Source organism: Coregonus clupeaformis, chromosome 18 (assembly GCF_020615455.1).
Source record: "Coregonus clupeaformis isolate EN_2021a chromosome 18, ASM2061545v1, whole genome shotgun sequence".
Taxonomy (NCBI): domain Eukaryota; kingdom Metazoa; phylum Chordata; class Actinopteri; order Salmoniformes; family Salmonidae; genus Coregonus; species Coregonus clupeaformis.
In genome coordinates, this window is record NC_059209.1 from 54052750 (window position 1) to 54113697 (window position 60948).

Sequence of the window (60948 nt, forward strand, 5' to 3'; positions counted from 1 at the left end):
TTTTTTTTAGTGTAGATGCTGGAGTCGTCTAATTTGAAGCGTGGATCAAACATTCTTTTCTTTTTTTACATTGGAAAGTGGATATTCTTACATTTCAAGTCAATACTAAGAATGCACTCTGGTGTTTCAACTCTACATTGGACAACAACCTAAAGGTCTTATTCGAGTGTGTATATGGCATTACATTTTACATTTCTCTATTGAGTATGTAGGGGTGTGGTGTGTGTTTCGAGTGTGGATGGTATTGCAAGTACACTTTTGAGTGTGGATGGTATAGTATGTACCCTTCTGAGTGTGGATGGTTTGCTCGGTTCCTCAGTGAGTGTTCTCTATGATGATGGCGATACCCTGACCACCACCGATGCAGGCTGATCCCACAGCATACTTTCCCCCAATCCGCCTAAGGAGGGAGAGAGAGAGAGAGAAAAAACACAAATGAAAATCACTCATCTGTGACATAACATGAATTGCTCAGCCATTGAATTGTGTTATTTATTGGTTTGGCTCCTGGATGCCGATTGTCTGAAAGCTGTGGTATAGCAGACAATATACCATGGGTATGACGCAAAACTACTTGTTTATTGTTCTAATTTACATTTTAGTCATTTAGCAGACGCTCTTATCCAGAGCAACTTACAATTAGTGAGTGCATACATCTTTTCATACTGGTCCCCCGTGGGAATCGAACCCACAACCCTGGCGTTGCAAGCGCCATGCTCTACCAACTGAGCTACACGGGACTAATTACATTGGTAAGCTGTTTATGATAGCAATAAGGCACCTCAGGGGTTTATGGTATTTGGCCAATATACCACCGCTAAGGGCTGGATCCAGGAACTCCCTGTTGCGTCATGCTTAAGAAGAGCCCTTAGCCGTGGTATATTGGCCATATACACCACACCCCCCTCAGGCCTTATTGGTTAATTAAAAACCTATTGCCTGTTCCCTTACATAGTACAAACAAATTGTTAAAGATTTGATTAGACAGTTCAACTACATATTTACAGAGCGATAAGAAGTGATCTGAGTAGTAAGAAGACTACTGGTGTGGTGGGGTTACCTGAGCTCGTGGACCAGGTGAGCAGTGATGCGTGCTCCAGAGGCTCCCAGGGGGTGGCCGATGGCAATAGCCCCTCCATCAGCATTACTCTTCTCTGGGTCCAGACCTAATGCCTTGGCAACCGCCAGGTACTGAGCAGCAAAAGCCTCATTCACCTGAGAGACAGCAAATGTGACAGAGAGAGCGAGAAGGACAGGCGAAATCAGAGCAGGAGAAAGAGAGGGAGAGACAAAGGGAGGAAGTAAATTCTACAGGGTGCGCTACAAAAATGAGATAGAGTAAAGCAAAACAGAGCAACCAAATAGCCACGATTTTCTGCATTAGTTCCTACTTCCTATTATTGAACTTGAAAACAGATGGGCATACCTCCACCAGATCCATGTCTTGGAGGGTGAGACCGGCTTTCTTCAGGGCTTCAGTGATGGCTGGGACTGGGCCTGAGGGGGGAGAATGACAGAACCTTACCAACAGAAACCACTTGATGGCCATGCTAGAAAGGCCTATATTTGGCTGTATATGTTTTCATCAAGTACATGAGCCATTTGTTGCCAGTCACCCACCGATTCCCATAATGCTTGGGTCACAGCCTGAGACGTGATATGCCACTATTCTTGCCAACGGGGTGAGCTTGTGCTCCTTCACAGCTTCCTCACTGGCTATCACCACGGCAGCAGCTCCGTCAGACACACCCTGTGGAATAGGAAAATAACATGAAGAATAGTACATTCAAAACTAGCACACAGGATTTACGCTTAGCACAATACAGCACACTAAAATGATCTGCACTCCATTTACAACCAGTGTGCTTGGGGATAGACTGAATGTGATACTCTGTTGGCAAGAGTTGGTAGGAATTGGATGAAAGGGCTTGGACCCAGATTGTATCAGTCTTGTTTAGTACTCACTGATGCGTTGGCGGCGGTCACCGTTCCTCCCTTCTTGAAGACAGGGGGTAGCCTAGCCATCTGCTCCAGGGTGGTCTGGGGCCGAGGGTGCTCGTCCTGGGTCATGGGTACTTTGTCCTTCTTTGCCTTCACTTCGATGGGCGCGATCTCTGCCGTGTAGTGGCCCGCCTCGTGGGCTAAGGTTAAGAGAGCACACAGACAAAGTCAGGGATGTGGTCAGCGTTCAGATAGAAATCTGGAAAAACAGTTCATTGTCATGACAAGTTGCAGATGTACAGTTGAAGTCGGAAGTTTACATACACTTAGGTTGGAGTCATTAAAACTTGTTATTCAACCACTCCACAAATTTCTTTTTAACAAACTATAGTTTTGGCAAGTCGGTTAGGACATCTACTTTGTGCATGACAAAAGTAATTTTTCCAACAATTGTTTACAGACAGATTATTTCACTGTATCACAATTCCAGTGGGTCAGAAGTTTGCATACACTAAGTTGACTGTGCCTTTAAACAGCTTGGAAAATTTCAGAAAATGATGTCATTGCTTTAAAAGCTTCTGATAGGCTAATTGACATCATTTGAGGCAATTGGAGGTGTACCTGTGGATGCATTTCAAGGCCTACTTTCAAACTCCGTGCCTCTTTGCTTGACATCATGGGAAAATCAAAAGAAAATCAGCCAAGACTCAGAAGAAAAAAAAATTGTAGACTTCCACAAGTCTGGTTCATCCTTGGGAGCAATTTCCAAACACCTGAAGGTACCACGTTCATCTGTACAAACAATAGTACGCAAGTATAAACACCAAGCCGTCATACCGCTCAGGAAGGAGACGCGTTCTGTCTCCTAGAGATGAACGTACTTTGGTGCGAAAAGTGCAAATCAATCCCAGAACAACAGTAAAGGACCTTGTGAAGATGCTGGAGGACAGGTACAAAAGTATCTATATCCACAGTAAAATGCGTCCTATATCGACATAACCTGAAAGGCCACTCAGCAAGGAAGAAGCCACTGCTCCAAAACCACCATAAAAAAGCCAGACTGCGGTTTGCAACTGCACATCGGGACAAAGATCGTACTTTTTGGAGAAATGTCCTCTGGTCGGATGAAACAAAAATAGAACTGTTTGGCCATAATGACCATCGTTATGTTTGGAGGAAAAAGAAGAACACCATTCCAACCATGAAGCACGGGGGTGGCAGCATCATGCTGTTGGGGTGCTTTGCTGCAGGAGGGACTGGTGCACTTCACAAAATAGATGGCATCATGAGGAAGGAAAATTATGTGGATATATTGAAGCAACATCTCAAGACATCAGTCAGGAAGTTAAAGCTTGGTTGCAAATGGGTCTTCCAAATGGACAATGACCCCAAGCATACTTCCAAAGTTGTGTCAAAATGGCTTAAGGACAACAAAGTCAAGGAATTGGAGTGACCATCACAAAGCCTTGACCTCAATCCTGTAGAAAATGTGTGGGCAGAACTGAAAAAGCGTGTGCGATCAAGGAGGCCTACAAACCTGACTCAGTTACACCAGCTCTGTTAGGAGGAATGGGCCAAAATTCACCCAACTAATTGTGGGATGCTTGTGGAAAGCTACCCAAAACTTTTGACCCAAGTTACACAATTTAAAGGCAATGCTACCAAATACTAATTGAGTGTATAAACTTCTGACCCACTGGGAATGTGATTAAAGAAATAAATCATTCTCTACAATTATTCTGACATTTCGCATTCTTAAAATAAAGTGGTGATCCTAACTGACCTAAGACAGGGAATTTTTTACTAGGATTAAATGTCAGGAATTGTGAAAAACAGAGTTTAAATGTATTTGGCTAGGTGTATGTAAACTTCAACTGTATTTCTGGTTTTCTGAGGACAGATAATCTGGAATTCCTTATTAAATCAGGACAGAGTCTGCATGCCTTAAGTAAGGATCGTAAACATGTGAACGTAGTTATGGTAAGTGTTGACCTCTGACCTGCCTTCCACCTCTGCTGTGTCTGGTGTGCGTATTTGTCACAGTCGTCTCTGCTGATCTCATATTTCACTGCCAGGTTCTCTGCTGTGATGCCCATTGGGATCTTAATGTGCAGGTCAGTAAGCCCCGCCCACAGAGTGTCCTCTAGCTAAGTCAAAGAAGACAGAACATGTTAGCTTAGTCCTTGGCATTGGTTTAGAGTAGCTGTTAACGGGCTCTTGCGGTCAAAAATGACAAACTATACAGATTTTGTACTTACCTCTCCTCATTTATTAATTCAATACCTTGAGGTCGAGTCCGAACTTGGTTCCGAAGCGGACGTTGCGGACAGCATACGGCGCCTGGCTCATGCTCTCCGAGCCTCCACACAGTACCACCTCTGAATCCTTCAGACAGATTTCCTACAGAGACAGACACACACAGGGTCTTAAAGGGGACAAACGCACAAGGCTGCTAATGTTCCTAAGCGATCAGCAGAGGCAGAAACCATGCACCTACAATTGACCTACAAACCCTCAAACAACAAAAGTGTATGTGACACTGCAGCAAAAAGGACTTTACTGAGGTCTCTGTGACTCAAAACCTTGCATGTTAATAATGATTTATTTTTCTACTGTACAGTGGGCACGAGTCCAGTTCAGACAGAGATACTTTTAAAAAATGCTCAGTGGTGAGTAACAGTATAGACTATGTAGAGTTTCAGTGTCTAAAGTATGTCTAATGTACCTGATATCCATTGATAATGGACTGAAAGCCGGACCCACAGAGGCGGTTCACGGTGAGAGCAGGCACTGGAATGGGCACCCCACACCTCAGGCCCACGTGACGGGCGATGTATGGAGCATCTGCAGAGCTCTGGAGAGAAAGAAAGAGAATCAGCCATATGTCTGCTCACACATTTCCCTCCTAGAGTTTATCCTTGCCTCTGCTTGCTCTTTGGAGTTTTAGACCCACCTGCATGACATTTCCAAAGATGACACTGTTGACAAGCTCAGGTGCCACTCCCCCAGCAGCGAGGGCAGCCTTGGAGGCATGCTCTGCTAGGTCTGTTGCACTGTGGTCCTTCAGCACCCCACCGTAGGTGCCAAACGGGGTCCGCTTAGCAGACACAATAAACACATCTGGATGGAGAGAAAGAGGAGTCTGGGTGTGAGATGACTAATCCAGCTTTACTGCAGCTTTCAGTTGTTGACATGGTCTGAGTGACAAAACAATAAAAATATTGGACTTGAAAAAAGGCTGTTTGATAGAGTCCTATCATAAAACTCCACTACAGTGTCATTGCAATTCTCATGCAACTATGAGTAGTGCCACTGTAACCTTTACCCTACATTCATTTCCAACTCACCTAGCCTTTAGAAATGCAACGATACAGAGACAACTGTCAGTTGTTGAATATGTGGAGGGCAGACACTTGACAACAAAAACATTCGTTTACATGTAGAGACAGACTGACAGCTGTCATTCATTCATTCATAATAATAATGATCACAGCTGGGGAGGATAAACGGTGACAATTCTAAAGGGGAACACAATGTTTAAATTCACAACTGTAGGCTATACTCAGTAGTGAGCAACTAGCCATGAACAATGGTTTGAACTTTATCGACTGTCTGGAGCTGCTAGTTATTATTTCGCAGACAGACATTCTATCAACGTTACTACGCAGACACCTTTCCAGAGCAATAAAAACATGTTGGCAGAAAACTAAAGCATGCATTTCGTGGCGCGTGGTTTATGCATAATAACATAGTATTACTTACTTCTGAGCAGTGACATAATGTTGATTCCTCCTTACGTCCACGAAGGTCAGTGTATCTATTTGAACGCGGTGTCAACTTAAGGGGCTTTTATAACAAACTCTGGCAATATTGGGTCGTCACTATTTGCCACAGCCACAAAGTAATAAACCCCGCCCATTTCTAAAATGTATCTTCTTAAATGGTGATTTAAAACCTAACCTTAACCACACTGCTAACCGTTTGACTAACCCTAACCTTAAATTAAGACAAAAAAACACATTTTTGTTTTCATGATTTTTTTTAACGATATAGCCGATTTTGACTTTGAGGCTGTGGTAACTAGTGGAAATTTGACCTTTTGCCTAAATAATGTGTATCTAATCATTGAGATAACAACATTCGACAAAATAACTCTGATCAACATTTTTCAATACGTGCTCACAGGGTACTGTAAGGAAATGTTAAATGGTTACTTGTACAATATTTATTCAGTTATATAGCTATGTCTATTTGAAAACTTGTCTAATGTTATTAACAAATTGTATCTCTGATGTAACCAGTGCAATGTGCAACCTGGTCTCAGAGCATTTCGTATGATTCTTTATGTAAATCCAGGACTCTCCATTTAGAATGATGTGTTACTTTTGTATGGTATGTATTAATTTGTGGATGTCCATCACCTATTTTGTATGATATATTACGAATTTGCAAATGTACAATATTTTACAGTTTTTCAAAACGTACAATATGTTACGAATTTGCTAAACGTACAATAAGTTACACATTTGCAATATTGTACAATATGTTACGAATTTGCTAAACGTATGACATGTTCCGAGTTCTAGCAAGGTGGCTAGAGTTTAGGGTTGGGGTTAAGTTTAAGAGTTAGGTTAAAGGGTTAAGGTTAGGGTTAGGGGAAGGGTTAGCTAAAAGGGTTAAGGTTAGGGTTAGGTGAAGGGTTAGCTAACATGCTAAGTAGTTCCAAAGTAGCTCAAAAGTAGTAAGTAGTGTAAAAGTTGCTGATTAGCAAAAATGCAAAAGTTATCTGTGTTGCTAGACGTTCACGTTATACGCCCACGCATCCACCCCGACCAACCACCTACGTAACCATCGGTCTTATGTAACCAGACTAAACGTAACATATCATGCCAAATTAAGTATCTTTCGTTTACGTACAGAATACGACATGCTCCGAGACCAGGTTGCAACGTAAAATGAACGAGGCGAGCGCGAACAACGGGATCGAAAGTGTCCATGTGAAGCTCGAGCTAAATTTACGTCTGTTTCAAGCTGCACTCGGTCCTGCGGCTGTCAAGGGGACAGCAATGATAAAATGTGTTGATACATGTGAATAACTTTTGTCTGATTTTATTGAATATATATATATCGATCATGTCCCTGGCTGTATCGCGTGCCCTGTGTAGGGTATTGTCCCGACAGACTGCAGCGCCAACTAACGTTAGGTGAGTTGTCACATGCAATGCTGGTTAGCATAGGCGAGCTAGCTAACGTTAGCTACAGCAGTTTAACATGTTTTATTCTCTCTTCATGTGGTGGTTGATGCATGATTTTCTCATACAGCAGTATGCTAAAACCTGAGCAGGTTAGCTAACTACGTTATCTATTCACTGCAGTGGCATTCCACAAGGTTCGATTTTGGGTCCGCTACTGTTCAGTTTATATATGTTACCTATTGGCAGCTTTATCAGAAAGCACAGCATTGATTTTCACTACTACGCAGACAATACACAGCTTTACATTTCGGTGTCACCAGAGGATTTTAACTCCACTGATAAATTATTAGACTGTATTAGTGATTTCAATACTTGGATGGCTCACAACTTCCTCCAGCTAAATCAATACAAGACCGAGGTACTTATTGTTGGAGCCAAAGCACAGAGAGAAAATCTAGCTGCACATTTTAATTCATGGGCAATAAATATTAAACACCAGGTACAAAACCTAGGTGTTATTTTAGATTCTGATCTAAATTTCGAATCACACATTAGGAATGTGACCAAAATAGCTTTTTATCACCTGAGGAACATTGCCACGGTGTGGCCGTTTCTCTCTCAGGCTGATACAGAGAGACTCATCCATGCTTTTATTACAAGAAGGCTTGACTACTGTAATGCTCTCCTGGCTGGTCTACACAAGAAAGCCATTGGTCAACTGCAAAACATAAACGGGTACTGACCAAGACCAGACAGAGAGCACACATTACACCGGTTTTAAGGTCTCTGCACTGGCTGCCTGTGAGTTTTATAATTCATTTTAAGATTCTTCTATTGTTTTTTAAAAATCATTCCACGATTGTGCACCCTAATACGTCAGACATGATTTTAAGTTATGTACCCAGTAGGTCCCTCAGGTCCTCTGGCACTGTCCTTTTAACTATCCCAAAGCCTAGGACCAAGAGACAGGCAGCCTTTAGTTATTATGCCCTCAGCCTCTGGAATAGCCTGCCTGAGAACCTGAGGGGGCCTGAAAATGTAGACATAAAAGAGATCTTAAAATGCATATTTTTTGCTTTGCTTTTCCTCAGGGTGCTTTTTAGTTGTTCAGTTTGTCATTATTATTATTTTTTTTTATCTTGTTTGTTGTGTAGTAAATATTTCAGCTTTTATTTTCATTGTTTTTTTTGTTCTTTCCTGTAAAGCACACTGCATTGCATTCCATGTCTGAAATGTGCTGTAAAAAGCTTGATTTGATCCGTTACAGTGGCTAGATTGAGCTAACTGGTAGTTCTCCCCTTGGTATAATAATTATAATAATATAATAATAATAATAATAATTAATAATTAATAATTGGTTATTTAGCAGACGCTCTTATCCAGAGCGACTTACAGGAGCAATTAGGGTTAAGTGCCTTGCTCAAGGGCACATCGACAGATTTTTCACCTAGTCGGCTCGGGGATTAGAACCAGCGACCTTTCGGTTACTGGCACAACGCTCTTAACCACTAAGCTACCTGCCGCCCTTATGTATGTTGTACTGCACAGCTCTTTGATGGGAGTGGATGGTCATGTCAGACAAGGTCCTTGGTTTGCATCCGTACTCACATTGAAGACATCTGCGCCACTAAGGTAAGTTGAAGATCCTTTTGTCTATAAAGGGTTTGTTCTCTGGTGCACTTTCACTCTCTTTGCAGTTTGCTATAGGCACCATTTGTTATAAATGTACTACAAGCAAAACTCTCACTCATTCTGCCTGTATGTGCTCTAACAGAGCGGAGCCCAAGAAGAAGAAGAAAGTGGACCCTCGTAGAGAGCAGATGGTGAGAGAGAGACTGAAGAAGAAATTGAAGAAGCTGGAGAGAGTTCCTCCTGAGCTCATTCCCATAGAAGACTTCACAACCCCAGCCAAATGCATGGACGAGACCAGGTATGGCACCTTTAGTGTTTGAATTAATGGAGTGGCTGACATTCCCATACAGAATTTGGGCACCACCATGAGTTAGTAGGGTCTGCCCACCATAGTATTGAAGTGGGCACCTCCATAAACTTTGAATATTCACTGTTGCTTCACCCCCAACAGTCAATAGTGGCTTAGTTTGAACCCTACTTACCATAGTGATATCCAGCAATAGTCATAGAAACACACCATACCTCAGGACTAAATCAGCTGATGGAATGAAATTGAGCATACTGTCAATATATATGATGCTGTGCTTAACATATTGGTATGTTGAGTGACACACTATTAGTGCAATCCAAATGCATTTCTCTGTCCCAATGTACACCTGAACAGGTCCCTACTCTATTTGTTAATTTTCCCTAGGGTACGTGGTGCTCCTCAGCTTCCCTTTGAGGAGAGTGAACGTCGGGCTCTACTACTGAAGGAGTGGTCCCGCTACAAACAGGTAAATGTGATCTTGTAAGCCAATGTTGGTTTAAACTCATATCACTACAGCCGTATTTGGAAGTAGTAAACAGTGAGCAGACATTAACAGTACCTTCTTTGTAGACATTTTGATATACCCAGTTTATGTGCCACATTGACTTCTTTCTGACCTGTCCCTCTACGAGCAGACCCAGCACCGGGCAGAGATGGAGGCAGTAGGCCTGGCTGTGGAAGCCCAGACGGAGGCTCTGGAGGAGCTGAGGCTGGAGTCAGAGGAGCTCTACCATGCAGCACTGAGGCCAGACCCCCTGCTCTTCCCCTTCACCCACCAGGGACCCAGCTACACACCGCCCAAGGCCCAGTATGAGGCACCTGAAGGCAAATACAACAACATCACCAAAGTCTACACCCAGTGAGAGGGTGGCAGTATTAACATTGTGGGCGTAACATGTGTTTACATGGTTATTACATCCCCTTGTCTTTACATGATTTGGACAGACTACATATTTGACGAGCATGTTAATGAAAATAGATCAGACATGAAAGCTTGCTCAGAACAACGTCCCGGCCACCAATAGTGGATGGATGTCTCATTCAAAGTGTAAGGGTAATTCAACCGCTTACCGACCAGAGGACCATGACCCTGACATATTCATCTTATTGACTACTGCCCTATCATGGATACATGAGTTTCAATTCACACTCATGAAGTGATTCACATTCTGCTGTATTGTTACATTCATAAACATCATAGGTTTAAATACAACCTGTAAGTAAAACATACCAGAGGGTTGATAAGCATTTTAATGTATATACACTGTAGATGAGGTATCCTGTGAAATAATAAAGGCAAAGAGCCCGGGTAATGGTGTTACAGAAACACTGGCCTCCATTTCAATAGGTAGAGAAACATACAGGCGCTCATTTGAGTCTCCTTCCACACAATGCCGAGACAGTATTACAAAAAAGTCAGACCACTGGTGCGGGCCAGAATACTGTATGGTATGGCGCTCTTACCCTTTTGCCAATATAGTAACTCTTTTAGCTGTTCACCAAAATACACTCACTGGCCAGTTTTTTAGGTACACCACCCCGTTCATGAAAATGGATCGGTCCTACAGACAGTGAGTCACCTGGCTGTGGCTTGTTGTATAAAGCAGGCATCGAGGCATTCAGTTACTGTTCGATTGAACGTTAGAATGGGCAAACGAGTGATCTAAGCGACTTTGAGCGTGGTATGATTGTCGGTGCCAGGCGTGCTACTGTGCTTTTCACTCACGACAGTGTCTTGGGTTTACCGAGAATGGTGCGATAAACAAAAACATACAGTCAGCGGCAGTCCTGTGGGCAAAAACAGCTCGTTAATGAGAGAGGTCGAAGAAGACAGCAAGAATCGTGCAAGCTAACAGGCGGTCCACAAACTGACATAACGGCGCAGTGCAACAGTAGTATGCAGAACGGCATCTCAGAACACACAACTCGTCGATCCTTGTCACGGATGGGCTATTGTATCAGACAACCACACCGGGTTCCACTCCTATCAGCTAAAAACAAGAAGCGGCTCCAGTTGGCACGCGGTTACCAACACTTAAATTGAGCAGTGGAAAACATCGCCTGGAACATGACAGCGAGTTCAGTTTACTTGAGTGGCCTGCGCAGTCCCCAATAGAGCATCTTTGGGATGAGCTGGAATGTGCAGCAACTGCGTGATGCCATCGTGTCAGCATGGACCAACATCCCTGTGGAACGTTTCCGACACCTTGTAGAATGCCCCAAAGAATTCAGGCTGTTCTGGAGGCAAAGGGGGGTCCTAATAAACTGTCCGGTGAGTGGATATTATTGCTCAGTATACAGACACACACTTGTTATTGATCTCGATGTAGAACGTTGTGACTTTCTAGCAGTAGAGGTACACTGTCCTAATACCATTGAATTACATTGGACACCTCTGGAAAGAAACCATTTATGACAGAGTGGTCCTGGAGAGCAGGCTTTTCCCCAGCCAACTGAACCAATAGTGTTTAAAACAAAAAGCCTTCACACCCTCTGCAGGGGGCATATTCAGCAAAGTTACAGAACATTCAGATGTAATAAATTGTGTAGAACAGACATTGTCATGAACAATTACGACTTTTACCAGCTATATACATAAAAATTCTAGCTGCAATGTCAATAGATTAGTCTGAATAAGCCCCAGGGCCATGGCTTACTAGCCACAACTCTACTGTGATTTAGTTTACGTAGCTAAACAGATCTTAGATGCTACATTGAGGTTGGTTTGGCCATGTTTAGGGCCATGGCAGTGTTCATTCTGGGGATGATTAGGACTGGGAGTCCTGGGGCTTCCCCTGGTGCAGTGGCATGTGCCAGTCTCTGGGTGGATCTCGTCTCAGGTCCCACACAGGGGTGAACTTTCTCTGCTCTGCCATCCGGTTCCTCTCACTATGCTGTAATTACTCCTGGGGTAGGGGGAGGACAAGAGAGAGAGGACAGACAGAGTTGGTTAGGGGACAGTGCAAGAGAGATCTTTCACAATTTAGATATATTACAAATGTAGCCTTCCTGTTCATAAGCAAACGCCAATATTTCTGGAAGTTGATGGCATTTGCCCTGTAAATACACGATTGCTGGTTGCTGTGCTGCTTAGGCCGTTTCCCCCTAGCAGAAAAAGTGATGATTGAGTGCTCAACTGTACCTTGGTCTCTGGACTTGAGTTATTTTCCCACTCTGGACATGTGTAGTAGTCTTCCTTCCATTGCCTGCAGTAGGGGGATGTGCCAATGGTATAGTAGTTATGGAAACGGTTCCACAGGCTTTTGCAGTGTCTGGATTCACTCCAGTAGTCATCACAGGTCCGGGGTGGTTAGGGAGATCATAATTACAGGTAATTAGTAGGCTTGGGTGGCATACCGTATACCGGGGTATTTTGAAATAGCAATGGAAAGGTTTTTCAATGCCGTCAAAACCATTTATTTTATGTTTTTTAAATTATAAATGCCAATATTTGTAGATACTTTTTAAGTAAATATCTGCAGTCAACCTGTGCAATATGTTAGGAGATAAAGAAGATCGCGTTAATTTCACCTGTCGCATTTTTCATTATGAATCTTACTGTTCGTCCCCAGTCACCTGGTGTTTGTCTACAAGAGACCGGAGCCTTGTGAGTCACTCATACTGCTTTCACTATATGTTGCCTGTAAAAACAATTGGGCAATGTTTCTATCAAACAGCCCTATTTTTTTTATCTCTTTCTTGTCGGCATTTGCCTTTTATATAGCCATAGTTTTTGCCAGGAAGGAGGAAGAGACATTCAATTTTAAAAGGACCCTGTTGTTTCGACCGTTGTCATGGTAACTTGACAGCTGCATGTTCTAAATTACTCCTTTTAAATTCAGACCTTCCACTACTTTCCTTTCTTCACATTCACAACAGTAAGTTAGCAGCTTGCCATAGCCTACTTGTAAATAATTACCTTTTATTTTCCTGTTATGGTGAATAAAAAGTTGGCTACTCAAAACATTGTCAGATAGCCTATGTTCTGGTAATTATATAAGCTGGCTGGACAAAAATACATTATTAATTTGTTCATGCAGGTCCTATGAAACATAAGACTAATACAAATTATTTTCAAAATAATAGAATAACATACACTATACAGTACCAGTCAAAAGTTGAGACACCTACTCATTCAAGGGTTTGTATTTATTTTTAAAAACTATTTTCTACATTGTAGAATAATAGTGTAGACATCAAACCTATGAACACATGGAATCATGTAGTAACCAAAAAAGTGTTAAACAAATCAAAATGTATTTTAGATTCTTCAAAGTAGCCACCCTTTGCCAAGAGTGCCTGGATGACAGCTTTGCACATTCTCTCAACCAGCTTCACCTGGAATGCTTTTCCAACAGTCTTGAAGGAGTTCCTACATATGCTGAGCACTTGTTACTGCTTTTCCTTCACTCACCTGGAATGCATTTCAATTAACACGTGTGACTTGTAAAAGTTAATTTGTGGAATTTCTTTCCTTCTTAATGCATTTGAGCCAATCAGTTGTGTTGTGACAAGGTAGGGGTGGTATACAGAAGATAGCCCTATTTGGTAAAAGACCAAGTCCATATTATGGCAAGAACACCTCAAATAAGCAAAGAGAAATTACAGTCCATCATTACTTTAAGTCATGAAGGTCAGTCAATCCGGAAAATTTCAAGAACTTTGAAAGTTTCTTCGAGTGCAGTCGCAAAAAACATCAAGCGCTATGATGAAACTGGCTCTCATGAGGACCGCCATAGGAAAGGAAGACCCAGAGTTACCTCTGCTGCAGAGGATACATTCATTAGAGTTGCCAGCCTCAGAAAATGCTTCACAGAGTTCAAGTAACAGACATCTCAACATCAACTGTTCAGAGGAGACTGCGTGAATCAGGCCTTCATGGTCGAATTGCTGCAAAGAAACCTCTACTAAAAGGACACAAATAATCAGAAGAGACTTGCTTGGGCCAAGAAACACGAACAATGGACATTAGATCGGTGGAAATCTGTCCTTTGGTCTGATGAGTCCAAATTTGAGATTTTTGGTTCCTACCGCTGTGTCTTTGTGGGACGCAGAGTAGGTGAACGGATGATCTCCGCATGTGTGGTGATGTGGGGGTGAAGCATGGAGGAGGTGGTGTGGGGGTGCTTTGCTGGTGACTCTGTCAGTGATTTATCTAGAATTATAGGCACACTTAACCAGCATGGCTACCACAGCATTCTGCAGCGATACGCCATCCCATCTGGTTTGCACATAGTGGGACTATCATTTGTTTTTCAACAGGACAATGACCCATCACACCTCCAGGCTGTGTAAGGGCTATTTGACCAAGAAGGAGAGTGATGGAGTGCTGCATCAGATGACCTGGCCTCCACAATCACCCGACCTCAACCCAATTGAGATGGTTTGGGATGAGTTGGACCGCAGAGTGAAGGAAAAGCAGCCAACAAGTGCTCGGCATATGTGGGAACTCCTTCAAGACTGTTGGAAAAGCATTCCAGGTGAAGCTGGTTGAGAGAATGCCAAGAGAGTGCAAAGCTGTCATCAAGGCAAAGGGTGGCTACTTTGAAGAATCTCAGATATAAAATATATTTTGATTTGTTTAACACTTTTTGGGTTACTACATGATTCCATATGTGTTAATAAAGAAAAACCCTTGAATGAGTAGGTGTGTCCAAACTTTTGACTGGTACTGTATTTACAAAAGTATGTGGACACCAATGTTCCCTCTCATTTTTTTAATCACTGAGCAAATTTCAGGTCTGCTGAGCGCAAACTTGAACGTCGCAATAATTTAAATGAGTACTTGCGAAAAACTGGACCAAAGCTATTGTACTTACGCATAATCAATTAATATGGTACAGTAAGGGAAAATAAAATAAAGGACGCTCTTCCCCTCTGCTCTCAAAACAATGCGCTCTATGTAGCAGGTAGAATGTCACATTGACACAATGCTGATGGCAAAGCAACGTGACGCTTATAGTGGAGCTGAAGTATAACGCCTCATTCAAAACAACTGGGAACTCGGAAATCTCCAACTTCCGACTTCATTGCGTTGTAGACAACTGTACATCACTGGGGCCAAGCTTCCTGCCATCCAGGACCTCTATACCAGGCGGTATCAAAGACTCCAGCCACCCTAGTCACAGACTGTTCTCTCTGCTACTGCACGACAAGCGGTACCGGAGCGCCAAGTCTAGGTCCAAAAGGCTTCTTAACAGCTTCTACCCCCAAGCCATAAGACATTACATTTACATTTACGTCATTTAGCAGACGCTCTTATCCAGATATCCTGAACAGCTAATCAAATGGCTACCCGGACTATTTGCATTGTCCCCCCCACCCACCCCCCTCTTTTACGCTGCTGCAACTCTCTGTGTATTATCTATGCATAGTCACTTTACCTCTACCTACATGTACATATTACCTGAATTACCTCGACTAACCTGTGCCCCCGCACATTGACTCTGTACCGGTACCCCCTGTATATAGCCTCGCTACTGTTATTTTACTGCTGCTCTTTAATTATGTTTTTTATTTATCTATTTTTTACTTAACACTTATTTTTCTTAAAACTGCATTGTTGGTTAAGGGCTTGTAAGTAAGCATTTTACTGTAAGGTCTACAAATGTTATATTCGACGCATGTGACAAATACAATTTGATTAGATTTTTGATTTGATCTATGGGATTTTACATGTACTTGTTAGCATTGCTAACCTTCGGATTACAGAGGATCAGTGGGGTTTGAAAATAGCGCCCCTTGTGTTCAGTGCCAGTATTACCGAACATCCCGGTATGGCACATGGTCGGTATGAAGGTATGACAATCTGGATACCACCCAAGCCTAGTAAATAGACATACAAGCGTATGATGTCATTGAGGTTAAAAATGTACAGTAGGAATCGATTAATGTGGGCAGAAGTCTTTCTTCAAGCATTCCTCAACACTTCCTCAATTTGAGAGCAGTATCTTATTGTGTGTGTTAGAGCTGTGTTTTGCCATTTGATAATGGAAATACTAGCTGGCTTTCAGTTTCAGCATTATCTGAAGCATTCAAGTAGAAAATCACACAATGGTGAGGTCTTGATCATCCACTAAACAACACCTAACAAAGTTCCAATATGCTAGATACTAGCTAGTTCTCAAACTCGCGGCGGCATTCTGCCTTCTCCCTACATTTTTCAGCCATTAGCGTCGCCCTCAACTACATCATGTAAACTACAATCCTGATGCTGGGTTTTAACGTTTAGAAACGTCAATAATCACTACTTGCAATACAGCTATCGAAACTTATGGCCCTTATATTTCATCAGTGAGAAAGTATCCTTAAAATAAAAAAGATACACTTACTGTAGCAGTTTTGCACAGATCCATACAGCTATGGGTGTCTCCATCCAATGAAACTACACTTCCGCTACACTTCCCGAGTTACACTTACTCACAGGTGTTTGGAGCATGCTAGATAAATAATTAGCATAGGTGTTCGCCTCTTGCCTTCCAACAAGCACTGCAACATGAGATATGGCTGTGTGGGAACACTAACCCTATCGAGGTGTGTATCAATTTAACCTTTTGTTTTTAGAAAAGTAAGTCCTTATGCTTCCCAAAACCCTACCGCAAGCGATGCATGTTAATGTTCAGACCGAGCGTCGGGGATCTTAACAAAACACCCCCTTACAGAAGACTCGTTGGTCCAATGACTCTTACGCTTCGAACACACCGACTGTGTCATTGCGTTTTGGTACACCAGAAGTCCATTAATTTCCAAGTGGGGGCAGCGTTTGCCTTGCAGAGGTAGTTGTAGTGCGTTCTGTGTGGCGCATACATTGGATTTATCGAACGTATGCGTCAAACTGTATGCGTAAAACGGGTTGACAGAAATGGTAGCAGAAGGTGAATGTTTAACTTTTGTTGCACACATATCTAGATGATTCTGCGTACTATTTTGCCCAATGTTGCAGTTGGTGTGTTCAAAGCATTACGCGTTCCAACACACCGACTGCATTATTGCATTTTGGTACACCAGAGGTCCATTCATTTCCAATGGAACGCTGCGTTCGCCTTGCGTTCTGTGTGGTGCATACATTGGATTTATCGAACATATGCATCAAACTGTATGCATTAACGGGTTGACAGAAATTGTAGCAGAAGGTTAATGTTACGCTTTGAACTGCGACATTGAGCAAAATAGTATGCAGCAGCATCATCTAGATATGTGTGCAACAAAAGCTCAACATTCACCTTCTGCTACCATTTCTGTCAACCCGTTTACACATTCAGTTTGACGCATACGTTCGATAAATCCAATGTATGCACCACACAGAACGTACTGCAACTGCCTCTGCAACGCAATGCTGCAAGTCAAACACAGCGTTCCATTGGAAATGAATGGACTTCTGGTGTACCAAAACGCAATCGCACAGTCGGTGTGTTCGAAGCGTTGTGTAATGTAATTTGGAACTGAGAGTCATGATCAAGGGCTACTTGCTAGCTAGCTAACGTTAGTATTGTAGCGACCCGCACAGACAGCTGTGTGTTATGTGTTAGGCTAGTAGATGGTTGTGTTGTACCTACCAGTACCCAGTGTTCGCGGGGTCCGACATGTCAATCAACCTGCTATCTGCCAATCACGGGAATGCCTGGAATGTTCTGATGCCGGGCATCCTGGCGGTTGGCGGAGTGGCGTGGAGGGGGGTTGGGCAGGGGGATGGAGCATTGGAAGTTAAGACCAGGTTTAGCCTTTGTTCTCTCTCTTTTTTTACGTCTGGGCTTCACAAGAGAAGGTCACGATTGGCTTGTGGGTTATCTTTCATTTATTTGGCGTGGGCTACGGCCAAACAGTAGCCTGTGTAAAGTTGGTTTAATAAACCGTCCATTCGTAAACTCAATCCTCTGTCTGGACAGTTGTTCTTTTATGATCTAGTCAGGTCATTACATTGGTGTCAGAAGTAAAAACGTTGATAAAAGTTAGCCAGCTAGCTAGCTGACTTCTGTGGCTAGCTACCGTAGGTGAGAACGGGGGTTGAAGATGCTTCGAGGGAATCCGAAAGTGAAGGTGGAGGTAGGGGACGATTATGGCCAAGGAGGTGCGTGTGCATGGACGTCGGGGGGTTCTGGCTGAGGAGATCGCCAGGGCATCGGAGCCCAGAGGCCGCTTGAGGGAGGACGTTAGAGTGATGGCGGCTGAAGCGGGCATGAGTGCTTCGTCGACTGTGTTTCGCGCGGATTCTGGTAGGCGGACCGAAGGGGGTGACGTCGACGCGGCGGGACGAGGAATCTGGGGCTCAGGATGTAAACAAACATGGCGGCGCCCAGTTCCCGGCTGCGTCCGTATCCGTTAAGACCCCGAAGTATTCCGGTAAGGCGGATTGGGAAGCTTTTCATGCTCAGTTTGAACTGTTAGCTCATTTTAGGGGGTGGTCGGATGAAGATAGGGCACTGCAGTTGGCTTTATGCCTCACGGATGAAGCTCTGGCCTGTTTGATATTGATTAGCCCCGAGGACAGACGTGATTATGGTGCTTTAGTGGGAGCACTGAGGAGGCGCTATGGACAGTGTGTACAGCCCGGGCTACTGCGCTCCGAACTGAGTAATAGACGCAGGCAGCCTGGAGAGCCTCTACGGGTGCTAGCTAATGACATTGAGAGCCTCTCTCGGCGGGCATATGCTCACATGCCCCCTCCGTGCAGAGCGAGCTAGCACTGGACCAGTTCATACAGGCGCTCTCTCCTACGGAGCTGCGCATACAGACCCAGCTGGCTCATCCTGAGTCATTGCAGGTAGCCTTGGAGATGGCTTTGGAGAGGGAGCTGATGTGGGCTGGGGCTTCAGCTGGGGCTTTGGTGGGGGTGCAGGGAGACAGACCCTCTGTGCGAGCTGGGGGGCAGAGCAGCCCGGAGCCGGAAAAGCCTGCATGGGTGGCTGAAATGACAGAACTCATTCGTGCTGTGTCGCTACAGGCGGCACGAAACACACGCCCTGGTCCCAGGGTCTGCTGGGGTTGTGGCCAGCCAGGCCATCTGCGCCGAGATTGCCCCATGTCCCCCAGAGCTCAGGGAAACGGCTCGGGGTCCGCATAGACCGGGTAGTGCGGACCCCTGGCTTTCTATCCCAACCACCACCATCTTCTTCAGGAGGAGCCCACCGGCACAGACGGGGAAGCAAGGCTCCACTTCCCCCAGAAGCAGACGAGGGCAAGCGGATGGAGCCTGTTGTTGTGGTGGGCCGGACCTGTGTTGGGGACTTTTGTCATGTCCCTGTCACTGTGGAGGGGGTGCCCTGCTCTGCCCTGGTGGACACTGGGTCCACAGTAACCCTGGTGAGGCCAGATATTGTGCCAGGTTGGACTCAGTGTGAGCCTACAACTGTGCAGCTCCGCACAGTCACAGGTGAGCTGGCACCCATGAAAGGGAAGGGAATAATGACTCTGACAGTAGGGGGCAGGACTGTGCGTCATCCTGTGTGGGTGGCGGCTGTGCAGGACCCTTGTATCCTGGGGTTGGACTTTCTTAGGAGCACAGGCTGCCAGTTAGACCTAAATAGGGGCACACTGAGCTTCCAGGGAGGGCCGGAGGTCACCATGGCCCCTAATGTCACATTCACTCAACCCAACAAACCCTTTACTCCAACAGTTAAAGCAGCAGAGACTCATGGCTGCCCCCCTCCCCCACATCTGGGTGTGACTTTTCCCCAGCCCCCTGTCACCTACGGCGTTGCGTTACATTCCCCCAGCTACCTCCACGACACAGTCCTCTGTGAGCCCGGGCCGCGCCCCCCAGCCCAGCTACCCCAGATGGGAGGGGAGAGGACACTGTCTGCAGTGAGGGAGATATGGGGGGAGGAACTGTGTTGGTCTTGACCCCGAGCAGCAGGAACGGTTGAGGCAGTTGCTGTTTGAATTCAGAGACAGCTTTGCGCTGAGTGAGGAAGAGGTGGGTCAGACTCATCTGGTGCAGCATGAGATCGACACAGGTGATGCTCGACCTATCAAGATGCGTCCCCCGCCGTATCCCGCTGGCACGCCAGGAGGCGGCAGACAAGGCTGTGTTGGAGATGCAGCGGGCAGACTTCATTGAGCCCTCAGACAGCCCTGGGCGGCGCCAGTCGTCATGGTTCCCGAAGAAGGGGGGCAAGCTGAGGTTCTGTGCGGACTACAGGCGGCTGAATGAGGTAACCAGGAAGGACTCATACCCCATACCACGTATCGATGAGTCGCTGGACCTGGTTAGGGGTCCTCCTGGTTCTCCTCACTAGACCTCCGCAGTGGCTACTGGCAGGTGCCCCTCTCCCCAGAGGCCAGAGCCAAAACTGCGTTCTCCACTAACAGAGGACACTGGCAGTTCAAGGTCCTGTGCTTTGGCCTGTGCAACGCTCCCAGCTACTTTTGAGCGTTTGATGGACAGGGTGCTGGATGGCATCCCCCGACAGCAGTGTCTGGTATACCTCGATGACATCCTGGCCCATGGCAGCTCCTTCCAGTCAGCCCTGGGGGCGCTACGGTGTGTGCTGGAGAGGGTGGCTGCCGCAGGTCTGAAGCTCCACCCCGAGAAGTGCCACTTCATGAGGAGAGAGGTGTCCTTCTTGGGCCACCGAGTGGGGAAGGAGGGGATCAGCACCATGGAGGACAAGGTAGCGGCTGTCAGAGACTGGCCCAACCCCACCGACCAGCGTCAGCTGAAGAGCTTCCTGGGCCTGGCCTCGTACTACAGGAGGTTTGTACGGGGCTTCTCAAGCGTTGCTGCTCCACTGAACCGCCTGCTGCCGAAGGACAAGGCTTTCACTTGGACAGTGGAGTGTGAGGAGGCGTTCAACACCCTCAAACGTGCACTGATCGAGGCCCCCGTGCTCGCCCCCTGACCTCACATTGCCCTTTATCCTGGACACAGACGCGAGCAATGTGGGCATGGGTGGGGTGCTGGCCCAGGTGGGGCCAGAGGGGGAGAGAGCGGTGGCGTACTTCAGCAAAACATTTGACAAACATGAGCGCCGCTACTGTGTCACCCGGGCGGGAGCTCTTGGCTGTTGTGGCTTCCGTCAAACACTTCAAGTACTACCTGGGTGGTCTGCCCTTTACTGTAAGGACTGACCACTCTGCTCTCCAGTGGCTCATGTCTTTCAGAGAGCCAGAGGGGCAGGTGGCACGCTGGTTGGAGGAGCTTCAGCCGTATGACTTCACGGTGGTGCACAGGGCAGGGGCACGCCACTCCAACGCCGACGCCATGTCCCGTCGGCCCTGTACTGCAGACGGCTGCCGCCACTGTGAACGGAGAGAGGGACGGGAGAGAGAGCTGTGTGCAGAGGAGGGGGTCTGTGCCACAGTGTGTCGGGGCGTGCGGGCCTGTCTGCTGTGAGCTGCAGACTGTCGACGTGGCTGAATGGGGGCAGCAGCAGGGACGGGACACAGACCTACAGCCAGTGCTACAGTGGGTAGAGGCGCAGGTGAGGCCACCATGGGAAGAGGTGACAGCGCTCTCACTCGCGACCAAAGGGTTGTGGTCAAAGTTTGAGCGACTGCGGCTGGCTGATGGCGTGTTACAGCGGGCATGGAAGGAGTCAGCTACGGGGAGGAGAGGTGGCAGGTGGTGGTCCCAAAAGCATTGCGGAGGCTGTGCTCCAGAGTACTCATGGGGGGTGGGGACTGGACACTTTGGGGTCACAAAAACACTGCGCCGCCTCCGTCAGGGCTTTTACTGGGGGGCAGCACAAGAGGGATGTGGAAGACTTTTGCCGCCGCTGTGACAACTGCACAGCGAGAAAGGGGCCCCCCAGGCCGCTCTCATGCTCAGCTCCAACAGTTCCCAGTGGGGGGCTCCCATGGAGAGGGTGGGAGTGGATGTAGTTGGGCCGTTCCCCACCACAGACAGTGGAAACCGCTGGGTGCTCACGGCCATGGACTATTTCACAAAATGGCCCAAGGCCTATGCTCTGCCTGACCAGGAGGCAGAGACCATCGTCGACGCCTGACAGCGGGGATGTTCAGCAGGTTTGGAGCTGCAGAGTCCATCCACAGCGACCAAGGCAGAAACTTTGAGTCCCGTGTGTTCGCCACCATGTGTGAGAGGCTGGGTATGCACAAGACCCGCACTACTCCTCTCCATCCTCAAAGTGATGGCCTTGTGGAGCGCTTCAACAAAACGCTTGGACAGCAGCTGGCCATCGTCTCTTCCAAACACCAGCGTGACTGGGACAAGCACCTGCCTATGGTCCTCATGGCATGCCGCTCCGCTGTCCAAGACTCCACCTCCTGCACGCCTGCCCTCCTCATGCTGGGGAGAGAGATCCGTACCCCTGCGGAGATGGCGTTTGGTCGGCCCCTGGATAGCCCTCATGTTTCCCCGGGGCCGGAGTATGCCCGGAGACTCCAGGACCGCCTGGAGACAGCCCACACCTTCGCCAGAGAGCAGCTGCTGAATGCAGGTGTGAGGCAGAAGAGGAACTATGACGTGCACACCCGGGGAAGGCACTTTGTGGCTGGGGAGCTGGTCTGGGTCTACAGCCCGCTAAGGAAAAAAGGCAGATGCCCCAAGTTGGACAGTCACTGGGTGGGACCCTGCAGTGTCCTGGAGAGGGTAGGGGAGGTTGTTTACCGGGTGCGGCTTCCTCCCAGGGGGAGAAAGGTGACACTGCACCGGGACAGGTTAGCCCCATATAGAGGGGCCTCTTCTCCCCAAACCCCAGGAACCCCCACAATTCCCCTCTCTGGCAATGACATTCTCCAGGCACCCACCCCCAGGTGCCGCAGACAAGGCTCCAGACAGCCCACTCCCCCTGTGTCACCGCGTGGTTCCCCAGAGCCACGGACTGTATTACCCGCCTCGCTTCCTTGTCCCCCATGTCCTTGCCTTCATCCCCTGGTTCCCAGAGGGGCACTCTGCGGCCATCACAGCCACGCATGCAAAGGAGACCTCCGGGTCGCTTCAGAGACTGTGTTTGTTCCCTCGGGGACGAGGGACTTTGTGGTGGGGGGGCTGTGTAGCGACCCGCACAGACAGCTGTGTGTTATGTGTTAGGCTAGTAGATGGTTGTGTTGTACCTACCAGTACCCAGTGTTCGCGGGGTCCGACATGTCAATCAACCTGCTATCTGCCAATCACGGGAATGCCTGGAATGTTCTGATGCCGGGCATCCTGGCGGTTGGCGGAGTGGCGTGGAGGGGGGTTGGGCAGGGGGATGGAGCATTGGAAGTTAAGACCAGGTTTAGCCTTTGTTCTCTCTCTTTTTTTACGTCTGGGCTTCACAAGAGAAGGTCACGATTGGCTTGTGGGTTATCTTTCATTTATTTGGCGTGGGCTACGGCCAAACAGTAGCCTGTGTAAAGTTGGTTTAATAAACCGTCCATTCGTAAACTCAATCCTCTGTCTGGACAGTTGTTCTTTTATGATCTAGTCAGGTCATTACAGTATTTAAGTTGACAGCAGAGCACATTGTTGTGTAACGCTAGTTAGCTACAAATTAGTTACACTGGTGACTAGGGCCTTTAGTGAAGTACGGTGACCTTACTTTTTCATAAACTGTCAGCTTCCTGCTTCTCCTGTTTGTCTCCGGGCCTCTAGAGGTCAGCGGTGTTCCCCTCTGCCTTAGTTCTTCCTCGTTTGTCCTCATTAGTTTGATCCAGGTCACCTGTGCCTTGTTTTCCCTTTAGTATTTTAGCTGTGTGTTTTCCCCTTGTTTCTCACTTGGTTATTGCGTCCTGACTATGTGTCTCCTGCTTTGTCTCACCGTGTCTGTCCTAGTAAGTTGTTCGAAGTTATCTTTAGTTTGTTTTTCTCCCCTCGTGGAGTTGTTTTGTTTTGCCTCTGTTTTGGAACATTAAATCTACTTGCCTGGAGTATTGCCTTGGGTGTTTCATTTGGGTCCTACAACACCTCCTCTGTGGCTAAGGGGTAGTACCCCCAGCTCTCGCACATCTGAGACCGGAGTTCTAGCCCGGCTTGTGACAGAATAACCAAGTCAATCATGGACCCAGAAACACTCAGTTCCCAGGACCTGTTGGCGGTGATCATTCGACATGAGGCTTCTTTCCAGCGCCATGAAGCCGTTCTCAGCCGACAAGAGGAGCTGATGGCTAGACATTCTCAACTCCTGGCCGAAATGATGAGTTCCCTTCACCAGCTCTTTGAACGCCTCCTTGGTCCTCTCCCCCCTTCCCCGGTCACCTCCCAGTGACGACAGGCCTTCTCGGTTGGCGGGAGCCCCGACTACCACCTCCCAAGCCCTTTTCTGGGGGATCCAAGCTCTTGCCAGGGTTTCCTCACCCAATGCTCCCTCACCTTCGAGCTCCAACCCTCAAGTTTTTCCACAGACCGTTCCAAGATTGCCTACATCATTACCCTTCTTTCAGACAAGGCGCTCGCCTGGGCCTCTGCGGTGTGGCAGTCCCAGGAGGCCTGTTGTGACTCCCACACTGCATTTGTAGAAGAGTTCAAGCGGGTGTTCGATCATCCTGTCAGTGGGCGGGAGGCTTCCAAGCGCCTACTGTCTCTCCGTCAGGGCCCCGAAGCACGGCAGATTTTGCCATTGAGTTCCGGACCATAGCAGCAAGGAGCGGATGGAATGATGAAGCGCTGAGGGTCTGCTTTCAGGGAGGGTTATCTGAGCCCCTTCAAGATGAGTTAGCCACCCGTGAACCAGCTGGAGATCTCGAGTCCCTCATAGCCTTGGCCATCCGCCTGGACAATCGTCTAAGAGAGCGGAGAACGGCTCGCCGTCAGGTGTCTCAGTCCCAAGTTCCTCTGAGCAGCTCTGTTTCTCCTGTTTGGACTCCGTCATTCAGAGCTGCCCCGGCTCCTGAACTGCCCCAGGATTCCCCGGAGAGCATGCAGTTAGGCCGCTCCAGGTTTTCTCCAACGAAAGGGAACGTCGCATGAGGGAGCGTCGGTGCCTCTACTGCGGGGTTGCCGGCCACTTCCGCTCCACTTGCCCCGAGCTGGGGAAACGCCTGTCCCGCCCCAGCTACAGGAGGGTTGTGATGGGGAAAATTAGAGCTCCTCCTACTAACGCGGTCCTAGCTATTCCAGCCACTCTGTCCTGGGAGGCCACCAGCATCGGGTCCAGGCTATGATCGATTCCGGTGCCGCAGGTGATTTTATGGATGTAACCTTGGCTAAGGAACTTAAGATCCCTACCAACTACTTCCTCAACCCCAGGCAGTTACAGCCTTAGATGGCAGACCTCTGGAACCAGGAAAGGTTACTGAGGCGACTCAGTCCTGCGACTTACCATCTCTCAACACCAGCAGGAGGAGACCTTCTATCTCATTGACTCTCCCGAGTATCCTATTATCCTGGGTCACCCTTGGCTATGCAGACATAATCCCCAGATCGACTGGCCTACTGGCACCATTCTAAGCTGGGGTCCCACTTACAACTCACCTGCATGCTTCAGAGTTCCTCAGCCCCTAGTACCCAGTTTCCAAAGAGTCTGTTGACGTCTCCCGAGTCCCCAGTGTTTACCATCGGTTCAAGGCAGTGTTCAGCAAGGCCCGGGCTACTGCCTTACCGCCTCATCGCACTTATGACTGTGCCATTGATCTACTCCCTGGGTGCTGCCCTCCTAGAGGTCGGATCTTTCCTTGTCCTCCCCCGAGCACGCAGCTATGGACACCTACATTAAGGAGTCCCTTGGCAGCCGGCCTCATCTATGCCTCTACTTCCCCGGCTGGGGCGGGGCTTCTTTTGTTGAAAAGAAAGACGGGGTCTGAGGCCTTGTATTGATTACCGGGGACTCAACAAGATCACGGTTCGGAATCGATAACCCTCTTCCTCTCATGGCCACTGCTTTTGAGCTGCTTCAAGGGGCTTCCATTTTTACTAAGCTGGATCTCCGCAATGCTTACCATCTCGTGCGGATCCGGCCAGGAGACGAATGGAAGACGGCGTTCAACACGCCCACGGGACACTATGAATATCGGGTGATGCCGTTCGGGCTCACCAATGCCCCCGCAGTATTCCAAGCCCTGATTAATGATGTTCTCCGGGATATGCTTAATCTGTTCGTCTTCGTGTACCTGGACGATATCCTCATCTTCTCGAGGTCACTGAAGGAGCATGAGGGGCATGTTAGCCGGGTTCTCCAGAGGCTCCTTGACAATCACCTCTACGTTAAGCCTGAGAAGTGTGAATTTCATGTTTCTCAGACTCAGTTTCTCGGGTTTATTGTCACTCCCGGGCACCTAGAGATGGATCCCAAGAAGGTCAAGGCGGTCCACGATTGGCCCACACCTGCCACGGTCAAGGAGGTTCAACGGTTCATTGGCTTTTCTAACTTCTATCGGAAGTTCATCAAGAATTTCAGCTCGGTGGTAGCCCCCTTGACGACGCTTACCAAGGGAGGAGGGACCAAGATTTACTGGGGTCCGGAAGCAGCAGGGGCCTTCGAGGATCTCAAGCGCCGCTTCACTTCTGCTCCGATTCTGGTGACCCCTGACCCAGAAAGACCTTTCGTGGTGGAGGTGGACGCCTCAGAGGTGGGGGTGGGAGCCGTCCTGTCACAGAGGGGTGCGGATGGGAGATTACACCCTTGTGCCTTCATGTCTCGCCGCCTGTCTGAGGCAGAGCGCAACTACCACGTGGGGGATCTAGAGTTGCTTGCGGTAAAACTGGCCTTGGAGGAGTGGCGCCATTGGCTTGAGGGGGCTCAGCACCCTTTCCAGGTTCTCACAGACCACAAGAACCTGGAATATCTCCAACAGGCTAAGCGGATGAACCCTCGGCAAGCACGATGGTCCCTTTTCTTTAATCGTTTCCAGTTCCTCCTGTCTTACCGACCTGGCACCAAGAACGTTAAACCGGATGCCCTGTCTCGAGTCTATTCTCCCGAGGTACGAGAGAAGCCCTTGGCATCGATTATTCCGAGGTCTAGGATCGTCGCACCTCTTCAGTGGGAACTAGAAAGAGGGGTACGAGAAGCTCTTGTCCATGAGCCCGATCCAGGCGGTGGTCCTGCCGGTCGTCTGTACGTCCCTCTCTCTGTTCGGGCCCGCGTCTTGCAGTGGGGGTCAGAGTCGCCCCTTGACATGCCATCCAGGCAGTGCTCGCACACTGGAGTTCCTCCGACGGCGGTTTTTGGTGGCCGTCCATCAAGAAGGACGTGCAGGTCTATGTTGAGGCCTGCCCTGTGTGCAACCAGGGAAAGTCGACACGCCAGCGACCCCAGGGACTGCTCCATCCCTTACCTGTTCCTCAAGGCCATGGTCACACCTTTCTCTGGACTTTGTTACGGGACTTCCTCTATCCCAGGGCAACACCCGTCATCCTAGTGGTGGTAGACCGTTTCTCTAAGGCTGCCCGGTTTATTCCCCTGCCCAAGCTGCCCTCGGCTAAGGAGACTGCTGAGCTCCTCATGAACCATGTCTTCCGGATATTTGGTATTCCCCCTGGACGTGGTCTCTGACCGAGGTCCCCACTCTCGTCCCGGTTTTGGGGGGGCCTTCTGCAGGCTTGTTGGGGCCACAGCCAGCCTATCGTCGGGGTTCCATCCAGAGTCCAATGGTCAAACGGAACGGATTAATCAGGATCTGGAGACCACCCTGCGGTGTATGGCGGCCAGTAATCCCACGTCTTGGGCCACCTATATCATTTGGGCTGAATATGCCCACAACACCCTCCAGTCCTCAGCCACCGGATTGTCCCCCTTCGAATGCCAGTTCGGTTACAACCCTCCATTATTTCCAGAGGAGGAGGCGCAAGTTGGTGTTCCCTCGGCCCAGCGCTTTGTCCAACGCTGTAGGCGGACCTGGAAGAAGGCCAGGCGTGCCCTCCTTCGCACCTCCCAGAGATACCAAAGTCAGGCTAATCGCCACCGCCGGACGGCCCCTAGTTTCCGAGCTGGTCAGAGAGTTTGGTTGGCCACTAAGAACCTGCCCCTCCGGGTCGAGTCCAAGAAGCTTTCCCAGAGATACATCGGCCCTTTCCGCATTGCTAGAAAGGTTAACCCGGTGTCTTATCGTTTGGTTCTCCCTCGTTCCCTTAGAATTAACCCCACTTTCCATGTTTCACTTATTAAACCTGTCTTGTCTTCTCCCTTTGCCCCCCCACGCAGACCCCCGCCTCCTCCCAGGATCATTGACGGCCAGCCAGCCTACACAGTCCGCCGGATACTGGACTCCCGGAGGGTCCAGAACTCTCTTCAGTATCTGGTGGACTGGGAGGGCTACGGGCCAGAGGAGCGCTCCTGGGTTCCAGCCAGGGACATCCTGGACCCAGGGTTGATCCGAGATTTTCGCACCCGGGGGCCAGGGTGTTCTGGAAGGAACGTCAGGAGTCGTTCCTAGAGGAGGGGGTCCTGTCAGCTTCCTGCTTCTCCTGTTTGTCTCCGGGCCTCTAGAGGTCAGCGGTGTTCCCCTCTGCCTTAGTTCTTCCTCGTTTGTCCTCATTAGTTTGATCCAGGTCACCTGTGCCTTGTTTTCCCTTTAGTATTTTAGCTGTGTGTTTTCCCCTTGTTTCTCACTTGGTTATTGCGTCCTGACTATGTGTCTCCTGCTTTGTCTCACCGTGTCTGTCCTAGTAAGTTGTTCGAAGTTATCTTTAGTTTGTTTTTCTCCCCTCGTGGAGTTGTTTTGTTTTGCCTCCTGTTTTGGAACATTAAATCTACTTGCCTGGAGTATTGCCTTGGGTGTTTCATTTGGGTCCTACAACACCTCCTCTGTGGCTAAGGGGTAGTACCCCCAGCTCTCCACATCTGAGACCGGAGTTCTAGCCCGGCTTGTGACAATAAACAATACATGAATTTGGTACATTACCCTCCACATTGCTCCAGAATGTGCCATCGCGTCCGTTGTTTTTCCTTTTGAGAAGGGGACGTAAACAGCCCATCAAGCACTGTGAATACGCAGAAGTCCAATTAGATCCCACTTCCTACATTGAATGAACTCAGGAAAACAAGAAGCTTAGATGGGATGTAAAGAATTTTGCAAGGAAAATTATTCACGTTTATATTCAAGTTGTTCTTCTATCTCTTTGTGTTTTATTCTTGAGTCCGTACACTTATGAATTACAATATGTAGCTATTTCAATACCTACTTGATACACTTTAACTGTGGGCTCTATAAGCCAATATAATGGAAGAATCATTCCACACACAAATTATTTAAAGACAAAAATAAACAGATAGAGTGCACTTTATTTCAGAGTTGATAAATAAACAATGGAAATGGCACTTATCTGCCACTCATCACTCTTAAAGTTCGAGTCCAACAGGTTCCAATGTCAGAGGAGCGTTTCCAAATTAGTTTGATACATATTCAAAGAAATATCAAACCCACTCCATCATCAACATTAACAAGGGTAATTCCGTTAATGATATGTTTATGATATGTATCATATTGTAGCGAAAGGAAAGGGTTGCTGGCTTTGGCTGGGCTCATCCCAGCAACCCTGTACTCTAACCACAGTCCAATAGCATTCAGTTTTTCTGAAGTGCTTTTAACATGCTTACCATGGACAAGACCATTACAATATGATCAAAGGAAAGTAAAACCTTGATGATTCCTGCCAAGGGAAAGAAGAAAATGAACCCAGGCTCTTTTCATGACCTGCCTTTATTGGTTGTTTATGGTGTGTGTGAATATGTATGTAGAGTCTGCAGTCAGTCAGTCTCTGCAGTTGAATACTGTAGTGCCTCAAGGCTTTCTGCCACCTTTCTTGCGTAGTGACTTTCCCTCGCCAGAGAAGGCGATGAATTCTGAATCCTCCTGAAAATATGCAACAAGACTAGATTCAGCGTACTGCATTCAAATCTGGCACATACAATTTGAACCATCTAAATATGGCTTTTATGCCTTTCTGGAATTTCAGTATTTGCAAGAAAGGGATGAAGCTGTTTATTACATTTTCCTTCTTTGACCATCATACTTACATCCTCTGTTGTTTTCCTGGGCTGAGGCCTGGAGTTTCTGATGAAGGTGATCCTGCCGACCTTGTACTCATAGTTAGGAATCCCTCTGTATGGGGACAGAGATGGGTTAAAGGTTAAGGTCAGCGCTGATTTCATCATAGCATGTCACATGTAGATCTGCAAATACAAAAGTGACAGGATATTGGGAAAGGGCTAGGGGTTGTATTTGGGCTGATCATAGCTCCCAACCTTTTAATGTCACTGGGATCGATGGGGACAGGGCTGGGCTCGATGCCTTTCTTTTTGCCATCCAGACGATTGCCTGAACCAGTGAAAGCCTATAGAGAGAAGTATTCATAGACTGAGGACTGTGCATGAGCTACACATAAATGAAAGTGAACCATATGGGTATGAACTGCAGTAAGAATAAAATCCATAAGCATAAACTCACTCTGAATCTCATGTCCATGTCAGTCCAAGTACTGGGGTCTCCTTCCTCCTCCTGTTGTGCGGAAAGAGTGATTAGAGTTAATCAAAAACATACAGTATAAACACTGAGACCAGATTAGAAATATTCAACATGTGTGGTTCTTACGGTGGGCTCCTCTGGTGCTTTGTAACACCTCTCTGGTTCTTTGTAACCCAGCGGAGCATCAAAGTCCACCTGAGAGACAACAACAGGTATGGCTGAGTGAAGTAGACCTATTAGGTACCATAATCTAAGTTACAGTGTTGTGTCTCCACTTATGGTACGATAGATAGTACAGAAGACCTTACATTCATATCACATTCAATGATAGATACTGCCTTGTCTGGCTTAGTCTCCATCACTCGCAGTTCATAGATCTGAAATCAGTAAAGAGGAAAAACAGAGGTTAGAAAGATAACAGGTCAGGCACAACTGTATGCCACACATAGGTGGCCGGTGGCACCTCAATTGGGGAGGACGGGCTCATATTAATGGTTGGAACAGAATAAATGGAATGGTAATGAACACATCAAACACATGGTTTCCATGTGTTTGATACCATTTCATTCACTCGATTCCAGCCATTATTATGAGCCGTCCTCCCCTCAGCAGCCTCCTGTGATGCCACACCTTACATTTAGAAGCAACATTCTGGTGGCAAGTCAAATTCCATTACAGTTTTGCCTTGTGCATGAACTGTATGTAAATACATAATAATCCAGTCATCATTACAAGTATGTGGACACCCCTTCAAATGAGTGGATTTGGCTATTTCAGTCACACCCGTTGCTGACAAGTGTATAACGTCGGCCGAGCAGCCACACACAAGCCTAAGATCACCATTCGCAATGCCGAACGTTGGCTGAAGTGGTGTAAAGCTCGCCGCCATTGGACTCTGCAGCAGTGGAAACACGTTCTCTGGAGTGATGAATCACGCTTCACCATCTGGCAGTCTGACAGACGAATCTGGGTTTGGCGGATGCCAGGAGAACACTACCTGCCCGAATGCATAGTGCCAACTGTAAAGTTTGGTGGAGGAGGAATAATGGTCTGGTGCTGTTTTTCATGGATCGGGCTAGGCCCCTTAGTTCCAGTGAAGGGACATCTTAACGCTACAGCATACAATGACATTCTAGACGATTCTGTTGTTCCAACTTTGTGGCAACAGTTTGGGGAAGGCCCTTTCCTGCTTCAGCATGACAATGCCCCCGTGCACAAAGCGAGGTCCATACAGAAATGGTTTGTCGAGATCGGTGTGGAAGAACTTGACTGGCCTGCACAGAGCCCTGACCTCAACCCCATCAAACACCTTTGGGATGAATTGGAACGCCGACTGTGAGCCAGGCCCAATCGCCCAACTTCAGTGCCCAACCTCACTAATGCTCTTGTGGCTGAATGGAAGCAAGTCCCCGCAGCAATGTTCCAACATCTAGTGGAAAGCCTTCCTAGAAGAGTGGAGGCTGTTATAGCAGCAAAGGGGGGACCAACTCCATATTAATGCCCATGACTTTGGAATGATATGTTCGACGAGCAGGTGTCCACATACCTTTGGCCATGTAGTGTACCAATAACTTTAAAACAGTTACCTTTTCATTGTAGTTAATTGCTATAACATCTCCTGTGGTTAAGCAGGCAAAGTTTCTCAAGGCATTTTCCAACCTATGAGACAGTGAAGCAGAATGTGAGAATCATTTCAATCTATTTTTAATGGCACTTAAATGTGCAGAGGTGAGTAATTAAAGGTCTACAACTGTACATACACTGCTTTGGGGTTAGTGATATCCAGGAAGTCTGGGCTCTGTGGCTGGAACTTGGAGTATGTGGCCACCATGAGGTTAACACTCTCCACCTGGACCAGGCCCCCTTCCTCCAGCAGGAGATTCTGCATCATCTACACGGGAAACACACAGACAGCCATGTCACTACAGAAACACTACACACAAAGACCACAGAGAGGTGGCTATAGGTGAGTGAAGATTTTAATTAGGGATGGGCATTTGAAATGTTTTTACTGTTCCAGTACTCTAATATTTAAAACAAATATATATATATAGATATTTAAACAAGGCCCACACTGAAAAAAAAAATGCAAATCTATCTATATAGCAACAGTGCGCAACAATGCCTAATTTATCATAACCATTACAGATAACAAATCCTAATTGCCAAATTGCCCCATATACACTGAGTGTACAAAACATTAGGAAAACCTGCTCTTTCCATGACAGACTGACCAGGTGAAAGCTATGGTCACTTGTTAAATCCACTTCAAATCTGTGTAGATGAAGGGGAGGAGACAGGTAAAGAAGGATTTTTAAGCGTTTAGACAATTGAGACACGGATTGTGTATGTGTGCCATTCAGAGGGTGAATGGGCAAGACAAAATATTTAAGTGCCTTTGAACGGGGTATGGTAGTAGGTGCCAGGCGCACCAGTTTGAGTGTCAAGAACTGCAAAACTGCTGGGTTTTTCACGCTCAACAGTTTCCCGGGTGTATCAATGGTCCACTACCCAAAGGACATCCAGCGAACTTGACAACTGTGGGAAGCATTGGAGTCAACAGGGGCTAGCATTCCTGTGGAACTCCTTCGACACCATGTAGAGTCCATGCCCCGACGAATTGAGGGGGGTGCAACTCAATATTAGGAAGAGCCATTTAAGATTCATTTATTGAAACCGTAATATCAACTGCTTATATTACATAATGGAACACAATCTTTAAAAAGGCAGTAATCTCAGCAGTGGCGCTTGCTTGTAGAAGCCTATGGCTGTGCAATGGCATAGCCTTGTTTTGTTAATTTAGCAGACAAGACGCTCTTAATTCCGGAGCCCTTATCACAGTCAAGACCAGGGGCGGTGTGTTCATTAGGGCGATATGGGCGACGCACTGCCAAACGGGAAAAGGAAGGGATTTTTTTTCTAATCAATTATATCACGGCAACAGTAGTTATCAGTGTTCTAATCTAGACGTCTGATCTGCCACTAAATGTCCAACCAGGCTAAAGTCGTGCTTCAAATGGCCCCGCCCGTTTTGGGGCGATTTCAGTCAGGTTGAAAATCGCCCAGAAGTCTCTCATAGCCTGTCATGTAAAATCTTTTTTTTTTCAAATATCAGAGCTTTCAATACAATCTCTATGGGTTCCGGGAGGGCTTGCACTTACGCGCTTTCGTCATACGTAACATAACCATGAACGTAACTAAGAAAAGAGCGGGTAGCAGCGTCAATCAATTCACGTACTACTGCCACAACGATGAGGTTAGCAAGAACCGCCACATCCTCAGCCGGCTAATCCAGTGTGTGAAGTTTTGCGGAGTGTTTGAGTTAGCTTTGCGAGGCAAAGATGAAACTGAGGGCTCCACCAACCCTGGTATTTTTCTTGGACTTGTCAACTTTGTGGCACAATTAGATGAGGTGTTTGATGACCATCTTAAAAATGCTAAAGTTTTCAAGGGCACATCAAAGACCATTCAAAACGAGCTACTGGAGTGTATGCTAGCGGTCATGAGGGAACATATTGTGGAGGAGGTGAAGTCGGCGAACTTCGTAGCTATCCAAGCTGACGAGACCACGGACGTTTCTACACAGACACAGCTGGTGCTTGTGCTGAGGTACATAGATAGCAAGAAGATTTTATTTTTTTCCTGGGGCTTTTTCACAAAATCATGCCCCACGTCGACATTCTGTACCAGAAGCTACAGAAGAAGGACATCGATGCTGTCTTCATCAAATGTGCCCTCGACAGCTTCACAAGCCGTGTGCAGGCCATAAGGTAAGATTAAACAATATCATTCGATCTTTCTCAAAGCAGAGCTTTATTTGAAAATGTATGCATGAAAGGAGACATCATCATATTTACAAATCTATACAATTGGCCAGAATATGGTTGTTAATTTTTACAAAGCCATACAGATAGCTGTGTTTACCTTTTCTAGAAATTATTTTCAAATTCTGTTTTCAGGCAAAATGTCTATCACTGTTCATTTTCACAAATCTATACAAGAGGGCAGAATATGGAAGTCTATAAAAATTTCTTATTACCAATAACTTGCATCAATGTTTTCAGTAGCCTCTATCAAAAGCTCCTGCTTGCTTGTTGTGAATTATGCTCAGGTGCACATATTTCCAATTCAACCATGAGGCCTTTTTGAAGCAAGTAATGTGTATATCAGTATTGACTTATATGCTGCCCCTGTCTTAATGTTGTTGCTGGACATATCTTTTTTAAAATGTGTGTAGGTCACCTAAATCATCAGAAAAATTGCCCCCCCCTGAGAATTTTTTCAGAAGCCGCCACTGGTCAAGACACACCTATGTTATAGTAAAAAACATGTCATATAACAGCATATTTTTTCAAAATGAAAAAAGTTGCCAGTGCGAAGTGATGGAACATAGAACAAAAAGATATGTCATGGCTGTCTCGACCCCAAGAAGTACCAAAAGACTGTCTGTCCAGAAAAGCACAGAGAGTCCGGAGAGACAAGGCTTTTTCAGGGTCCCAGCCCCCAGAGACAGATGACCAGCCGCAGGATATAGGCATTAAACCGCTACAAGCACCGGTTTTTGGTGCATCATCGGCTGTAAGTGACAACAACGAAAGTGATCACTGCATAGTAAGTGCTCTACCTTCGAACAACATAGCTATCTACAGCTAACTTTTTGTCAATGCAATAGGCCATGCAGCTACAGGTGAACTTGTTAGATTTTTTGTTTTATTATCCCAGTATTAAATCATTACACTCTTCATAGACTTATCAGTTAGGGTTTGTGTTGCACAAGTCCTACATGCTCACATTTGTCGGCTAAATTTAATAATATCTTCAGTTGATCATAGTGACAATTGTAGCCTAGATCATTTATACAATTTTTTCCCCCTTGACAATGAAGTATCTGATAAAAACCCATTTTATGTGGCACATGCAACTGTGTTGCATAATGTATGATGACAGTCTCAGATATTAAAACCCTATTTTCCTTTTATTTAAGGTCACTGTTACAGCTACTTCTGGTACAAAGTCACAATATCTAGTGGTCCTTTGGAAAGAATTGGTACATGTCTTCAAGGTAATCAGCCTAGAGCAATACCAAAGTATTTGATGCAAGAACTGCGGAAAACATGTGCGCCTCACAAAATACTTCATCCAACATCAAGGGGCCCATGTCCAGTTTGACATTGCACAGAAAGTCAGCAGGACCATAACGAGAGAAGACAGACCTCATGCAGCGATTTGATAAAGACTGAGCTGAAGTAAGAGTCTGGAAAGCACTCAATCTCAAGTAGATCTGAGGACATCAACCATATAGTAAGTGTGCTTCTTGATCAGAAGGCGTTTGGTTTGACACCTGGCAGGTTCTACCCAAGCTTCCAGAACTTCCAAATAAACCTGTTGCACAAATTGGACTATGAGGCACTAGTGTAGTGGATCAGATTCACCAACCAAACTGACCTTACACCATGAGAAGAATAAACTGGGGTTGTGTAAAGTTTATGGTAGTACACTCTGCTACTTATTTCATCCAAAAAAGGCAACTACAAGTTAATTTACAATAAAGTCATACAATCCACTGAGAATTGATGTTTCCAAATCTGGATTATTTATTGAAGTCAAGTGAAGGAGAAAAGTGAAAGATAAAAAAAATCCACTTTATTAACAAGTAACTATGGGTGACAGGTCACATCTTGGCCCACTCTATACTATAGATAACTGAAAATGAGTATTAGAACAAATCTCTTTGCTCTTTAATTCTTTTTTATTGTTATTTTTTACTTAACACTTATTTTTCTTAACCGCATTGTTGGTTAACGGCTTGTAAGTAAGCATTTCACTGTAAGCTCTACACCTGTTGTATTTGGCGCATGTTGTAAATAAAATTTGATTTGATCTTGAAGCTAAATTATTTATTTAGTGTGTGTATGGCATACATTGTACTATTCCATACAGCTCAATGGTAAAAGGGCCTGTTTCCACAACAATAATATCCTAGACTACATAACGTAAGTCTTTTGAAGTGTTAAGCAGATGAGACAATACCTACAGTATTAATCAACACAGCATGTAAAAGTCCTCATGTATACACAGTCATGTTTGCAAAAGCCCCAAGTTGTCCTAACACTGAATCATCATCATAATAGTCATCACTCAAGTGTTCATCATCCCCAAAAACCTCAGTGATGATATACATTAGGGCTATTGCATGTCAGTAATGGAGACTTATCTCCCTCACTAACTTTAAGCATCAGTTGTCAGAGCAGCTTACCGATCACTGCACCTGTACACAGCCCATCTGTAATTAGCCCACCCAACTACCTCATCCCCATATTGTTATTTATTTTGCTAATTTGCACCCCAGTATCTCTATTTGCACATCATCTTCTGCACATATATCACTCCTGTTAATACTAAATTGTAATTATTTTGCACTTTGGCCTATTTATTGCCTTACCTCCATAACTTACTACATTTGCACACACTGAATATACAGTGGGGAGAACAAGTATTTGATACACTGCCGATTTTGCAGGTTTTCCTACTTACAAAGCATGTAGAGGTCTGTAATTTTTATCATAGGTACACTTCAACTGTGAGAGACTGAATCTAAAACAAAAATCCAGAAAATCACATTGTATGATTTTTAAGTAATTAATTTGCATTTTATTGCATGACATAAGTATTTGATACATCAGAAAAGCAGAACTTTAATATTTGGTACAGAAACCTTTGTTTGCAATTACAGAGATCATACGTTTCCTGTACGTCTTGACCAGGTTTGCACACACTGCAGCAGGGATTTTGGCCGACTCCTCCATACAGACCTTCTCCAGATCCTTCAGGTTTCGGGGCTGTCGCTGGGCAATACGGACTTTCAGCTCCCTCCAAAGATTTTCTATTGGGTTCAGGTCTGGAGACTGGCTAGGCCACTCCAGGACCTTGAGATGCTTCTTACGGAGCCACTCCTTAGTTGCCCTGGCTGTGTGTTTCGGGTCGTTGTCATGCTGGAAGACCCAGCCACGACCCATCTTCAATGCTCTTACTGAGGGAAGGAGGTTGTTGGCCAAGATCTCGCGATACATGGCCCCATCCATCCTCCCCTCAATACGGTGCAGTCGTCCTGTCCCCTTTGCAGAAAAGCATCCCCAAAGAATGATGTTTCCACCTCCATGCTTCACGGTTGGGATGGTGTTCTTGGGGTTGTACTCATCCTTCTTCTTCCTCCAAACACGGCGAGTGGTTTAGACCAAAAGCTCTATTTTTGTCTCATCAGACCACATGACCTTCTCCCATTCCTCCTCTGGATCATCCAGATGGTCATTGGCAAACTTCAGACGGGCCTGGACATGCGCTGGCTTGAGCAGGGGGACCTTGCGTGCGCTGCAGGATTTTAATCCATGACGGCATAGTGTGTTACTAATGGTTTTCTTTGAGACTGTGGTCCCAGCTCTCTTCAGGTCATTGACCAGGTCCTGCCGTGTAGTTCTGGGCTGATCCCTCACCTTCCTCATGATCATTGATGCCCCACGAGGTGAGATCTTGCATGGAGCCCCAGACCGAGGGTGATTGACCGTCATCTTGAACTTCTTCCATTTTCTAATAATTGCGCCAACAGTTGTTGCCTTCTCACCAAGCTGCTTGCCTATTGTCCTGTAGCCCATCCCAGCCTTGTGCAGGTCTACAATTTTATCCCTGATGTCCTTACACAGCTCTCTGGTCTTGGCCATTGTGGAGAGGTTGGAGTCTGTTTGATTGAGTGTGTGGACAGGTGTCTTTTATACAGGTAACGAGTTCAAACAGGTACAGTTAATACAGGTAATGAGTGGAGAACAGGAGGGCTTCTTAAAGAAAAACTAACAGGTCTGTGAGAGCCGGAATTCTTACTGGTTGGTAGGTGATCAAATACTTATGTCATGCAATAAAATGCAAATTAATTACTTAAAAATCATACAATGTGATTTTCTGGATTTTTGTTTTAGATTCCGTCTCTCACAGTTGAAGTGTACCTATGATAAAAATTACAGACCTATACATGCTTTGTAAGTAGGAAAACCTGCAAAATTGGCAGTGTATCAAATACTTGTTCTCCCCACTGTAGATTTTCTATTTTTCTATTGTGTTATTGACTGTACGGTTTTGTTTACCCCATATGTAACTCTGTGTTGTTGTTGTTTGTATCGCACTGCTTTGCTTTATCTGGGCCAGGTCGCAGTTGTAAATGAGAACTTGTTCTCAACTGGCCTACCTGGTTAAATAAAGGTTAAATAAATAAAATAAAAAGAGCAGAAAAAATGTCAAATCCAAAAAAAATAAGGGAATTGTGCTCAGAATATTGTCGATGATTTTGTCAGGGTTACCCTCATTGTTTGATGTGCAGTAAACAAAGACACTCCCATGAACACCTGTGTGTGCCATCTCAAGTGCAATGTCATTTAATATCTCACTCAGGTATTGCCTATGCTCTTCACTAACCAGCCTATGTCCTTGGTTGTAATTGTTGTCCTGCATGCCTCCCCAAAGGACTTAAATTGCCCTTACATACAGTGCCTTCGGAAAGTATTCAGACCTCTTGACTTTTTCCACATTTTGTTACGTTACAGCCTTATTCTAAAATTGATTAAAAGTTTGTTTCCCCCCCCTCAATCTACACACAATACCCCATTAGGACAAAGCAAAAACAGGTTTCAGACATTTTTGCAAAACAAAAACAAACAACTGAAATATCACATTTACATAAGTATTTAGACCCTTTACTCAGTACTTTGTTGAAGAACATTTGGCAGCGATTACAGCCTCGAGTCTTCTTGGGTATGACGCTACAAGCTTAGCACACCTGTATTTGGGGAGTTTCTCCCATTCTTCTCTGCAGATCCTCTCAAGCTCTGTCAGGTTGGATGGGGAGCGTCGCTGCACAGCTATTTTCAGGTCTCTCCATTGATGTTCGATTGGGTTCAAGTCTGGACTCTGGCTGGGTCACTCAAGGACATTGAGACTTGTCCCGAAGCCACTGCTGCGTTGTCTTGGCTGTGTGCTTAGGGTTGTTGTCCTGTTGGAAGGTGAACCGTCGCCCCAGTCTGAGGTCCTGAGCACTCTGGAGCAGGTTTTCATCAAGTATCTCTCTGTACTTTGCTCCGTTCATCTTCCCCTCGATCCGGACTAGTCTCCCAGTCCCTGCCGCTGAAAAACATCCCCACAGCATGATGCTGCCACCACCATGCTTCACTATGGTATTGGCCAGGTGATGAGTGGTGCCTGGTTTCCTCCAGACGTGACGCTTGGCATTCAGGCCAAAGAGTTCAATCTTGGTTTCATCAGACCAGATAATCTTGTTTCTCATGGTCTGAGAGTTCTTTAGGTGCCTTTTGGCAAACTCCAAGCGGCTGTCATGTGCCTTTTACTGAGGAGTGGCTTCCGTCTGGCCACTCTACCATAAAGGCCTGATTGGTGCAGTGCTGTAGAGATGGTTGTTCTTCTGGAAGGTTCTCCCATCTCCACAGAGGAACTCTGGAGCTCTGTCAGAGAGACCACCGGGTTCTTGGTCACTTCCCTGACCAAGGCTCTTTTTCCCTCAATTGCTAAGTTTGGCCAGGCGGCCAGCTCTAGGAAGAGTCTTGGTGGTTCCAAACTTCTTCTGTTTAAGAATGATGGAGGCAATTGGTGTTCTTTGTTCTAGGACCTTCAATGCTGTAGAATTGTTTTGGTACCCTTCCCCAGATCTGTACCTCGACACAATCCTGTCTCGGAGAGCTACGGACAATTCCTTCGACTTCATGGCTTGGTTTTTGCTCTGACATGCACTGTCAACTGTGGAACCTTTATATAGACAGGTGTGTGCCTTTCCAAATCATGTCCAATCAATTGAATTTACCACAGGTGGACTCCAATCAAGTTGTAGAAACATCTCAAGGATGATTAATGGAAACAGGATGCACCTGAGCTCAATTTCCTAGTCTCATAGCAAAGGTTCTGAATACTTATGTAAATAAGGTGTCTGTTTTTTATATTTAATACATTTGCAGAAAATTCTAAAAACCTGTTTTCACTTTGTCATTATGGGGTATTGTGTGTAGATTGATTTTTTAAATGTTTTATCCATTTTGGAATAAGGCTGTAATGTAACAAAATGTGGAAAAACTGAAGGGGTCTGAATACTTTCTGAATGCACTGTACATCCTTGCAGTTGCATGAGGTAGCACAATTGTTACAGCAGTCATGTTTGGGTGATATTGGTTGCATGACTTCATCAAAGAGCTCTAACAGTTTCCCTGTTTTCCAGTGTGTCCTCTGCTCCTGCTGGATGCACCGATTTCTCCCCAAGGAACTGCTGAAAAACCTTGTTGTACAGTAAAGAACAGTCTTCAATTCTCTTACAGTATATGACAGTCCTTGGGGTCTCAGGCCCATTTACTCCAACTCCGTGAGCAACCATGAAAACGTCTCTACAGGGTCAGACGACACTTTAACTGCCAGTCTGGTGTTGTCCTTGTCAGGACTTTTCACCACCTCAACACATTGCTGCATGCCCAGGTGCTTCATTATGCTCTTCCTTTTAGCCTTGGAAGCTGTAGCTGTGATGGCCAACACAGGAACTGGTAGGAGTGACCGCAGCTCGCCAACCATTCCACACCACTTCTGAAAAGCAGCCTCCTTCCCCTGTGCCTTACCCCTTTATAGGAAATGGGATCCAAACAAGAAGATATGCATTAGTTGTCATAATAAAGGACTAAATAATTCTGGTTCAATGTCAAGTTAAATGTAAAGAGTGGCCTTTGTGTTAATTTAATGGAGTCATTTTAATGTTTTTAAGTGATATATACTATAACACACAGAAACACAACTGATCAAAGAATTAGCAGGTTTCATGCATCAGACACTCGTTTTACAAGTAAAATAATACCAGGGCATATCAAATCATATAAAGGGCAATTAACATGTACACAGAAGGCAATAAAACACATGGCATGCCCCCCACCCCACATAGCTGCAACCACACACCCCTCCCCTTTCCCTCCCTTCTCTCCCCCACATAGCTGCAACCCCCCCTTGCCTCCCCACATAGCTGTACCTCCACCCCCCCTCTCCCCCACACTCTCTCCCGATATCTCAGACAGTTTTAGTCAACTTAGACAAAAAGATGCTCAAAACACATTTTAGTTACACACAAATAACTCACCATTGAACCACGGTGTGGACCTCATCGACAGCCATTCCAATGAGACGCTTGCGAAACAATGACGTCTGAAGTAGGCATCACCATTTCTCTGATCCAACAAAAGTTTCAGGAGTCCCGAAGACAATCGTGTATTCAAATCAAATCAAATTGTATTTGCCACATGCGCCGAATACAACAGGTGAAGACATTACCGTGAAATGCTTACTTACAGCCCTTAACCAACAATGCATTTATTTTTTAATAAAAAAGTAAAATAAACCAACAAAAAAGTGTTGAGAAAAAAAGAGCAGAAGTAAAATAAAATAACAGTAGGGAGGCTATATACAGGGGGGTACCGGTGCAGAGTCAATGTGCGGGGGCACCGGCCAGTTGAGGTAATATGTACATGTGGGCAGAGCTAAAGTGACCATGCATAAATAACTAACAGAGTAGCAGCAGCGTAAAAAGATGGGGTGGGGGTGGGGGGGCAGTGCAGATAGTCTGGGTAGCCATGATTAGATGTTCAGGAGTCTTATGGCTTGGGGGTAGAAGCTGTTGAGAAGCCTTTTGGACCTAGACTTGGCGCTCCGGTACCGCTTGCCGTGCGGTAGCAGAGAGAACAGTCTATGACTAGGGTGGCTGAGTATTTGACAATTTTGAGGGCCTTCCTTTGACACCGCCTGGTATAGAGGTCCTGGATGGCAGGAAGCTTGGCCCCAGTGATGTACTGGGCCGTACGAACTACCCTCTGTAGTGCCTTGCGGTCGGAGGCCGAGCAGTTGCCATACCAGGCGGTGATGCAACCAGTCAGGATGCTCTCGATGGTGCAGCTGTATAACTTTTTGAGGATCTGAGGACCCATGCCAAATCTTTTCAGTCTCCTGAGGGGGAATAGGCTTTGTTGTGCATTCTTCACGACTGTCTTGGTGTGTTTGGACCATGATAGTTCGTTGGTGATGTGGTCACCAAGGAACTTGAAGCTCTCAACCTGTTCCACTACAGCCCCGTCAATGAGAATGGGGGCGTGCTTCACCCATCGCAATGTTTTCGTCCTCCATCTCACTTTGACCCGCGTATGCGGTGGTGATTCCTTGAGATCAGAACACGAACCTGATCCTCGGTTATTGACATCAGAGGAGGAACTACTATTACCATCGATTTTTCCACTTTCAATAAATCGCAGACTGTCGGACACACTTGATACACTAAACCTTTACCATAGCCGGTACGTAGACACACCAAAACATCTCTGCCTTCATCGACTCGATTTTGTGTATAGAGCACACTTCTGGCAAAACAGAATCACATTTTTCTATTTTCTGCAATGTTGCAAACTAGCTAGCATACGGAACAACTTCCTACAAAATGTGTCCTACCCGGTCATGTGGGGGAGGGTTCTTGAAATGTAACATCCAATCAAAATCTCAGCGGACCATTCAAACTGTTTTTGCAATACAAAATTCTCCAGAACCCCAAGGGAGGTGTGACAATGATGTGATTTTGGAAGTATGGCAACGAGAGACTATAGCCTAGGCTAACTAATTCTAAATGGCACTCCTAGTTAGCAAAGTAGCCTAAGCGGAAAATATACGGGACGCAATTATTTCAAAACTGCTGCTCGTTGTTGGAACACATTTTCCTACTTCAATCAACCAGTCCATTTTGAATTTGTGATAAAACTGACGCCATTTGGCAAGTAATGTAGCTTGTGTGTCCCATCGGTTAGATACGTTTTTATAGGCATTTATTTCTGTAGGCCTAAAGGGAGCTTGTGTGCACTCTCAGCACGTGTGTGTAGAAGGAATGGTTGGAACGCAATTGAGTGAAAGAGACACGGAGGGGAAAGGGAATTTAGGGAGAAGAACTGTATGATGCTTGGCTTGGTTTCTTTTTTGTTGTGCCCCGCAAATGCACAAATGGAACACTAGAGTCAAAGCAAATTAAAGTTGTCTTCAAGACATTTCATGTTTTTAGGGGCGAAAAAATGTCACTTGCCTGTTCGGGCAGCCACAAAGCACATTCCACCAAATAGTTTTACAGTATTTGAAAAAAAAAAAAGATTGGTTAAAGATCGAGTTTTAAAGTTCGAGTACTCATGCCCATCCCTAACATAACATACACCGTGTGTCCCCAATTTAAAGCATCCTTTAAAAAAAACTATTATATACAGTATCAGTCAAAGGTTTGGACACACCTACTCATTGTAGAATAATAGTGAAGACATCAAAACTATGAAATAACACATATGGAATCATGTAGTAACCAAAAAAGTGTTAAACAAATCAAAATATACTTTATATTTGAGATTCTTCAGAGTAGCCACCCTTTGCCTTGATGACAGCTATGCACACTCTTGGCATTCTCTCAACCAGCTTCACCTGCACTTAAAGCATCCTTTGATAGAAAACTGAAATATCGCACAAGATATATAAAAAAATAAGTGTTGAAATAAAACAACCCTGCTCACCCAGTGTGGCAGGTAGCAAATCCCCTCATCTGCTACAAACTCCAGGACACCACAGTGTGTCATTCTGTCGGAGTTCTTGTTGGTCAGTTTGAACAACATGGGGTAGGTGATGTTAAGTCTGCCTTTGGGGTAAAGAGTGAAGGGTAAAAATATGTAATCTGTTGGGTATAAAACTCAGGTTCTGAAAAATGGCATTTGTAGATCATCAGAGTTTAAATCTGGATAAAGTAGGAGTATACTTACTTAGTTGGTCAAGTGCAGATGGCGGCATTATAACTACAATGAGAAAACAGCAATATGAGCACTGAAAAACACTTACAGAGCAGGATAAGAAAGAATCAATTGACTGTAACTGCAATCTCTAGTCACTTGTGTACAGGGAACTGGGGCAATGCTTAGGTGTCAAACTCCATTCATTCCTGGTATAGTTATGATATATTTGAATGTATGCAATTTATAGAACTGCCATCACATAGATTAATTACTTTTTCCTCCTTTCTCCACATCAGACCGGTCGTTGGGACCCGCCAGCATGGACACAGAGTAGCAGCGGTATTGAGTGGAGAAGCGGTTTTGGAAAGCCCGTGGGATTGGGTGGTCAAACATGTTGAAGGAAAACTGTTGCAGATATTTTGAAAAACAAAAGGTAGTTAGTTCAGGTAAAAATAAGCTATTTTTAGACATTTGGCCAGCCAACGTTACCCTGATTAATTTCAAATCCTACTTTTTTATTTCAAACATCATCATCATACCAACTAGCTACCCTACTTCATGTAAAACTAGCTGAGAAGTGACACCATATAACTTTTTTTAGCTGTACGATTCACAAGTAAAGTTGCTGAGCAAGGTAGATATTCATTTTGTCAGAATGATAGTGCATATTTCCTTTGAGTTGAATGGCTAACTAGCTGCTAACTACTTCCTACTACCTAGCTAACAGTTAAAGTAGCTAACTAGTGAATTCCGATACGATGCACTGGTTATGTTATCATTTGTCATAAGCAACAGTCAAAACCAGTGTTGTCGAGTACTTACCATGATGAAAATTAGCACTCCAAACTTTATATATCAAAATGTATAGAATAAAGCTATACTAAATAGCTTATTTCTTCTACGACAAACTGGCTGCTGAAACGCCAATGTTGTCTTCCGCTTAGCCTCGACGACAGCAGGAAGTGACGAATATCCCAAAACAAAGCATGAACACCAATCAGAATCCCAACACCAATATTCTATCCTATGTGATTGGTTCAAAGCGCTGATGCATACCTGCATGCAATTTCCATTGGTCAGTTTTACAGAAAGCCACAAAGTGGAGTTTTATTGGCTGTTTAACATTCGGCAGCTGAGGTGCGAATTGGCGCCATAATTCCAACAAGGACATTTTGGGCATACAACGAAAAAGCTCCTGGCTGCATTGAACAATAATAAAGTCATTTTATATTTTGCTGTTTTTATACAACCTCACGAAGATATTGTGAAATGTTTATTACGGACATAAGAAAGGAATTCTACGACGTTGTTGTCAACCAGGTAAGAACTTCTGACACTGAATTTAGTTTCCTGCTAACTAACGCGTTATCTAACAGCAGAGACGGGTGAAAATAGGAATACCACCGACTATTTTTCAGTCAACTAACGTTAATTATTCGCCTGCTATTTTTGCAAAATAAAATAAGACGTTAACGCTACTTTTACAAACTTCTGTGACTTTACTATTGATCTGTTCCTCCGTTACTTTTAGAGAGTTGCCCTCCTGGTGTCATCTGATATCGATGCACTCTGCGCCTGTAAGATATTACAGGTAAGTCAAGGGCCCTATCTTTTGCTGTCAAATAAGTTAACTGTTTTAATTCATATGTTTTCTTACTGCCTCTTCCACCCCAATCTACCCAGGCACTGTTTCACTGTGACCAGGTCCAGTACACCTTGGTGCCAGTGACAGGGTGGCAAGACCTTGGTACTGCCTTCCTAGAGCACAAGGAGCAGGTAATGTGAGACCCCTGTCCAGACCTGATAACCCTGGAACTCATCTTATGATGTCTAACATGACTATCAAGACTCCAAACATCCATGAAGGTGTGTGTTATTTGCTCTCATTTCAGTTCCGCTATTTTGTCCTGATCAACTGTGGGGCCAATGTTGATCTCCTGGAGACCCTTCAGCCAGAGGAAGACTCCATCTTCTTCATCTGTGACACACACAGACCTGTGGACGTAGTCAATGTCTACAATGACACCCAGGTGAGCAGTCAGTGTCTGTCCTAAATGACACCCTTTTCCCTACATAGTGCAAAAGTAGCACGCTATATGGGGAATAGGGTGCCATTTGGGACATAGTCAATCAATATTTGTAATTGAGTACACTGGTCCATCACTAGCCCAGCTTCTAGACCAATATTGTATTCTCTCTCTAGCCGTATAAAACTAGCTCACCGTGCGACTTATTTACGACCTTTGTCTGTGCCTGTTTGATACTTTTCCCACGTCGGGGGGTATATCCGTGAGCGGTTCTGATTCGGAATGAGTCGCTTGCATCGCCGTGCTATGCCCAGGAAATAATTAAATCCAATTGTTAGATGCTACCGCCCCCCTCCAAATCAAAACCAAATATGAATGTCAGCGTTTGTGCGCACACGCTCCGTTCTACTTCCTATCTGCGTCGGCATGGTGCCCGTATTGCCAGGCTGATTCTCTAGGACAAACAGGTGTGAAACACAGACAGGTGTGCGTGCAAAGCGAGAACACAACATGGAATCCATGTTTGGTTTTGATTTGGAGGTGAGTGGTAGCATCTAACAATTGGATTTAATAGTTTATTGTGCACTGCTCGGTCATGTAAGGGACAACATTTTAAGAAGAACTGTCTACCAACTATGGATATACATTCCGACGTGGAACATGTGCTGCTACAGTCATGTGATCGTGAGTTATCTGGAACGCATTCACTATGCAATACAATTATACCTTCTCTTAAGTTAAATTATTAATAAAGAGGTCTGTTTGGGCTAGTCCTTCACAAGGGGTTGCTTCACTTTGGCAGCAGTTGGGTGACTTCAGAGGAGAAAAGTCCTTCAGGATACTGCCCTTGAGATGATAACGAGCACAGAAGTTGCTGTCCATATGAAGAGCCAGCATCAATCAGTGTTCTAAACTCAATCTCCCACAATTCTCTCCCTAGGTGAAGCTGATGATAAAACAGGATGATGATCTTGGAGTGCCCTCCTACGATGACATCTTCCGCGATGAAGATGTGGAAGGCGGCAATGACTCTGGGAATGAAAGTGACGGAGGCTCTGAGCCTTCTGGGAAACGGAGGCGATACGATGAGGTATGCTATGCTGTAGAGCTGGGACGATAAACCGAAAATTATCAACACCGACCACACCGATCACTTACAGTGCCTTGCAAAAGTATTCATCCCCCTTGGTGTTTTTCCTATTTTGTTGCATTACAACCTGTAATTTAAATGGATTTTTATTTGGATTTCATGTAATGGACATATACAAAATTGTCCAAATTGGTGAAGTGAAATGAAAAAAACTACTTGTTTCAAGAAATTCAAAACAATAAATAGAGGAAAAGTGGTGCGTGCATTTGGTTTCACCCCCTTTGCTATGAAGCCCCTAAATAAGATATGGTGCAACCAATTACCTTCAGAAGTCACATAATTAGTTAAATAAAGTCCACCTGTGTGCAATCTAAGTGTCACATGATCTGTCACATGATCTCAGAATATATACACCTGTTCTGAAAGGCCCCAGAGTCTGCAACACCACTAAGCAAGGGGCACCACCAAGCAAGCGGCACCATGAAGACCAAGGAGCTCTCCAAACAGGTCAGGGACAAAGTTGTGGAGAAGTACAGTATGAAAAAAAAAATATGTATGCACTCGCTCTAGATAAGAGCGTCTGCTAAATGACTAAAATGTGAAGTACAGATCAGGGTTGGTTTATTTAAAAAAATCAGAAACTTTGAACATCCCACGGAGCACCATTTTTCAATCCATTATAAAAAAATGGAAAGAATATGGCACCACAACAAACCTGCCAAGAGAGGGCCGCCCACCAAAACTCACAGACCAGGCAAGGAGGACATTAATCAGAGGCAACAAAGAGACCAAAGATAACCCTGAAGGAGCTGCAAAGCTCCACAGCGGAAATTGGAGTATCTATCCATAGGACCACTTTAAGCCGCACACTCCACAGAGCTGGGCTTTACGGAAGAGTGGCCAGAAAAAAGCCATTGCTTAAAGAAAAAATAAGCAAACACGTTTGGTGTTTGACAAAAGCCATGTGGGAGACTCCCCAAACATATGAAAGAAGGTACTTTGGTCAGATGAGACTAAAATTGAGCTTTTTGGCCATCAAGGGAAACGGTATGTCTGGCGCAAACCCAACACCTCTCATCACCCCGAGAACACCATCCCCACAGTCAAGTATGGTGGCGGCAGCATCATGCTGTGGGGATGTTTCTCATCGGCAGGGACTGGGAAACTGGTCAGAATTGAAGGAATGATGGATGGCGCTAAATACAGGGAAATTCTTGAGGGAAACCTGTTTCAGTCTTCCAGAGATTTGAGAGTGGGACGGAGGTTCAGCTTCCAGCAGGACAATGACCCTAAGCATACTGCTAAAGCAACACTTGAGTGGTTTAAGGGGAAACATTTAAATGACTTGGAATGGCCTAGTCAAGGCCCAGACCTCAATCCAATTGAGAATCTGTGGTATGACTTAAAGATTGCTGTACATCAGCGGAACCCATCCAACTTGAAGGAGTTGGAGCAGTTTTGCATTGAAGAATGGGCAAAAATCCCATTGGCTAGATGTGCGAAGCTTATAGAGACATATCCCAAGAGACTTGCAGCTGTAATTGCTGCAAAAGGTGTCTCTACAAAGTACTGACTTTGGGGGGTGAATAGTTATGCACGCTCAAGTTTTTATTTTTTATTTTTTGGTCTTATAAATATTTTGCATCTTCAAAGTGTAAATATTGTTGTGTAAATCAAATTATACAAACCCCAAAAAAATCAATTTTAATTCCAGGTTGTAAGGCAACAAAATAGGAAAAACAACCCAACCGAGCCGCACTGCTTCTTGACACAATGCCCGCTTAAACCGGAAGCCAGCCGCAGCAATGTGTCGGAGGAAACACCGTAACAGTGTGCACTGTGCCTGGTCCGCCACAGGAGTCGCTAGTGCGCGATGGGACAAGAACATCCCTGCCGGCCAAACCCTCCCCTAACCTGGACGACGCTGGGCCAATTGTGCGCAACCCCATGGGTCTCCCGGTCGCAGCCGGCTGCGACAGAGCCTGGACTCGAACCAGGATCTCTAGTAGCACAGGATCTCTTAGACCACTGCACCACTCGGGAGGCCCTAATGGGACAATTGTTGACTACAACCATTCAACTAGTAGTAGTTTGAAGGATAATAAATTAATAAAATGGTGCACATTATTGTTATAAACTTATTGTTCTATTTATCGTTATCGCATCAATTAAATCCATATTGCGATAAATTGCCTTATGTCCATATCGACCAGCTCTACTATGCGGTATTGATGTCATCCCACCTCTACTTAAACAACCCTTTTTCTGCTTCTTATTAACGTTTATTTTGCCCAGTGTAATTTTATTTGCATAAGACAATGTTGATTTCCACAAAAAGTAGACGAAGCCGATCGAGTTTGCAGTGATGTATTGTTATTTATACCAACATGTTCCCATGTTTTAGGGGGAAGTGGAGAGGAGGATTGAGCGACAGAGAGCAACGAGAGAGTGGGAGGCAAGGAGGTGACGTTTCTCTAGGGTTGTAAAGCCCCCATGCGGTCTTTGAATTTTTTTTTTTAAATCATCACTGTATATGGTTAATAAATCACTGTTTATTTAATGAAAATGACTCCAAAATATATTTTGTATCATTTATTTCCCTGAGTCTCCTTTGGCCCTTGAAATGCTCTGTCTGATCGAGTGGGCGTTAGCAAGCAAATTTGAAGATATTTACATACACAGGCCTGATTGGCTGATAGGATAGTCTAGAGCCCACCGCCCTTACCCAGATGAACAGTCATTGGTCTATTATTATCAGATCACATTGTCATGATGTGGGCCAAAAGTTCCATCCCACCTGAACAGGCTGAAATTCCAGGCATTCTTTTCTAACTGCTCGTACACAAAAAGGGCATTATCATTTTCACAATTTCAGTGTTATTTCAACCTCAGTGTGGCCTTTTTGTAATTTTTTTACAGCAGGAAAATAACCGCACTGCCCCTTTTCTTTAAAGGTTTAAACAGTCTTATCACATTGTGACTTTTGAAACGTTTCATTTCAGACGTGAGATCCTGTTTGACTATGAGCAATATGAATACCATGGGACTTCGGTGAGTATGGATTATATATTGATTATGTTGAAACTTGGTACATGCATACATACATACATACATACATACATACAGTACTAGTCAAAAGTTTGGACACACCTACTCATTCCAGGGTTTTTCTTTATTTTTACTATTTTCTACACTAGAATAATAGTGAAGACATTTAGTCCCCTGTAGCTCAGTTGGTAGAGCATGGCGCTTGCAACGCCAGGGTTGTGAGTTCGTTTCCCACGGGGGAAAATGTATGCACTCACTAACTGTAAGTCGCTCTGGATAAGAGCGTCTGCTAAATGACCTAAAATGTAAATGTAAAGACATCAATACTATGAAATAACACATATGGAATCATGTAGTAACCAAAAAAGTGTTAAACAAATCAAAATATATTTTATATTTGAGATTCTTCAAATAGCCAAACTTTGCTTTGATGACAGCTTTGCACACGCTTGGCATTCTCTCAACCAGCTTCATGAGGTAATCACCTGGAATGGATTTCAATTAACAGGTGTGCCTTCTTAAAAGTTAATTTGTGGAATTTATTTCCGTCTTAATGCATTTGAGCCAATCAGTTGTGTTGTGACAAGGTATGGGTGGTATACAGAAGATAGCCCTATTTGGTAAAAGACCCAAGTCCATATTATGGCAAGAACAGCTCAAATAAGCAAAGAGAAACAAGTCTGTCATTACTTCAAGACATGAAGGTCAGTCAATACGAAACATTTCAAGAACTTTTAAAGTTTCTTCAAGTGCAGTCGCAAAAACCATGAAGCGCAATGATGAAACTGGCTCTCATGAGGACTGCCACAGGAATGGAAGACTCAGTTACCTCTGCTGCAGAGGATAAGTTCATTAGAGAAATTGCAGCCCAAATAAATGCTTCCCAGAGTTCAAGTAACATACACATCTCAACATCAACTGTTCAGAGGAGACTGTGAATCAGGCCTTCATGGTCGAATTCCTGCAAAGAAACCACTACTAAAGGACACCAATAAGAAGAAGAGACCTGCTTGGGCCTAGAAACACGAGCAATGGACATTAGACCTGTGGAAATGTGTATTTTGGTCTGGCGTCCAAATTTGAGATTTTTGGTTCAAACCGCCGTGTCTTTGTGAGACGCGGTCTGGGTGAACGGATGATCTCCGCATGTGTATTTCCCACCGTAAAGCATGGACGAGGAGGTGTTATGGTGTGGGGGTGCTTTGCTGATGACACTGTCTGTATTTTATTTTGAATTCAAGGCACACTTAACCAGCATGGCTACCACAGCATTCTGCAGCGATACGCCATCCCATCTGGTTTGGGCTTAGTGGGACTATCATTTGTTTTTCAACAGGACAATGACCCAAAACACACCTCCAGGCTGTGTAAGGGCTATTTTACCAAGAAGGAGATTGATGGAGTGCTGCATCAGATGACCTGGCCTCCACAATCCCCCGACCTCAACCCAATATGGTTTGGGATGAGTCGGACAGCAGAGTGAAGTAAAAGCAGCCAACAAGTGCTCAGCATATGTGGGAACTCCTTCAAGACTGTTGGAAAAGTATTCCAGGTGAAGCTGTTTAAGAGAATACCAAGACTGTGCCAAGCTGTCATCAAGGCAAAGGGTGGCTATCTGAAGAATCTCTAATATAAAATATATTTTGATTTATTTAACACTTTTTTGGTTACTACATGATTCCATATGTGTTATTTCATAGTGATGTCTTCACTATTATTCTACAATTTAAAAAATAGTAAAGATAAAGAAAAACCCTTGAATGAGCAGGAGACCAAACTTTTGACTGGTTACAGATGAAGTCGGAAGTTTACATACACCTTAGCCAAATTCATTTAAACTCAGTTGTTCACAATTCCTGACATTTAATCCTAGTAAGAATTCCCTGTCTTAGGTCAGTTTGGATCACCACTTTATTTTAACAACGTGAAATGTCAGAATAATAGTAGAGTGATTTATTTCAGTTTTTATGTCTTTCATCACATTCCCAGTGGGTCAGAAGTTTACATACACTCAATTAGTATTTGGTAGCATTGCTTTTACAGTGTTTAACTTGGGTCAAACGTTTCGGGTAGCCTTCTACAAGCTTCCCACAATAAGTTGGGTGCATTTTGGCCCATTCCTCCTGACAGAGCTGGTGTAACTGAGTCAGATTTGTAGGCCTCCTTGCTCGCACACGCTTTTTCAGTTCTGCCCACACATTTTCTATAGGATTGAGGTCAGGGCTTTGTGATGGCCACTCCAATACCTTGACTTTGTTGTCCTTAAGCTATTTTGCCACAACTTTGGAAGTATGCTTGGGGTCATTGTCCATTTGGAAGACCCATTTGCCACCAAGCTTTAACTTCCTGACTGATGTCTTCAGATGTTGCTTCAATATATCCACATTTTCCTTCCTCATGATGCCATCTATTTTGTGAAGTGCACCAGTCCCTCCTGCAGCAAAGCACCCCCACAGCATGATGCTGCCACCCCCGTGCTTCACGCTTGGGATGGTGTTCTTCAGCTTGCAAGTCCCCCCTTTTTCCTCCAAACATAACGATGGTCATTATGGCCAAACAGTCCTATTTCTGTTTCAACAGACCAGAGGACATTTCTGCAGCGCCCGCAAGGTCCCCCTTCTCAAGAAAGCACATATACAGGGCCGACTGAAGTTAGCCAATTAACATCTGAATGATTCAGAGGAGAATTGGGTGAAAGTGTTGTGGTCAGATGAGACCAAAATCGAGCTCTTTTGCATCAACTCAACTCGCCGTGTTTGGAGGAGGAGGAATGCTGCCTATGACCCCAAGAACACCATCCCCACCGACAAACATGGAGGTGGAAACATTATGCTTTGGGGGTGTTTTTCTGCTAAGGGGACAGGACAACTTCACCGCATCAAAGGGACAATGGACGGGGCCATGTACCGTCAATTCTTGGGTGAGAACCTCCTTCCCTCAGCCAGGGCATTGAAAATGGGTCGTGGATGGGTATTCCAGCATGACAACGATCCAAAACACACGGCCAAGGCAACAAAGGAGTGGCTCAAGAAGAAGCACATTAAGGTCCTGGAGTGGCCTAGCCAGTCTCCAGACACTGATCCCATAGAAAATCTGTGGAAGGAGCTGAAGGTTCGAGTTGCCAAACGTCAGCCTTGAAACCTTAATGACTTGGAGAAGATCTGCAAAGAGGAGTGGGATAAAATCCATCCTGAGATGTGTGTAAACCTGGTGGCCAACTACAAGAAACGTCTGACCTCTGTGATTGCCAACAAGGGTTTTGCCACCAAGTACTAAGTAATGTTTTGCAGAGGGGTCAAATACTTATTTCCCTCATTAAAATGCAAATCAATTTATAACATTTTTGACATGTGTTTTTCTGGATTTTTGTTGTTGTTATTCTGTCTCTCACTGTTCAAATAAACCTACCATTAAAATGATAGACTGATCATGTCTTTGTCAGTGGGCAAACGTACAAAATCAGCAGGGGATCAAATACTTTTTTCCCCTCACTGTACATACATACATACATACATACATACATACATACATACATACATACATACATACATACATATATATACTAAAATTGTCATGACATTTTTACCATCATTTACCAGGCTGCAATGGTGATATTTGACCTGGCTTGGGTGCTGACTAAGGACACTAAAGATATGCTGTGGTAAGTTATATGATCAAGGTTTTTTGTAAAATTATATCAATGTAATTATTTATTTGCATGAGCAGACTATGGCACTACAATTATGTTAACCGTTTAATGTTGGACAGGTGGGCCATCATTGGGCTGACTGACCAGTGGGTTCATGATAAAATCACTCAGTAAGAATATTTATCTCCAACTCTCTTCTTTGACACTTCCAATCTGATGCAACATCTAGGATGCCTAGGAAGTTTTTGAAAAATCCAAAGCTGGGTTGTGTTACACTAACACTAACCTCCTTGTATTGTTCCTGTGCCTCCCAGTATGAAGTATGTAACAGACATCGCTACTCTGCAGCGCCACGTCTCACGTCACAACCACCGGAACGAGGATGAGGAGAATTCTCTCTCCATCGACTGCATGAGGATCTCCTTTGAGTACGAGTATCCTTTACCTTCACTGGCCAAAGGACCAGGGGAGCTCAGACATGTGCATGACAACTAGTTGAGGCCTGATTTTCTGAGACCTTTGGTTCAGCTATTTTGTTGCTGTGGTATTTTCTAGGGCTGTGACGATACCAGTATCGTTAGTATCGTGGCAAGGAAAGAAAACACGAAGTGGATTTAACTTCTTTAGGATAACAGCCCTAATGTTGGAAACAAACATCATTATGTTGTCATCCGAGTCACATTTTATTTATTTTCCAAGGTATAGCACACACTATTTTACGTGCTGCAGGTTTTTGCCATGGTTTTGCCCCGATACTAGCGAGTATCGCAATACTGGTATCGTCCCGCCCCTAGTTTTTAATTTAGGTCAGAAGTGTTTTAGTGTTATTAGTAAGCTTTGCCACATTCTTGTGGCTGTATATGCTGTCCTGCCTGTCACCCGCTCATCCCTCTACTCTCTGTCATACCTTTCTCTGTGTGTTAACCCCTTGACGCCCTGTCTCAGTCTGCGTCTGGCCCTGTACCAGCACTGGTCTCTGTTTGAGAGTATCTGTAACTCCTCTTACACTTCCTGCAACTTCAAGCTCTGGTCCATGCATGGCCAGAAGAAACTCCAGGAGTTCCTCGCTGACATGGGGTATACTATCCCCAAGTTATGGCTGTCAATTAGAATAGGATCTCCATCAAATGATCTCGCATTCTTGAATACAAATTAGGAATCAATCAGTTACTGTAAATTACAATTAGTCAGTAGCCTCTGAAGGACAAATGTCACTTCATCAAAAGTGATGGACAGCAGTTTGTCATTTGATGATAATGGATTGTTTGAAGGCATCATCAAAGATGGTTTCTGTTTGTGTTGTCCAGCCTGCCCCTGAAGCAGGTGAAGCAGAAGTTCAACTCCATGGACATGTCAGTCAAAGAAAACCTGCGAGAAGTCATAGAAGAATCCTCCAACAAATACGGGTAAGAGTGTTTGTGTATTCTAGTGCATCAATATATCTGTTAATAATCCCCATTATTAATCACTGTGGGTTCCTCCATCTGACTCTGTATATGATGAATAAAATATGCCCCTCTCCTAATATGCCCAATAGACTCTTGGCGGCAGTAAGAAAGCCATCGCCATCTGCGCCCATTCAACATAGCCTAGATTCACATTTTTATTACTTCAAAATAAAATATTTTTTTGGGGTTCTCATACGCGTACAATTATCTTTTTAGGTTCTTGCTTGAACAGTCGCTAAGATTATATTTGGTTGTGATCTTTGCAAAATAACTATTTTTGATGCAGCAGTTATTAGCTAGAATGCTAATGCTCATTGATTTATGTTGTAGCAAAAGCTAGCCAAAGAGGCATTTTACTGGTTGAAGTAAAAAAATATATATAATGCAGTTGATTTATGATGATAACACAAACATTATATTAAGCAGGACATTCATACGAGCCTTAAAATCCAATTATAATCCAAAAGTAGTGTGAAATGCAGTCATAATTAACATGTAAATAGAGGCTTTTGCTGGCGTTCTATAAGAACTCCCCCTTGTTCTGCCACCAACTTGCGCACATCGCCCTCGTGCAGCAATGTTTGTAAACACAGAAAGGGGTCTATAGCCCTAATTTAATGCTGTTTTCTCTGTCCCTTCAGTATGAAGGACATCCGTATCCAGACTTTCGGCGTTCACTTTGGCTTTAAGAACCGTTTCCTGGCCAGTGATGTGGTGCACGCTGCTTCCGCCCTGCTGGAGAACACTGAGAAGGACGAGAGCCCCGGCGACAACTTCATCAAGGCCCTCGACTGCCTCTCCAGGTACATGCACGTACATGCGCACACACACTCTCCATAAGAAAAGCCTTTGACTGCCTGTCATGGTGGAGGAGGAGTACTGGACAATCCCAGAAAGCTGGGGGGTTCTTTTATTCCTTGTTGAGATCATGATACAATGTATAATTATTAACAGAGAGCACAGAAAGTATTGGGACCTCACGGTGCTCTCCCCATGTGTGTATTCACTAGGAACCAAACAGGATCAAACGTGAGAGGGACTAGGGTTGGGCGATATTACGATAGTATCGTCTATCGATGACGATTGACGACCTCGTGATGAGACAGACGATGGTTTAGCCTATTTGAACTTGACTAGCGCCGCGCATCAGGCCTAAAGAACGAGTGTCGGACAGTGCAGCACACGAGTGACATTCCGAGTAATCTGCCTATTCCTGTTTGCTATAGCCTATTTCAATAAATAGCCTATGTTGTATAGGGCAGCAGAACACAAGAGGGGAATGTAGGTTAGACAGAATTCCACCAAAGCAGCACAACATGTCCAGTCAGAAAATATAGTTTTTCGATCTGTCGGATGCACGGACCTTATAGCTTAAACTTGTCTAGCTGTTTAAAGAAAAACGTAGGCTATATTCCCTTGTCTCTCCATTCAATATGACTCTGGGCAAGGCCAGGGGTTCTCAAACTTTTTTGGGCCGGGGACCACTTTTGTGATAGCAAATTCATCAGGGACCCCCTAATTTTTCATAATTGATTCGATTTATATAGCGCTTTTCTACCAACCTGAAGTACTCAAAGTGCTTTACTTGGTAGGGGGGAATCTCACCTCATCCACCACTAATGTGCGGCACCCACCTGGGAATGAGGGGGATGATTAGGTGGCCATGATGGAATGAGGCCAGGTTGGGAATTTAGCCATGACACCGGGGTTAACACCCCTACTCTTACGATAAGTGCCATGGGATTTTTTATGGCCACAGAGAGTCAGAACACCCGTTTTAACGTCCCATCTTAAAGACTGCATCCTACGCAGGGCAATGTCCCCTTCACTGCCCTGGGGCATTGGAATCGCCTTAGACCGAAGGGAAGAGTGCCCTCTACTGGCTCCTCCACCACTTCCAGCAGCATCTGGTCTCCCATCCATTATGAGTACATAATCATGATAAGACAAAGGTTGACATCGCCCAACCCTAAGAGGGACCTATTTGAATTTGTCCAATAGAAACACATTTTAGTTGCAGAACTTTTTCTGTTGCAACACGTTTTGCTAAGGTGTGCACTAATGAATACACCCCAGGTGATGGAACGATCCCACCCTGTTTTCTCTCCACTCTGTAGGAGTAACCTGGAGCGTCTCCATGGTGGCATTGACCTGGCTAAGAAGAAGCTGATGGCCATCCAACAGACTGTAGCCAGCTGCATCTGCACCAACCTCATACTGTCACAGGGACCCTTCCTCTACTGCTACCTCTTGGAGGTGTGTGTGTTAGTGTTGTACGGTATACCGGTACTCACTGTAATATCACGGTACCAAAATGTCATGATACTTATGATGCCAACATTTTAGAATACCGTAGTACCACTTCATATGATATTACCAAGTGTTTTGGCCCTACCGTTTAAGAACCCGATGGCACCTGTTATAAAATGTTTATAAATTCTGTAAAACAATTAAATAAGCAACAGCAACTAGGCTCTTGTATGCGCTGGTCCAATAATGTCCACTTCACTTTCATTTGCATATCATGTGGCAGCAGTAATCAGCCAGCCGTATCCCCTCCAGCCATCACTCACCTGTTTCTCTCCGTACGCTCTTCCTGCGCATCTAATCCACCATCAGTTTTTTAAAATATAATTTATGTGATGACAAGGGGAATGCAGTCCCTGATATGTTTTTTATTGTTACATTTGATACATTGGAGCAGCGCCTAATGTAAGCCTAATCTATCAAAAATCTCTTTCTGGTCCTTACATTCTGTTTGGTGCCTAACGTTGTTAATGTTGGGAGCAATGTGTTTGTTGGAGAGAGAGTGGTGTGTGTTTGAGGGAGAGAGAGTGTGTGTGTTTGAGGGAGAGAGTGGTGTGTGTTTGAGGGAGAGAGAGTGGTGTGTGTTTGAGGGAGAGAGAGTGTGTGTGTTTGAGGGAGAGAGTGGTGTGTGTTTGAGGGAGAGAGAGTGGTGTGTGTTTGAGGGAGAGAGAGTGTGTGTGTTTGAGGGAGAGAGAGAGTGTGTGTGTGTGTGTTTGAGGGAGAGAGAGTGGTGTGTGTTTGAGGGAGAGAGAGTGGTGTGTGTTTGAGGGAGAGAGAGTGTGTGTGTGTTTGAGGGAGAGAGAGTGGTGTGTGTTTGAGGGAGAGAGAGTGTGTGTGTTTGAGGGAGAGAGGTGTGTGTGTTTGAGGGAGAGAGAGTGTGTGTGTTTGAGGGAGAGAGAGTGTGTGTTTGAGGGAGAGAGAGTGTGTGTGTTTAGGGAGAGAGTGGTGTGTGTTTGAGGGAGAGAGAGTGTGTGTGTTTGAGGGAGAGAGAGTTGTGTGTGTTTGAGGGAGAGAGAGTGTGTGTGTTTGAGGGAGAGCGAGTGTGTGTGTGTTTGAGGGAGAGAGAGTGGTGTGTGTTTGAGGGAGAGAGAGTGTGTGTGTGTTTGAGGGAGAGAGAGTGTGTGTTTGAGGGAGAGAGAGTGTGTGTGTGTTTGAGGGAGAGAGAGGGGTGTGTGTTTGAGGGAGAGAGAGTGGTGTGTGTTTGAGGGAGAGAGAGTGTGTGTGAGGGTGTGTGTGTGTGTGTGTGTGTGTGTTAACTGAAGAGTAAAGGTTTCATACAGTGTTTTCCCCTTACTGCCATAATGACATGCAGATTATTATGCATGTCTATTCCTTCCTCCCATTCCTCCAGCCAAATCACAGGTAGGCTTTTGCAAATATTAGCAAATTAGCCATTCTATACAGTATTCTATTATACAGTGTGAAGTTAAATGTTGTATTGAGTAGAAATGTGAATATCAGTGACAGGTTTTTTGTGTAGCACATGCACATAACATTTAGAAAACAGGAACAAGTGTTGTGGGACGGGGTGAACCGGACACTAGCCTCTCTGAATTGGCCTGGTATCGTGATATTTGGCCTGGTATCGTATCATTTGTAAAATGTTGGTATTGTGACAACACTAGTGTGTGGTATGTCCTCCCTATAACCCTCCATCTCTGTGCAGGGAACTCCTGATGTGAAGCTGTTCTCCAAGCCCATGGCCTTGACTCTGCTCTGCAAGTACCTGCTCAAAGCCTTTGTACGCTCTGTGAGTACCTCACTATTTCACTTACCCATTATCCAAGGCCCTGTCTAGCTCTATTGCCCCTGGTCTTCAATTAGTTTCAAACAAAAATGAGTGTTTAGATGTTCGTTTATGGTCTTTTGCGTCTCTTGCTTATGTCTACCTATGCCTGTTCGTAGACGAGGAATAAGCGCTGTAAGCTGCTGCCCTTGATCATAGCTGCTCCCATGGATGTGGAGAAGGGAACTGTCATCGTTCTGGGCATCCCACCTGAGTCTGAGACATCCGACAAGAAGAAGTGAGTTCATAACGTGTCTGTGTGCAAGCACTTGAATGTTCTTTGTGTTATGGGGAAAAACTAAAACTCATGCTAATTTTAATCTTCCTTTTGTTCTCGCTCTCTCTCCCTCTTATTTCTTTGTCTCTCCCTCTCCAATAGTTTCTTTGGCCGTGCATTTGAGAAGGCAGCAGAGAGCACCAGCTCCAGAACTCTCCACGACCACTTCGACACCTCTAGTAAGTAAAATATTATTGTAATTGTATATGTTGGCCACAAGAGGGCAGACATGACACAGTACAGATGGACCCTGTTAGCAGTACAGTGGTTTCGTACACACGTTTCAATACTTTATTTGGATCTCATACAGGTGCTTTCTCAAGTCATTGTTACAGCTTTAATCATTACATCATCAGCAGGTGTTCCAAAAAAAAATCCCTCTCACCTGCTAACCATAACAGCTATTATTTATATATTATATGTATTATTTATTATTATTATATTATTATTATAACAGCTCAAATTGAGCAATACACACACACTCACACACTCATCCTTACCTGTGTTTTGCATTTGCAGTCATTGAGCTGAAGCTGGAGGACAGGACTAAGTTTCTGGATGCCCTCATCACCCTGTTGTCCTAAGGAGTGGGCTAACTAAGACACACTGATGTTTGGGTAAAGGTCCTGAAATGTGAAATGTAGATGCTGGAAGAGACTGTATGACATTAGAACTAGGTTCATGCCCAATGTGATGGAGAATCTATATTTTGTGGTTTACCTCTTTTGGTCAATGAAGAGTATTTTCCAATGTTGTCTTTTCAGCCCAGGACACTTTGTGAAGCCTATATGTATATTGTACAGTTTTTAAAATGTTTTTTGTAAATGTATTGTTTGAGGGTTTTGGTGTTTTTAATCTCATATACATTTATTTTTCTGTTGTCTTCGTTTCATGTAACACATTTATTAAATGATATTTTATCGACGTATAATTATTGAAGTTACCATCTACTAAGAGAAGGAAGGATACATTTGAAACATCGGTAGGAATAAGGGTGTGTAATGACATTGAACTTTGGCACAGAATGTCATATGGACCATAGAAACCGTATGATGGCTTAACTATCTCCCCTAGTATACAAATCTGGAGCATAGGTTAACACACAGACCTTGGCCCGTATATAAATACACTTTCAT

The 60948-nt window shown here is 45.1% G+C and overlaps 4 protein-coding genes and 1 long non-coding RNA gene across 5 annotated transcripts in view; 2 read left to right on the plus strand and 3 right to left on the minus strand.

Moving 5' to 3' along the window:
* acaa2 (acetyl-CoA acyltransferase 2) overlaps window positions 1-5826 on the minus strand; it is a 6317-nt gene extending 491 nt beyond the window's left edge. The window contains exons 1-10 of the mRNA XM_041885118.1: window positions 5704-5826; window positions 4895-5061; window positions 4667-4795; window positions 4225-4341; window positions 3941-4088; window positions 1966-2141; window positions 1621-1750; window positions 1427-1497; window positions 1061-1215; window positions 1-400 (exon numbers count right to left, since the gene is read on the minus strand). The exon at window positions 1-400 is cut by the window's left edge and continues 491 nt beyond it. Coding sequence (XP_041741052.1) covers window positions 316-400; window positions 1061-1215; window positions 1427-1497; window positions 1621-1750; window positions 1966-2141; window positions 3941-4088; window positions 4225-4341; window positions 4667-4795; window positions 4895-5061; window positions 5704-5719 — 1194 coding nt within the window. The 5' untranslated portion in view covers window positions 5720-5826 and the 3' untranslated portion in view covers window positions 1-315. The remainder of the gene's footprint in view (window positions 401-1060; window positions 1216-1426; window positions 1498-1620; window positions 1751-1965; window positions 2142-3940; window positions 4089-4224; window positions 4342-4666; window positions 4796-4894; window positions 5062-5703) is intronic.
* A 1111-nt stretch (window positions 5827-6937) lies between these two features.
* Window positions 6938-10405, plus strand: mrpl40 (mitochondrial ribosomal protein L40). The gene is made up of 5 exons (XM_041899765.2): window positions 6938-7145; window positions 8685-8768; window positions 8911-9066; window positions 9463-9544; window positions 9714-10405. Exons 1-5 carry the CDS (start codon window positions 7075-7077, stop codon window positions 9939-9941), a joined length of 621 nt encoding a protein of 206 aa, XP_041755699.1. The 5' UTR covers window positions 6938-7074; the 3' UTR covers window positions 9942-10405.
* A 1069-nt stretch (window positions 10406-11474) lies between these two features.
* LOC121583624 lies at window positions 11475-13088 on the minus strand. The gene is made up of 3 exons (XR_006003546.2): window positions 12610-13088; window positions 12221-12350; window positions 11475-11984 (listed from the first exon to the last, which is right to left on the minus strand). It is a non-coding gene; the product is annotated as an uncharacterized LOC121583624 (long non-coding RNA).
* A 16071-nt stretch (window positions 13089-29159) lies between these two features.
* On the minus strand, window positions 29160-45125 carry LOC121573162 (ubiquitin recognition factor in ER-associated degradation protein 1-like). The gene is made up of 12 exons (XM_041885116.1): window positions 45003-45125; window positions 44453-44585; window positions 44211-44243; window positions 43968-44089; window positions 32121-32251; window positions 31947-32019; window positions 30669-30737; window positions 30487-30555; window positions 30343-30393; window positions 30141-30229; window positions 29913-29997; window positions 29160-29748 (listed from the first exon to the last, which is right to left on the minus strand). Exons 1-12 carry the CDS (start codon window positions 45003-45005, stop codon window positions 29677-29679), a joined length of 930 nt encoding a protein of 309 aa, XP_041741050.1. The 5' UTR covers window positions 45006-45125; the 3' UTR covers window positions 29160-29676.
* Window positions 45126-45325: 200 nt separating this feature from the next.
* Window positions 45326-60743, plus strand: cdc45 (CDC45 cell division cycle 45 homolog (S. cerevisiae)). Its single transcript, XM_041885115.2, has 18 exons — window positions 45326-45500; window positions 45712-45771; window positions 45864-45956; window positions 46073-46210; window positions 47148-47297; window positions 49702-49760; window positions 50300-50348; window positions 53945-54006; window positions 54114-54164; window positions 54309-54428; window positions 54940-55071; window positions 55302-55400; window positions 56084-56245; window positions 57560-57698; window positions 59416-59499; window positions 59655-59773; window positions 59915-59991; window positions 60332-60743. Exons 1-18 carry the CDS (start codon window positions 45450-45452, stop codon window positions 60394-60396), a joined length of 1710 nt encoding a protein of 569 aa, XP_041741049.1. The 5' UTR covers window positions 45326-45449; the 3' UTR covers window positions 60397-60743.
* Window positions 60744-60948: the final 205 nt, after the last annotated feature.

Bases quoted from the DNA above. Each gene is read 5' to 3' on its own strand.
- LOC121573162 (XM_041885116.1), bottom strand. The intron at 44,244-44,452 runs GTAATTAATCTA...TTCTCATTGTAG, and splicing joins TGTGGAGAAAGGAGGAAAAA to TTATAATGCCGCCATCTGCA. The intron at 30,394-30,486 runs GTAAGAACCACA...TCCGCACAACAG, and splicing joins AAGCACCAGAGGAGCCCACC to GAGGAGGAAGGAGACCCCAG.
- mrpl40 (XM_041899765.2), top strand. From the start codon at position 7,075: ATGTCCCTGGCTGTATCGCGTGCCCTGTGTAGGGTATTGTCCCGACAG. The intron at 9,067-9,462 runs GTATGGCACCTT...AATTTTCCCTAG, and splicing joins AAATGCATGGACGAGACCAG to GGTACGTGGTGCTCCTCAGC. The intron at 9,545-9,713 runs GTAAATGTGATC...CTCTACGAGCAG, and splicing joins AGTGGTCCCGCTACAAACAG to ACCCAGCACCGGGCAGAGAT.
- cdc45 (XM_041885115.2), top strand. From the start codon at position 45,450: ATGTTTATTACGGACATAAGAAAGGAATTCTACGACGTTGTTGTCAAC. The intron at 46,211-47,147 runs GTGAGCAGTCAG...TTCTCTCCCTAG, and splicing joins ATGTCTACAATGACACCCAG to GTGAAGCTGATGATAAAACA. The intron at 59,500-59,654 runs GTGAGTACCTCA...GCCTGTTCGTAG, and splicing joins TCAAAGCCTTTGTACGCTCT to ACGAGGAATAAGCGCTGTAA.